Source organism: Hipposideros armiger, unplaced genomic scaffold, assembly GCF_001890085.2.
Source record: "Hipposideros armiger isolate ML-2016 unplaced genomic scaffold, ASM189008v1 scaffold_63, whole genome shotgun sequence".
In the NCBI taxonomy this organism is placed as follows: Eukaryota; Metazoa; Chordata; class Mammalia; order Chiroptera; family Hipposideridae; genus Hipposideros; species Hipposideros armiger.
The window spans coordinates 3,336,801-3,408,889 of record NW_017731413.1 but is presented as its reverse complement, the minus strand read 5'-3'; the positions used below and the strand labels follow the sequence as shown (position 1 = coordinate 3,408,889).

Below are 72,089 nucleotides of genomic sequence, written 5' to 3'. Positions count from 1 at the left end.
GGTTTCTGCCTCTGGTCTGCATTGCTCTTCCTTCGTCTTCCAGACAACAGAATATAAATCTCTCCATCCCAGTTCAAATGACAGATGATAGGGCTCCCCAAGCTCCTAAAGCACTTCCCGGCACCTGCTTGTTTGGCTCTTCACAGTGCCATTTGGCATATAGTTTTTATTGGTATTTCTTCACAGCACGGTCTTATATCTTTAGCTCAATATCTTATATCTTTGTATCTTATACCTTATATCACAGTGTTACATCTTTATGACAATGAGTGTGTGAGCCTGCCCACATTTCTTTAGGTCTCATTTAGCTTGAGGTTGGATACATTATTGTTTGCTAGTGTATCTTGGAAACTACAGGGTGCCCACAACACCTGGAGACTTAGGTGAAGTATACATAATGTCATCATTGACATCTTTAATCCATAAAAATAAAATAGTATATTTAATGTATTTATCGATGTGTGCATAGGATTGGACAAGCTCCTAACTGTGGATTAGAGGAGAAAACAATGGACCAGGAAGTCCTCTGTTTAACCACTCTTTCTCATTTTTTCATATTTGAAGTGCTTATAGTATATCCCCAAAGAAGCCCCTCCACATGCCCAAGGACACTTGTGAAAAAATGTTCACTGATGCATTGATTCAATAGCAAAAAAATGGAAACCTACTAAATATCCCTTAGGTGGAGAATGGATAAATATATAATGGTATAGTCATACAGTAGAATATTATACAGAAGTTATAAATGAATGAATAACAGACTACTAAAGAGCAGTTATAAATGAATTAATCATCATTTATCATGTATCAGAGACAATCTGGATACACATCAAAAGCAGATTGAACAAAAGAAAAAAGTGAAGTATTGCAGAAAAATATGTATAGGAAGATACCATTCATATAAAATTTTAAAAACAGGCAAAATAACATAATATTTGTGGTTGTATAAGTATGTGCTGAAAACATTTTGTTAATGCAGGTTAATGGTCAACACCAAAATTATTGAGTTGTTGGAAAAGTCATGACACAGCTTTGCAACGAAAAACAGAAAAAAATACGTCATGACTTTTCCGACAACCCATTAGGTTGTGGTCACCCCGTGGATAAAGGAGGGGGAATGTGGTCTAGGAAAAATGCTGAATAGGTTTTATTTGTATTTGTAAAATTTTCTCTTTTAAGCTGGAGGTTTGTTATATTGGTCTTTACTTTTTTACATACATGATATATTTCATAAATTAAAAACAAACACACAAAGGTTACCTTCCTTGTCTTGTTGGCTGGCGTGCTTCGTATGGCTATTCGCTCACCTGTCAGGAAATCCCCATTAAATGTGATTTATGACTCTGGTCTCCTTATATAACTGTAACTGAGTAGATCACATCTGGTTCACTATTTGGGGTTTTAATGACAACTAAAAATCATTTTGAAGTTAATGTCAAACTATACATGTGCCCAATTTTAGAAAACTCAATCTATGAAAATATTAATTTTTAATATAATATGGGAGAGCATCAATAAATGTTTAATTAAATTGAGGCAGATTCCCTGTACAATTCCTATCAATTGTACATTCCCTAGTTATAATTTAAATTATTTGATTGTTTGAAATTAGAGGCAGAACTTTTTACATGACTGCTTGTTATGCACAATGAGGTTCACTTCTAAAATCCACCTACTATCCATAATTTAAATGTTTTAAGAAATATATTAAGCTGTTTCTCTTTACCAAAACACATTTTCTATTTTTGCTTTACATTTCAGTGGAGCTTGCAACGTTGACACAAATTTCCATGGCAACATATTTTTTCTTGACATAAAAACAGGTATGATTAAGAAGGCTTTAGTGACAGCAGTTTCTTCATAATTAAATTCGTTAGTTAAAATGCTGGGTTAAGAGGCCTAGGAATTTTATTGCAACAAGGACATTTTCAACTGGAGCTTTGGAGATAACACAAAATTAATTGCTATTAAATTGCCTTTGGTCTTGTTTGATATTTAAGATAACATTTATATATTTTGTATTTAATAGCTTAGAATGGAATAGGCCTATAACCACATTCTGCCCAAGTACAAATCACCCTGAACCTTCCCTTTAAGTTTTCCACAATGTGAAAACTTAGTAGATTTCTAAGTAATTTGAAGATTTCTAAGTAGTTTTACAACTTTCCTAACTTAATTCTCCCATACGAGAGTCACAAGAAGTTTTTCAACTGATTTCTCATCATTATAAAAGCAATTCAGGACTAATGCAGAAAATTTGCAAAATATTGAAAGGCATAAAGTAGAAAATAAAAGTTAGCCAGGAGTCCACCACTGTGAAACAACCAATGTTAACACTTAAATATATTTCCTATAGCATATCTAATTATCTTCCCTGATAGTGAGGAAAAAAGGAACAATCTTCAGACTGATAAGTATTGAGATTTGAAGCAACTATCCCCATTCCCTAAGGTGTAGCACAGATGGGCCTTTTCAGAGCCTATTGGCTGGGAAAATGCCTGAGTTTGGAGTGTTTAGAATTTGTGATTTGGTTCATCCAATGCACTTTTAAAAAATCAGGATGTCGTTAGATTCCAAGGAATTGTCCAGAGTTCTCCTTCCTAGTAATAAAGTGTGTGGTAGTGATCCATAGGAGGGAAAAAAAAAAAATCAAATCTTCACTTTGTCCTTTGAAGGCTGGTCATTTCATGTCTCTTTCATAAATATACTAGTATTTCCCTGTCAAACTTAGCTCATTCATTCATGCATACATTTGCTCATTTGGTAGAGTTCATTCATCACTCTGTGCCTTTGCTATCTGGCAAAAATGTCCTTTGTCACTCTTTTTATTAAAAAAAAAATTTCTCAAGTGCCCACTATAAGCCAGACACCTTGCATACGAGAAATGCCACTTAAGCCTTTCCTTCCTTCAAAAAATAACGTCTAATGATGCCAGCTCTTCATTCCAGACTCAGCCCAGGCATCTCCCCGACCATGAACCTCTCTTTACCACTGCCCCCAGGTGCCTCCATGTAACACACATGCTCCTCTCATACTCACTCTATTTTATACATGCTTATTGGTATGTCTGTCCCCCTCCTTGAGGTCAGGGAATAAGGTAGATGGATTGCTAGGTCATAAATGAATTTTTTTTTCCATTTTTTTTTACCGAAGTTTCTCATTAAACTTTGATTTGCATTTCTTTGATTACAACTGAGATTGAATGTTTTTCACATTTGTTATTCGTCCATTGCATTTTTTCCATTTCATGCCTCTTTGGGAACTTTGCTCAGTTTTTTACTTGTAGGAAAGGGATATTTTTATTGATCTTAAAAACAGTTTTGTTTTTAAAGAAAAATACTTCAATGTGGCTTTTTTTCTTAGAGCAATTGCACTGGTTAAAAATATTTTCCAAACGTATTTGGGGTGGCATGAAAAAATGGCTGTTTTCAAAACTTCAAAGGCTGATGCCTTCAATGGCTTAGTAAGTTGTTTTATCAGAGCTGATGCTTTGGTGGCTTGAAGTAAGTTGGTTTATCAACCTTGACCCTGCATTCGAAATGAACACAGTGTACAACCAGTACTGCAGTGATTCAGGTAACCACAAATACGATATAGTTCTGCTCGAGATGCTGTGAGTCAAATTCTAACGTAACAGGAAATGATTCTGCAGGAGTTGAGTGTACGTAAAAATATCTTTTTATGTTCTACATTTTCTGGATTTCTGATTGAGGGAAAATAATTTTTATAACATAAAAATTCATATTTTTGGCTGATTGGGGATTATAATTTTTATAGGATGATGAATTCATAGGTTTACAAGAATCCTAAAGGTTATTCATTTCAGTTCTCTACTACAGGCTTAAATCCCCTCCAAACTGTCTCCGTCAAGGAACAACCAGCCTTCACTTAAAAAGCATCATGATCTAGTGGTAAAGAGAGTCAGGCATGACATCAGGCTATGTGGGTTGGAATCCTGGCTTTCCTATTTACCACCGATATGAACTTGGGCAAATTTCTTAACCTCCTTGCACTTCAGTTTTCTCATCAATAAATTGGTGATAGATAAAGTACCTGGACAGTGGCTAGCAGTTGCTGGACACTCAATATAGTTATCTCTTTCTATTGTTACATCTTATATTATTCCGTACACCTTTCAGGAAAGTTCAATTTTGCCTGGAAAGACCAAAGTGTTTGTGTTTGTGTGTTTGTTTGTTTGCTTGCTTTTTGTAAGAGGAGTTCACCTCTGGTAACAGAGTAGCTTTTATTGAACTACCTACAATCTGCTAATCACAATTTTAAACTTTGGACTAAAAAACAGTGTGAGCAACTGTAAAATTAGAAGTAAAATAACAGCACCTGGGGAATGCCTGAAAATGTGCAGAAACGAGGGGACATGACCCTTGAAATAAGGGAAACAAACTACAATAGGTGAGATCCACATTTACAGAGCTTTTGCCCTGAAGGCACTCCTCATCTTGGAAAGTAAGAAGGCTAGAGCGCTCAATCAGGAAGAGGCAGACTGACCGGACTGAGGGTTCAGAGGTCAGAGTGTGGTGTTGTCAGCATAGCTGGAAGTTAAGGAGGCATATTCCAGAAAAAAAGAGAAAGAGCCAGGAGCCCCCAAATCTATGCACTAATTCTCTGACCACCAAACTGCACTTGTACTTGATGAGGGGAAGTCAGGGAACGTAACAGCTGGAAGGTTAAATGAACTGAGCAGTGAGTGATTTCAGCAGATGCTCGATGCTAGGTTTTGGAATTCAAGTCCAGCCAAATACAAGGGACTTACTAAATGCTTTGTGCTTTTCATTGAAACCCTAAGAGAGCCACCTTTAAGAATAAAGATGCCAGGACAAAGGACTACAACTGAGGCTTCAGGGCAAAACAGCAGGAAGCCCATTCTGTCAAGCTTCCACAATATCAAGGCAATTTGTCAGCAGTTTAACGGTCTACTAGAACAAAACTCAACGTTCTTTGGATAAAGATAATGTATCATCTACAATGTACAGTATATAATGGAAAATTACTATATATACAAAGAAGCAGGAAAATGTGGCCCCTAATCAAGGGAAAAACAGTCAAATGGATCCACTGAAGTCCCAGTTGTTTTAATCAGCAGATGGAGATGTTAAAATAACCATGGTATACATGTAAATGAGTCTATTGGAAAAAAAAAACTGATATAATGGTTGAAGAGGTGGGCAATATCAAGAAAGTTACGGAAACTAGAAAAAAAAACCAAATGGAAAGTCTAGAACTGAAAACTATAATATCTGAAATAAAAATATTTATTGGATGAACTTAACATTGAATTAGGCACCACAGAAGAAAATAAAGGATGGAGCAATGTATACCATACAAACACTGAACATAAGAAAGCTGGTACGACTATATCAATATCAAGGTATGTTTCAAGACATGGATTACTGCTGGGGGTAAAATGGAACATTTCGCAAAGTGTATGTGAACTTTTTTTTTTTTTAAGTTTCAACATAATTCTTTTTTTTTCTTTTTCAATAGGTTATTTTAAAGAGACAACATAATTCTTTATTGTTCACTATCTTCTTATTTGTTAATGAGAAAGGAAATAGCCAAAATTCATTTTTACAAAGCAGGCAAATATATGAATATTTACCAAAGACATACAGGTAGCATATGAACAAATGAAAAGTCATTAGGAAACTTATGATGAGGGAGAATGGGTGAAATATACACAGCATATGTCATGGGCGTGGTATTCGTAAGGCAAGAGCCGTGAGAACGTGATTACTATGGACTGATTGTGCCCCAAAATTCCTATGTTGAAACTTGAACTCCCAATGTGATGAGACCTTTGGAATGTAATGAGGTTTAAATGAAGTCATGAAGGTGGGGTCCTCATGATGAGAGTAGTGCCCTTATAAGAGACCATAGAGCTAGCTCTTTCTCTCTACCATGAGGGTACAGCAAGAAAGCAACTCTTTTCAAACCGAAAGAAGGTTTGATCTTGGACTTGATCTTGGACTTCCCATTCTCCAGAACTGTGAGAAGTAAACGTTTGCTGTTTAAGCCATCCCGTCTATGGTATTCTGTTACAGCAAGTATTCAGGAATTTATAGAAATCATGAGAATGGCTTTGGGCCAGTATAGGTATAAAATGGGAGATTTGAGTCAAGTTTGGGTATATTAAGGGCAAAAAGGACTGAGTTTACATCTGGATCTTATAACTGTGTTGGTTAAGAACCTTGTTTTTAGATAATAGAAAATCTACTCTGGATCACACAATAAAGGGTTTATTCACTCAAGTAACTGAAAAGTAGAGGTCAAGTGGGCTTCAGGTTTGAGTCACTCAGAGGTTCATGAACACTTCTGGGCTCTGGTTCCATTCCTCAGCAAGTGTCTCAGTAGCCTCCTTCCCTGTGACATCTCATGTTCAGAATGGTTTCTCCTCAGAGCAGTAACAATAGCAGTAGCAGTTCCAGGATTCACATAGCTCACACAACACCATGAGTCAGCAAACTTGATGTATAAAGAATGACATAGTAAATCTTGCAGGCTTTGTATCTCTGTTGCAACTGGTCAGTTCTGCTGTTGAGGTACAAAAGCAGCCATTGACAATCTGTAAACAAATGAGCATGGCTGTGTTCCAATAAAACTTTATTGATTTCAATTTTGTATACCGTAATTTTCATGTGTCATGAAATATTATTCTTCTTTGAATTTTTTTCCTAATTGTTTAAAAATGTAAAACCATACCTACCTCAAGGACTGAACAAAACCAGGTGGAAAGGGCCAGTTTTGACCTGCAGGTCATAAATGCTGACCCCTGACTTAGAAGACTGTCTAACTAGAGTGGTAAGCAAAAATCTTTTCCCTTCCTGGCATGTTCTCCCTTTTCTCTTCACCATACTCTCACTCAAGAGGACCCTATCAGTACCATTTATGTGCTAAAATCTTTCAAATTTTTTCTCTGACCCAGACTGCTCCCCTATCTCCAAACTCCTGTAGCCGCCTGCCTGTTTAACATTTCCATTTAAAGGTTTAATACCATTTTAAACTTACCATAAGCAAAACTCCACTCCCTTGAGAAGAGGTCCAGCTCCAAGCAGCAGGCACTTTGGTTTGCCCATGGAATTGAACTGAATGCCACAGGATGATGCCCCAGCCTTCCTTATATTTCTAACATGCAGATGGTGAAAAGGAAGTATTGTGATTACTTCCCGCCCACACTCTTTTGAGGGATGAATAAAACTGAGAAATAAATAAAAAATGCAACTTCAGACTGAGGAACTTTTTTAGCACTATTAGCTTTTGGATATTTAGTGAGGAGAAAGGGTCATGATTCAATAGCTTGCTTGCTGAGAAAGTTCTGCATCTGACATGGATGTTGCCGCATCTGGTCCTTTGTGAGGTACCCAGATACTGCAGATATTACTTTGACTTTTTACTTTTACTCACCTGGCCTCTTGTAGCCTCAAATTTTGGTTCCCACTGGAACAATTTAACTATTTATTTCCTGTTACTTACAGATCTGTATATCTCTTCAGCTCGTCCTCAGTTTGTCCAACTGATCTATCTTCTTATCAAGTTGCTTTGGCTTTTCCATTCTCCCCTGCATTTGGAAAGTATACATTTTCAAAATAAAAATGAATATGCACGTGTACTTAGTTCTTCATTAATTCAATATACATTTTTTTTAATCATTGCTATACATGAGACACAGTTCCAGACTCTGAAAACACAAAGACCCATAAGCTGTGTGGCCCAGCCCAGAAGATGATCATAGTGTATGAAAGACAATAGAAATGTAAACTTAAAATCAACAGTACAACAGTGTAGGTGTTAGAACAAAACTTGAACAAAATGTTTAGGAAGAGGAGGAATGCAGAAGGGGTTCACAGGGGAGATGATACAGTTACTATATTAGGAAAAGTAAGAACAAAAGAGGAAAGGAAGGGAAAAATGAGAATCGCTAGCCCAAGATGTTGTTAGCTGAACCACAGGAATGATTACTTCCGGAAAGAAGAAAAATTGAGAAGATGTATTGGGTAGATGAAATGCCTAATGAGACCATAAATGAGGAGAATTGCTTCTTATAGCATATGAGAAGATAATTTTTATCAGATAATGAAATTGTTTTCAGTCTTCAGAATGAAAATGAATCCCTTGCTAATGCAAATCATGCTAATAAAGGGAGTGAGAGAGAATGTCGGAATTACACTTGGCTAGCAGTAGGCAGAAACCAACCTAAGTAGTCTAGGAAAAAAAAAAAGAAAGATAATGGAGTAATCAAAATAATTGCTTAATAGGGAATGTGAAAGATATGAAATGTTAAATTATAAATGTATAGTTTCAAGACAAATGAAGTGACCTGAAGGAACAGATTAAAAACCCAAACTCACATTGGGTGGAAGTGATGCTTTTCATTAGCAAAGCTGAGCATTAATTAAATCTGGGGAAGCTCTTTGAAATCCACAAGTGGGAGTTACATTAGAATACAATACAAATGGTATATTGGTATTCTGATGAATAATTAGCAGGGACTTCTTTATTAAATGTGTCCCCCTGTAGTTCAGATGACGGATGTGAAACAAAGAGGACTAAAATGTGTTATTTAAAACCAAAATTGACTTTAGCAGCATGTGCTTTCAAAATTGGGGGGAGTTGCGTGGTTTATCTAGTGGGGAAATACATTGTTCCCTTCTCCCTTGGAAATTGCCTGACACCCATCCCAAGCACGATAGAGGGAACTGTGCCCCCTCACAACTTCTCTAGGGAACTAGGGGAAGGGGCGGAGAGGAGAGGCTGGCTTCTTGATGTTTTGTAGTTACCTCTGACTCAGATCCCTGGTTTGAGCTATGTAATTTCAGAGACTGGTAGCAGAGCTAAGTGCTACTCATGGCAGATGCCTTGGAGAAAATTGTCCGTTATTTACAGTATGTTGAGAATATGTCAGTGGAAGCCCTGAGCCCATAGGAGGTAGTGGTCTAAATTGCTTTACAGGAAAAGGTAAAGGGAAATTAATTCCTTGTGGAGACCAATAAAAAGGGGAAGGGGAAATGGGAAAAGGAAGACCCCTGAGGGTAAAAGGGTGAGAAGCAACAGAGAGATATAAAGCTGCTGCCTCTCTCCACACGCAGAGGCCTTCTGCGAGAGGCAGACATCAGTGGGGAAATCAAGGAAAACCTGGTCCAAGTCCAAGGTATGTGACAGAAAATGATCTATAAATGGAACTAATTCAGAGACATAGGAATGCTGAGTCAAATGTGATATAAAAATGTAAACCACATTCCAACCCCAGGATGCTGGAATTACACAGAGCTGGCAGGAGGCAGAAACCAACCCACAGAATCTGAGGGGAGGGCAGGTGATCCGATGGAATTACTTTAATGATGGGCTAACCTAATTTTGCATACTAAAATATGGGTTTTAATTTAAGTTTGGCTGTTACTTTGAGTTTGACATAAAGATTTTAAATTTTGTTTCGTTTACACTGCACAAGCTTTAGACCATTTAGAGATGCTTCTCTTGGTCACATTTAAAAGATTTCTATGAATTCTGCTGAACAAACCCCTTACACATCAGGAAAGATTGCTAATAAAAACACAATAACAATGTATAATAGCCCTTTGCTAGAGGAATCACAGACTAGGAGAGAGAGAGAAAGAGAAAGAGAACATGCATGCATGTCTATTTATCCAATATGTAGGGAGGGAATGTTGCAGGGTTTTTAAAAAAACTTTTCATTGAAGTATATCATACATATAGAAAATTGCACAAATCCTTAGTATATGGCTCAATGAATGTATTCAAATTGAGCACACCTAGTAACCAGCACCCAGAAAAAGAAATAGAACTACACTAGCACCTAAGAAGCCCTTTTTTGGTCAATACTTCAACAGGAGGAAGGAACTATATCAAATCACTTTTTTTTTTCCTGTTCAACAACCTGCTTAATGAATACCTTCCTGTGTCCTGAGTCGCCCTCAGACCATTACTAGCCTTCAAAAATCATCTCTCTGAGACAACTACCCCCTCCTCACAGGCTGAATTCAGTGATGAAAGTACAGGTTAACCAAAACAAAAATTTCCAGCTGTCAAATTAACAGCCAGAAAGCATGTTTTCCTTACAAAAGATGCATCTAGACTCATGAAAATTAGAAGGGAAAAAATCCATTAGGTCATCAGGTGAAGGATTGGTCCCTCTGATATAATTCCTAGTTTTAAAATGAGAGCTCCTGTTCTTATTCAAAGTCAAACCACACACATAAAGCAAGCCTAATGGACCCTTTATTATAGGAGTAGATGGGAAGCATGCACTGAATCAATTAGGTATTATAACCTCATAATGTTGCATCAAAGTCTGTGGCATGTTATTAGAAACCAAGTAATATAGTGCATCTTTTATTTTGTGTTTAGAGAACACAGGACGGCTGTTCGACCCACAGGTGAACCTACGTGGATACAGACAGACAAAGCACTCTTCATCAAGGTATAGGAGTGCAGGGCTGTGGTGTTCAAGTCTCCTTGAGTGCTAATATCAATCAGTAACTATGGGAGATGCAAAAAAGTCGCTGCTGGGGCCGAATCCTCCTTTAATGTTTCCTAGAAAAGCCTAATCACGGTTCAAACAAAATGGCTAAAAGTAAAAGTGGGCTTGTGGTAGGCAGATAACACAGGTTGGGGTCTCTTGGATGATGTATTTGATGTTGTTTTTTCATAGAATCAGAAAAGGTGAAGAAAGCCTGAATCACAGCATTTGTATTGTCAATTTTCATCAAGTTTTTATTGTTTAGTAACCTTCTCCAAAGAACTTAAAACCTATATGCACAGAAGCAAATCTAGGAGCTCTTTTAAGCAGAAACCATGATTTTTGTTTTGGTTTTTGCAAGTAACAGCACCTACCTACCACAGCATTTTGTACGCAGTGTTTAAAATAAATATTTGGCCACAGATGAATGGCTCTGTGTACTGAGCAAAGGAGTTAGAACTTTATCCCCAAAGCTGTGGGGAGCCATCTCCTGAAGCAAGTTCAGGGGAGGAGTGAAATGATCATATTTGCTTTGTAAGAACATCCTCCTGGCAATAGTTTGGAGCATATATTACAAAGGGACAGACTGGGAGGTAAGATGACTCACTGGGAGTTAACAGTAATATCACAGACTAGGTAGTTTCAGCTAGGTAGGGTATGTTGAGGTAAAAAGTAGGGACTAATCTACGTGATCTAATGATTAATAGAATGTGGAAGGAGAGTGAAGGTAGGGTAGAAGGACTCTACCAGTGATTCCTGGGATTCTGGTTTGGTCTTTTGGGTGGGTGATGGGTTAACTGGTGGAGATGCAGAATATAGTAGCAGGAGGAGCAGGTTTGGTGTCAAAAACAATAGGTTTTCTGTACCCCCTTCGGGCTTGTGGTGTTTCTGGGATGTCTGATATAGAATAAATAGAGTAGAAATGGGTTTTGAAGCCATGGGTTTTGATGTTATTTCACAGGAAGAAAGGCATAGTGTGAAACTCCAGAAGGTAAAATGGCAGCAGGAGACTACAATGGTACAGCCAGAGAGATGGACTAAAGCTAAGAGAACAGAGTAAGAAAGAGATCAGAGCTAACAGAGACATGGACTTCAAAAAGGTTGAATACAGTAAAAACTGTGAAGTCTGACTGGATAAATTGGAACTAATTTGTAAGAGCAGCAATTAGCTCTCTTTTGATTGTCAGTAATGGAAACTCAAATCAAATCAGCATAAGGAATTTTTTGGTTTATATTAATAGGAAGGAGAAAAGAGGACCCAGAGTCCTAAATGATATTTACAATTTTCTTCCCATCTTTCCCCATAATCCCTTGTTCGCATATCTCTGTCCTTCTCTGTTTGTGGTCTTATTCTTTTCTTTATTTTTTAATAATTTTTTTCAATTAGTTGACATACAATATTATATGTTTCAAGCATACAGCATACTGATTAAACATTTATGACTTACGAAGTGATCACCCTGATAAACCTAGTACCCATCTGACACCACACATAGTTATTACAATATTATTGAATACATTCCTTATACTATACTTTACATCCCCATGACTATTTTGTAACTACCAATTTGTACTTCTTAATCCCTTCACCTTTTTCACCAATTCCCCCAAACCCCCTCTATTTGGCAATTATCAATTTGTTCTCTGTATCTATAAGTTTCTGCTTTGTTTGTTTATTTATTTTGTTCTTTAGAGTCCACATATAAGTGAAATCATATGGCATTTGTCTTTGTCTGGCTTGCTCAGTTCAGCACAATATTCTCTAAGTCCATCCATGTTGTTACAGATAGCAAGATTTCATTCTTTTTTATGGTAGAGTAATATTCCATTGTATATATGTACCACCTCTTCTTTATCCATTCCTCTATTGATGGACAACCATTGCTTCCATCTCTCAGCTATTGTAAATAATGCTGAAATGAACATATGTAGTGTTTTGGTTTTCTTCAGATAAATACCCAGAAATGGGATTATTGGGTCCTTCATTGTCTCTTGTTATAGCCTTTGTTTTAAAGCCTGTTTTGACTGGTATAAGTTTTGCTACTCCAGCTTTTCTGTTTGTTTCAATGTTCTTGAAACATATTTTTCCATCCCTTTACTGTCAGTCTGTGTGTGTTTTGATCTGAAGTAAGTCTCTTATTGGCAGCATTGTTTTCTTATCCATTCAGCCACCCTATGTCTTTTGATTAGAGCATTTAACCCATTTACATTTAAAGTAATTGTTGACAGATATTTAGTTATTGCCATTTTATTATTCATATTTTTAATCTTTTTTCCTCCTTCTTCTTCTCCTTCTCCTTCTTCTTCAACATTTCTTGTAATACTGTTTTTGTTTTGATGAACTCCTTTAGCTTTGTCTTGTCTTTGTAGCTCTTTATCTGTCCTTTGAGTCTAAATGATAGCTTTGCTGGGTAGAGTAATCTTGGTTGTAGGTCCTTGATTTGCATCACTTTGAATATTTCCTGCCAATCCCTTCTGGTCTGCAAAGTTTCCGTTGAGGAATCAGCTGACAATCTTATGGGAGTACTTGTGTATGTAAAAAATTGCTTTTCTCTTCTTGCTTTTAAAATTCTCTTTGTCTTTAACATTTGGCACTTTAATTATGATGTTTCTTGGTATGGCCCTGTTTGGGTTCATCTTGTTTGGGACTCTCAGCACTTCCTGGGCGTGTATATCTATTTCATTCACCAGGTTAGGGAAGTTTTCCATCATTATTTCTTCAAATAGATTTTGATTCCTTGCTTTCTTCTTCTTCTGGTACCCCCTTGATACAGAGTCTCATTCTTTTCTACTGCAGACAGGCTTCCTGTCCATGGAGAAAGACAAGGTTATAGGTGACTCCAGGCTCACATCTTCTCAGCCTTGTAAATCCAGAGGAAAGAGGGAACTCTCTTTCTTCACTTTAGAATATATGTACAACTTTCTAGGAAGGACTCTGACTGGTCAGGTCAGCCAGGGACATAAGCCTACTCCTAGGCCAGGGGGTAGGTCCTATGAATGGTAATGCCACCAGAATCACATGGTTTGAAAAAGGAGGACTAAATTGGAAAAAAAGGAAGTGAAAAAGCTGCTGTTTCCAGCTATATGGTCGGAATTGAGGGCAACCCAAAATAACAGATGTCTACAATCTGTTGAATGATTCTGGCGAAAGCCAGTTTGCAGTTAAAACTGACAGATATTGATTAAAAAACAAAGACAAATGCCCATAGACTAGTGTTCATTTTGAAGCGGTTCACCTATTAACTAAACATATGGGTTAAAATTTATATATTCCCCAAAAGTCACGCATATAGTCAAGAATATTATAATAACTATGGATGGTATCAGATGGGTACTAGGCTTATTGGGGTGATCACTTTGTAGGGCATATAAATGTGTTGTACACCTGAAACTAATATAATATTGTATGTCAGCTGTAATTGAAAAATAAATGAAAGGAAAAAAAGGTAGACTTTCTTTTCCCTTATAGTAATTGAAATTTGTTTTTGGCATAAGATAAGATTACAAAGTCACTTATTTTTTTAAATAAAATAAAATAAATGGAACGAAGGTGTTGTTGGGAGGTTCTACATTTATTTTAGCCATGATGTTACTGCACAACACATTTTGAAACTTCTCTTTTGAATTTGCCTCAGAGTTTGGATGGTAAAATTCTATGTCTTTTAAGAACAAATCTGAGTTTTGAAAACAACCCAAGTTGTTATTTGAAGTAAAATTTGGTGGAAAAGCTAATAGGAATACAACATAATCATATAATATGATAATGAGATACGAGTAGATTAATTTTTCTCTCTGGGATGTTAATGATATCTTCTTTCTCCTCTTTCTTCTTTCTTTCTCTCTCAATAATGTCAATATCTTTTTCAAAATCTATCAGTGACTTCTGGCTCCTCACATAAAAATGTCTAAACCGTTTTGTGTGGAAGTCAAGGCTCTTTGCAGTCTCACTGGGGTTTGTTATTTGTTCTCCCTATCAGCCCAATAAGCTGATCTCTTGAATGTTTTCTGTTTATCCTCTATGATATTTTATCTTTTTGTTTTCTTTCCATGAGAGTTCATGGGACTGTTCAATTTCTATTTATTTGGAATTTTGTGAGAAGATGGTGTTAAGATCAATGTAATGTAGTTATTAATATGATGATATATTTAATATAGTACTAGGATTTAAAAGAAGTGGGCAATAGCAAGACCCCTAACAAATTATATTGATCATTACAGTCTAGTCAAAAGAGCAAGCATAGTCTTTAGAGTTAAACTAACTAGATTTGAACCCTACCTAGTTCTGCCGTTTATTAGCTTGGTGTCTTTAAGCAATTTATTTACTATTTCTCTAAGCATACATTTTTCTCATCTATAAAATATAAATAAGGACATCAGTTTCATAACTTTATTGTGAGGATTAGTCATGAAAAGATATTTTCATGACTAATCTTAGAGAAAGACTTCTATAAGCATGATAAAATCCAGAAGCTATAAAAAATTGACATTTTGATTGTATAAAATAGCATGTTTGCATGGCAAAATAATATAATAGCTAAAGCTAAGCGTGGGTAAACTGGAAAAAAATGTTTGCAACGTTTATGACAGATAAAAGGATTATTTTTATTCTCTCATATATCAGTGAGGAAAAAGACCAATCCAGTAAAAAAAAATATGGACAAATGACATAAAAATAGCCCACCATGAAGGAAATAAAGATAGCTTTTAAATATATGAAAATGTTCAGTCTCACTTGTAATAAAATAAATGAAAAATAAAACTCAGCAATATGCCATTTTTCACATAATCGACTGGCAAATGATGTGGGAAAGTAGGCACTCCATACATTGTTAAGGGGACTATAAACATGTACACTTCTTTGAAAGGCAATTTGGCAACAGCCATAAAAATTTCACCACATACACTTTTGAGTAATTCCACTTCTAGGAATATATATACCTATGCCGTCTGATATGGAAGCCAATGACCAAATATGGTTACTGAGCCCTTGAAATGTGACTCATCCGAATTGAGATGTACTTTAACTATAAACAACACATGGGATTTGAAAGACTTACTACAAGTGAAAAAACGTAAAATGTCTCATTATTAATTTTTTATGTTGATTGACATGTTGAAATGATAATATCTGGGACATATGGGTTAAATATAACACATTTAAAAAAATAGTTTCACTTGTTTCTTTTACTTTTTTAATGTGGCTGCTAGAACATTTAAAATTACATGTTTTTCACATTACATTACTCTTGAGCAATGCTAGATAGATGTTCTACTTGTATATATGGGAAATTATGTATATATAAAGAATATGTCGAAACGCCATTCATATTCACTGACAGAGGCTTTGCTAAATAAAACAGGACACATCCACACAGTGGAATATTATGTGACCAGGAAAAGGAATGAGACCAATATGTATGAAGACTGGAAACTGTCTGATATATATTGTTAAGTGAAAAAAAAAGGAAGCAGAGAAGAGTTGTAATGTGTGTGTTCAGCGTATATCTAATAGATTTTGAATGAATTATTTAAAGTACATATGCATAGACTATTCTTAGAAGGATGCATGAGAAATTATTTTTAGTTATTGTCCTAGAGAGAAGAAATTTCAGTTCAGTATCAGAGGTGGGGAAGATTTACATTTCACTCCACCTATTTGTACTGATTGAATGTTTTTACAATACATATTCATGACTTATTCTGAAAAAAAATGTATTTACAGGTTTTCATTGTTTCTGAAGAAAACAGTCTCCAAAAAGAATTTTCCAAAGTCAGTTGTAAGAGCATAATAATTCAAAGTGGAGGTGGGGGAGAGGTGTATGTAAACCACAGTGTCCTACACATAGTAGGCTTCTAGGAGACACCCTTTCCCTCTCCTTCCCTACACTTTGTCTAATAGCACAGGTCATAGCAGAATCTTTCCACATTTCAGGGATGCCTTAAGTGTTACCTTCGTGTTATGGCTCTAGATGTTGTCAAGTGTAAATGGGACTAGGCTCTACTGATCCTATGGCATGCCCTGGAAGCTAGTTATTTGCCCCCAATCAATCCCCAAACTTTCATGCTTACTTTTATACCTCTCTCATCAAAATGGAAGGCAGCTTGTGTGATGTATAACTTCACACTCAGTATAATATTGTAGGCTGTCTGCAAATTTTATTACTATATTAAGGACCAAAGCAATTTTTTTCAGTTATTACACCCTCTGCACTAAAATCTTCAGTCTCCTTGTCAGTCTCTTGATTCGTCGGCAGTTAAAATACCCTATTTTATTTCTGTACCAGAAACTCTATGCATCTTACTAACCTTTTTGTCTGCTTCAGTCACCTCTTTTCACTTTCATGAAGTTTGTTGATTGATTGCTTCTCACAGGGTATGTCTGGCTTTCCAGCCCTATGTCTAAAGCACTAGAGCCACCCTTCAGAAAATTCACAGTATTCAATCAATTGCATTTGCTCATAAAATAACTTTTGGGTTGTTTTTTTTTTAACAAAAGTTTCTTGATTCTTACTCCTTCTTTCCATCCCCATTGCCTCTGCCTGAGTCCAGCCCTCTTGGTCTTGTCTGGAATATGTCAATTAGCTCTTAAATAGTTGTCATGCTTTCAGACACCCTCCTGGCAATCCATTTTCCTCTTTACTGCTAGTTCTAAAAATAGATTCTGAAAAACAGATTCATGCATTCATTCATCAAACATTTTTTAAGTATCTCCTTTGTGTTAGGCATTTGCTAGGAAGTGGGGACACAAAGACATACTTTTCATATGCAGACACTGTACTCCTGAGCTTTGAGTCTAGTGCAGGGGCCCAATGAGTAGACACACATGTACCGTGGACATGGGATGCTCTGGAGCACCCAGCAGGAAGGGACAGTTCTCAGCCCCTGCCAACTGATCACATAGAGAGAGGCAGAGGGACATGTTCTGTGCAGCAACAAGGGCATATGTAAACAGGGCAGTGTATGGCATATCTGGTCAGTAAGGTGGCAGGGGAAGAGCTGGGGACATTAGCATGAGGCGGTGGTGAAGGGCCCAGGGGGTCAGGGGAAGGAGTTTGGACTTTATTTTAGGAGTCTAGGTGTTAAGCAGAGCAGTCATGGGATCAGATTTGCATTTTCTGAAAAGCAGTGAGATAGCAGTTTGGAGGGTAGTTAGAGGGATAAACAACTGGAGCCAGGAAAGCAAATTAGGAGGAAGACTATTTCAACAATGCAGTCAAGGATGATCTCAATAAAGCTAACAGCAGTGAGGATGGGGAGAAGTGGACAGATTTGAAAGGTATTCATCAGTAAAACAGACTAGGTTTAGTGATTACCGATTTGGAATGTTTGTGAGAAGGAGGGCAAGAAGACAGGAAAGTCAGAATTGACTTTCTAATGTCTGGTTTGAGCCCTTGGGATGCTAAGAAGAGCTATGGAAGAGGAAATGGTTTTACAGAGAGCCGGTTTTGTGATCTGAAAAAGATGGCGGCAGTTTAGTATACAGGTCTGCACTCAGGTGAGAGATTTAGACTGGAGACATTCATTCTTTATCCATTTGCTTATTCAACAGATAGGCATTGAGTCCCTACTATATACCAGGCACTGTTTTAAGCCCTGGGAATATAATGGCAAAACAAACAAATACTAACCCAAAACAGGACACATTTCCTATTCTTGTGGCATTTCCATTCCAGTAAAGAGACTAAACAAACAACAAGTAAATAAATGTTTAATATGGTAAAATGTCAGGTAGATGTATGTGTTTTGAAGACAAATAAATTAGGTTGAGAAGACAGAGCATGATAAGATGTGGGGGATATTTTAGATAAGTTAATCCAGAGGAAAGCATCTTTGAAGAGGTGATATTTGAGCACAAACCTGACTGAAGTTTCAGAGGCAGCCACGGGAAAGTTCAAGGAAGAGTGTGCGAGGAAAACCTTGTCGGGCAGCAGGGTCCCAAAGGGTAGTGGTGGCTGTGGGAAGGCATGGAACAGAGAAGGGATGTAGATGTGCACATAATAGGGCCTCTACCTGAAAACCGTAAATTCTTAAGTCTATATCATCTTTCTTCCTTTCAAAACCATCCTTAGCTCCTTAGAATGTATTAATTCCTCCTTCCACCATGACTCTCCAGCACTTGATAAACCTTCTAGCACTTTTTACTTTGCACCGCTAGTATTGGTTACCTTGTGTTTATCTTGGTGATTGAAATAGCCAGCACAGTTTGCTGGGAACTTGGAGGGCCGGCAAGTGTGTGTTGACAGAAAAATAATGACAAACGATGTGACTCTTTGGCATGTCTCTGAAAACTGCTAGAAAACGTATTGTCTGGTTACTCTATCCTTTCTAAATCTTGATGCCTTAAAATACGAATGGTTCAATATTGCATTTAATTTTTTTCTTTTTAAATTTAATTTAGTTACAGAAATCAGACATATTAGACTAAGTTAAAGAGAAATACTCGTATACATAACAACAAGGCTTAAATTAAATGTAGTCTCTATCCATCGCTTACTACACCCCCAGAGGCAACCCTTTCAACTTTTTTTGCTGTTTATGGTATTCATCTCCATCTCTCTGAATAATAAGCTAGTTCATGATTTTTTTTCAATTTTAGGTTTTACCTGTTGACTTTACACTGTAGAAGATGTGGAATCAGTTTTTATGCATTTTCCTCCACCCCAACTACTCACAGATGCATACTTCCCATCTCCTTATCAACCCAACATAGCTGTATCATAATTTTTATTAAATTAACATTCCACAATCACTTTTTTATGACAATGTAAATATTACCCATAGCAGAGTTATGTGGCATATTATGGTTTCTACTTCCATTTTTCCTTCCTTGCACAACTTTTTGTTTCCATAGTGTTAGTTTTCTGTTATTGTTTGTTTGGTTGATTGTTCTTTCTAGTTTTCTATGCATTCAATCATGAGTTAAGCCCCTAACCTCCTCTCTTCCAGTTCTGTAAACCTCTTCTTGATATAATTAAACATGACAGAGAATGTGTGTGTGTGTGTGTGTGTGTGTGTGTGTGTGTATGTGTGTGGGGGGGGGTATTTTTTTTTTTACAGTAGCTCTCCTGGAGCCTTTTGACCTGCTGTCTGAACTGGTTGCTCCTTAGGCTGTGGCACCAGCAAGAAGGAGCGGAGGTTAACATTTGGGTCTTTACGCGGTGTTTTGGCTCTTGACTATATAGTAACATAATGGTTTACAGCACAGTCTTTGTAGTCTTATGGATCTGGGTTTAATTCCAGTCCATAGCATTTCTTAACTGTGTGACCTTAGGCAAGTTCTTAACCTGTTTCTTCATATGTAAAGTGGAGACACAGAAGAGTACATATGTGCTTTTAGAAAGATGAAATTATGCATATACAGCATACATATACACATATATATCATACCTATACACACTTATAGTGCTTAGTAAAGTATGTGTTCTGTGAATAATATCTATTATATTTGTTCTTTTATAATATATAACATGTATATATGTATATCATATGTTGCTTCATATATCCTAGCCTCAAATTTCCTGCTGGCTTCTTAGTTTTAGAGATTTAGTTAACTGTCTTTTCTTTTCCCCATTTGCCCTGTCCCCACTCCCTTACTCTATTTTCTCATTTCCCAACTTTTGGCCCTTATTCCTGTCTAAATGTAATAACCTCAAGAACTGAAAATTATACAATTAAGGTAGCTGCTGCTTGCTACCTTTCTCCTTTTCAGACTCACCCTCAATCTTTACAACTTGGCTAGGACTCCCACTCCACTCTAGAAAAACTGTACTTATTAGAATTTTCCGGTTATTTGCAATATGGGTACAAACAACTGGGGCTTATACACCTGGCTTAGAAAGACACTCCAGATGTACTTGGATGACAGAGTAATAACACTGTATTTATTGTAAGTATTCGCAACAAAAATTGTCAGCGGAGCTTGTGGGAGGCCCTGGCAGAAGGGGCGTTTGAAAACTCAGCTCAGCTCCTTTTCCACTGTGAGTAGCATCTCCTTCAGAAGAATTACTAACCAGATGGCGTTTAACGTTCCTGACTGAGCAGCAGGATGTGAAAACATATATAATGGGTTTAAATTCAGATAACTCAGATGCTTACACTTTGGGTTATTTCTTAGCCTGTCTGAGCATGTTTCCTGGTTTGTCCATTGCCGGTAGGTGAATCTACTCTCCACCGTTTCCTCTTCAGGAAAGCGTATCCTACACCACACCCATGTTCATTTCCCTAATTTGGGGCTTTCGTACATCATATACCTTTCCTTTGAAGTAACTGTCACAATTTCACTTTGAAGTCTGTATTTACTAACGTCCATCTCCCACACGGGACTGTAAGCTCCACAGGGCCAGGGACCACAAGCGATTACTGTACCCCTGTCCTCCTAGGCTAAACCCATCATCTTTCACCCCGAGTCAAGCGTAGTGCCCGGCAAGGAGTAGGCAGCCAGCGAACAAATGAATGACAAAGCCGCAGCTGCTTGTGGCCTGCGGGCTGCAGGCGAGGTGTGGAGGGAACCGCCCAGGCCCGCGATTCCCGCCCTCGCACAGGGATAACCAGCCCCGCGGCGGCCCAGTACTGCCCGAGGGTCGGCCCCTGCGCCGGGCCCTGCCCAGGGATACCCGGCCAGAGCCTGGGGCGGCGCCCTGCCAGGTGACGCCACTCGGAGGCGGGACTTCCGGCCGCCGAAGTTTAACAGTCCGGGCGGGAGCCGGAAGCGCAGCGCCGGAGCGGGCCGTGCTTTGGCCCCCGGCGTTCCGTGGCTGAGAGGTGAGGTTCCGGAGGGCCTGGGGTCAGCTGGCCAGCCTCCGCCGTGTCCCTGCACGTTCCCGACCCCCGCCCGCTCTCCGGCCACCTTAGGGCGCGGGTCGGAGGTCCCGGGACCCCACACGCCTGGGCTGGTCCCTCGCCCCGGACGGTTGCCGGGTAGGGGCGCGGCGGAGGGTTTGGCGCGGAAGTTCCCAGGAGCCGCGGGCCGGGGTCGCGCACCTTTCTGCCCGCGACGGCCTCCTGCCTGGCCTGCGACGGGGCCGGGGTCAGCTGGGGTAGGTTGGTGGCGGCTCTGGGGGGGATGTGCTGCCTCGGAAAAGTTTGCAGCTTCTTCGCAGTCCGCCTCCCCTATTGTAAACCTCTCAAATACGACTCTAATAGGCGCTCGAGTGCATTTTACAAAGTAACGCCAGGTGAGCAAGTAAAATGCATTTTTGGTGAAAGGAAGTTGGAGAATTTTTATGTGTTTTAACTAAGTGTTGTAGTAGAGTTGTTTCATGTGTCTGTTATCCTCAAATCTGGGGCTGGCGGTCTGGTCCCGCCTTGTGTCCTGACAGCTCACTTGTGATGGGACCCACTTTGAAAGGCTGATATAATGCCTCGTCCTTAATCGTGCTCAGTTTTCAGAAGACAGAGGTAGGTGGGCAGATGGTCCCCTTCTCCTCTCCACTCTCAGGGAAGGAAACACATTAAATGAGTTGGTCCAAGTCACTGTCACCTAACTCTGGGGCACTAGTTTGAACCCACTTTATCTGAGCCCTTGCTTAAGCGATCTCCCCACTGCGCCACAGCACTCAACAGGAAGAGTGTAAGATTATAGTGAGAAACATCCTTCACGTGTGTGTACTGGGTTTAGAGATCTTTCCCAGCCCTTTCTTGTTCCTAGAATAGGGAACCAAAAGGCATGTTACGGCATGTTAAGGCACCAGATCCAAACACTGTATCTTCATTGCCGCAGGTGATTGTAGCAACTTTAGTACCACTGTATTTATCTGATGAATGGAATGAAGCACAATGAATCACATAACTGACATCTCGTTAAAAGTTTTAGCCCTTTTATAAACACATTAACAATTTTTTTTTTGTCTGTTGGGAATCAAGGGGCCCTATAATTTATTATCCCTCTAACTTGTCCTATGAAATAAGAAATACTGGACATAAATGCAATGTTTTGTGGATGACTTGGGACCCTGTCTGTGGCGTCACTAACACCGTGCTGTACTCTTGCACTGTCCACACCGGGAAGGCCTGGAAGATATGTTTCTAGGTCCCCTTCCCTTCCTCCAACGTATTTTTGAGCTTTTTGGCTGACCTGTCATGCATTATTACTATTTGCTGCTCTTTAAAGTATCAGCCTAGAGCAGCTTCTGTGCTTTCTGTCTTCTAGATTGCCTTAATTTGTGAAGTCACTTTGCCAGAATTCTGTTTGAACTACCGTATTTCCCCATGTATAAGACACATCCTTTTTCAAAAAATTTGGGGTCTAAAAACTGGGTGCGTTTTATACAGTGGTTGTAGATCGTTGTCCAGTCATTTAAGAAGTGTGGCATTTCAAATGCCATAGATGGAACTGAGGACAAGGCAATATATGAAGACAGTGATTTGTCATCAGACACAGATGAGGACAAGCTAATGTTTGGGAGTTTTGACAGTGATGAGGAGTTGTATGAATTTTATGATGAATAAAACTTGAGTTCAATAACTTTATGTAATACATTTTTTTTCAAATTTCAGGCCCCAAAATTAAGGTGCGTCTTATACATGGGAGCGTCTTATATATGGGGAAATACGGTATATATTGTGGATAAATAATGAGTGAGGAATTGGTATAGTGACAGTGACATCTCCTTTGGCTGTTTTTGCTAGTTTTGGAGTTACTGGGGAAAAATGGTGTGACCGCAGGAGTGCTACAGTTTATGATACATTTTAAAAATGTTTAGGAGGTTACCTATCCAGCACTTATTTGTGAGTACCTACTGTGTGCCAGGAATGTTTCAAGACTGGTAGTAAACAAGACAAAATCTCTGTCCTCAGGATCTTTGTGGTGAACACACTCTGGGACAAAAGTGGATAAGTGCCACTTGTTTGAGATTAGATGCTTCATTTTCACTTTTTTCTTCCTTTTTAAATTTTTTTTTTTAACCTATGCTTAATTGTTTTTAAATATATTGTCTTAAACTATTTGTAGGTGCAGTCATGCAGGAAAACCTCAGATTTGCTTCATCAGGAGATGATGTTAAAATATGGGATGCTTCATCTATGACATTGGTGGATAAATTCAACCCACACACATCATCACATGGAATCAGCTCAATTTGTTGGAGCAGCAATAGTATCCTTTTTTTTAAAATAACCACTTTTTGTTAGGTTAAACACCCAGTATCAATGAAACTTTTGCATGTGACCCATAATGAGAAATATATTTTGCGTACCTGTGAAAGATAGATAAAAAGAAACAAGTTTAATAAACAGTATATCATGTGAATGCACATGATATTTATTAAATGAATATACTGTGTATTAAATGTTTATTAAATATACTGTATTAAATATACTGTTTATTAATTATAGTTTATTAAATATACTATTTATTAAATACTATGAATATACTATTTATTAAATGAAACGTTGATTTCAGTTTTTAAAAATTTTAGTCGCAGACCACTACATTGAAAAACACTGCTATATATCTGTATATATATAAATTACTGGATCCAGACCATAGAATTAGTTTTATTATCAAAAGTTTGTTATTGAATCAGATGGAATAAGGTAGGTAATGGTAGGAAAAATTGTGAAAGGTTTTGGAATGAATTTTTACATCTACATTCGGATATTTGTGGATCTGGTTTAGAAATTAAAGACAGAACTCAAAGGCATAAGCAAAGCTTGGGGGCAGAGATAAAAATTAAAATTGTCCAACCAGCCACATCTTATGTACTTTGGTATTTCTCCCTTTCTATGATGAAAATAGTCTCATTTTCCATACAGAGAAATTATTTATATTGAATTTTTAAAAGCTTTTTGTGTTTCTGATTCACACCCTCCCCATCTTAGTTAGTAAGCTCCCATATGTGGGTAAAATAAATGAGGCATTGAAGCTTGTAAATCAGGATTTCTCAGACTCCCACTATTGTCATTTTGACCCAGATAATTCTTTGTTATGGGGACTGTCCTGTGCATTATAGGATGTTTAGGAGGCTTTCTGGCCTCTACCTACATACTAGAGGTCAGTAGCTCCCAGTTGAGAACCACTGCTATAAACAAAATACTCATCACTTTTTATATGAGTATGTTCTGTATACTTGGTATGCTAGAAATTATCATTCTAGCATACCCATGGCCTGTTCACAAAATATATGAATGTTTTGCAAATCATCCAAAAGGAATGCAGTTAGAACTGCTTATTAAAATACCTTGATTTAAACTTCTGATACTGGCCTTTTGAGCTCCCTTTACTCAACCCACTCCAAACTCTTTGGAGTGTACCGTACTTTCTTTTCAATAATGGCCTGTGAGCCATTCTCTACTGCTCGGGCCCGCTTCTGCTTCTTTGAAATGTATTTTTTCTTCTAATAAAGAGTCCTTTTCTGCAACTTTAAAAAATAAAAAGTAAAAAAAAATAAACTTCTGATATTTTAATTTGTGAGGACTTTCAAAGTCAGACTGTTCTTGGTTGCATTATTGTATATAATCATTTTATTTTTAAAAAAACCTAAATTAAATTGTTTTGTGTTTACTGATTGTTCCATTTATAATTTGTAAAGTAAGGTAAATATAATTTTAAATTAATTTAAATTTTAAAATAATTAAATATTTTAAAATTAAGTTTAGTTTAAAATAAAACTTCCATAACATAAATAGTTGCCATGCTGTTTAATCACACATTCATTTATATTTGCTATGTTTACTGTAATATTTATTTTTTATACATTTAAGATCAAAATATTCTATCACAGAAATTCTAGTTCTGAGAAAATATCGTTTTATTTTTTTAGTGGACAAATAGGAGACTAATGTGGATATTTGCTTCCTAGCTTAAGTGGGTACCAAGCACGGCATTAATATCTTGAACATCATTTATAGATGAAAAGGCTGATTGATATTTGCTGATGTTGCTTTTATCATGTTCTCATTCTTAAAGGATAAAATTAGACCTCCTGGCCTACTCTTTGAAAATGGAGTACTATTTCACATGGGTTAAATAGCTTTCAAGTGATAGCAAAGCCAGAAAGGATAGTTCTTCCCTGCGGTGGTAGTCAAAAGAATTAGTCTTAGTAATTAGTAACCGGAGCCATTCGTGAAAGCTAATGTAGAAGCTATGTTCATATGCTTTTCTTCGTAGGTTAGTGTGCTTGCTTTGATCATCACAATTCTTATATTAATAATCTAGTGCTAGAGATGCTCATGGATTGTTTTATGCTCCATAACTCTTCATTTAGATAACTTTCTAGTGACAGCGTCTTCCAGTGGTGAAAAAATTGTTGTTTCAAGTTGCAAATGTAAACCTGTACCACTTTTAGAGCTCGGTGAAGGGGTAAGTGATTTTTTTTTTTAAGCTAAAAAAAATCTTCGTTTTCCTTGGATGGTAACTGCTTATTTTTTTATGGTGATTGCAAATAAACTTAAAGGTGTTTGAAAGCATTTTTAACCTTAGCTCAAAATAATACAGTAACAGTTACAGGTGAGACAGGTACAAAACATCTTTAGGTAAAATAATATTGGATCCCAGGGGAGCAGTCAGGGACTTAGATTTTGTCAATTAGGCGCTTGCTTTTTCCATTTTCCGCCTGTTGGAAGGTTCTCTGGTTTTGCTGCCTTTTTTAGGACCAAGTCCCACTGAGGTCACTAGGTTAACTTGACTGAAGAGCCCTAATGATGTAGCCCTGCCCTTACTGATGTTGGACTCAGGACCATCAGCTAAAGACCACTATCTGATGGTAGCTTTTTGCTTTTGCCTTTGTCTACCTGGTACTGAGGGGCCTGCCTGAGCCTCTCCAAGCTCTCCTGGAACCGAATGGCTTTGTCAAAATTAGCTTTGGTCCCAGAGCATTTAAATGAAGCTCTCAACTGCATGTTTTTTTATTCTTTTGTATTACGAATTAATCCCTCTTATTGAGGACAATGCTGGCTTCCTCATTTCCAATCACACAGACTCCTTGAAAGCTATTGCTTTTTAAAAATAGGATGAGGTTTAATTAAAAAGGTACAAGTAGTTGGTACCTTGTTCTTTTCTTAAGTTTTGAAGTTTTCATAGCAGACCCTAAATCATTATAAACTGTCTTAATTTTACACACTGGAATAGTAAAGTAGACCAATTAGAAAGAACACAGCAGGAAATGGAATATTAATTCATCTGTTTAAAAAGGTGTCTGGTGGGATTGACTCAAGCATCCAGCTCACCTATGTTTGAGGCTGGGGCAGAGAGACTGTCTGCTAAAGGTAGAAATGGATTTTGAGGCATTCTGCCTTTTCAAACTCAAGTAAAATTGCAGCAGAGAGCGTCCCTGGTCAATAAAAGTCAAAAGTGCACTCTTCAAGGTCAGGCTAAAAATCTTAGTCATCTTTTGATTGTTAAATCCTGTCAAAGGTATCAACAAATATTTGTTTAATTAAATATCAGAATCAAAACAGTTTTGATTTCCACTTCCATCATAATATATTTTGTGCCACTTTTATGCGTTATGCCTTAGAACCAGTTTGGAATCTTTTTTTGTTATTAAAGTATGAAAATAACATGATATTCACAAATGTGACACAATTTATTCAAAGGATTTTGTGACTGTTGCACATCAGTTGCTATAGTTCTCTTTCCCACAGTTAAGAAATCACAACAGAATGCAGGTGGATGGAAGTGAGGCCATTATGGTTATAATTTGAATCTGCTTTAATTTACTTATAAAAATATTTTGCAAACATTGGTTCTGTAGCCTTGATTGGTAATTTCTTATAACATATTGGTGTGTTGATAACTTTTGCTTTGTAGGATCTAAGTCCAATTATGTATGTGCCATTTGAGATATTAGACCTTTCCTACATGGGAAAGTAAGATTCTGTATTACTGTAACATTATTTTTAGAGTAGGACTTCAAGTTCATATTTGTTTTCTTTGATTATGTATTTATTTAAAGAAGGAAGATTGGTATTAACAGTATTATAATGGATATGATAGGCTACTATATAACCTAGAAATTTGACCAGCTGTTATTTTTAGATTTTAAAACCTGCACCCATTGCTTGTGTCTTGGGGTACAGTATTCCTGTAAAAACCATATAATTTTTATTAATTATTTAAGTTCATTAGCTACATTAATGATATATTAACATAAAAAAGGTCTTCTATCATCGGGATAAGCCAGCTATAAATATTAGCTTTTGTTCTGAGCCCTTAAGAATAATTTGAGTTGTTTTTGACAATTAGAATCCTAGTGTATCGATCTTTGATTGACACTAGCCTTGTCTATTTTCTTTAAAGGTTATTTTTATAGCTCTTAGCAAACTGTCCTGATTTGCAGTGATAACCAGATCCTAATTCTTATCAGTCTGTTTTGACCAAAGTCAATTCCTAGTATGATGCCTATAAGAGAACTATACCAACTATACTGAAACATTGATGCAACGTGCTCCCGAAATTTTTTTTTTTTTTAGATTTTATTGGGGAATTGGGGGAGGGGAACAGACAAGTTGTTGTCCGTTTTGTTTTTCAGTCGAGTTGTGGAGGACGTTGCTTCACTGGCGCATGTTGGTATTGTGATCATTGTGCTTTTCCTGGTTGAGGCAGATAGGTCGCGGGCCATTGGCTGGCCACTCATGGCAGCTCACGGAAGTTCATGCTGGCTGCCGGCCGCTCACGCCAGCTGCTAGCCACTCACAGTAGCTTATGGCAGCCCCACTGCAGCCTACTCCATCACTGGCGACTCACGGCAGCCCAGCTGCAGGTCGAGCTGTTGTTCACCATCTTAGCTGTTGTTCACCATCTTAACTGTAGAGGGCGTAGCATCACTGGCCCATGTGGGGTCCGAACCGACTGCCCTGCTGTTCAGAGCTCGAGCCCCCAAGCCTACTCTTAACCAACAAGCCACTTGGCTGGCCCCCAATATTTTTATATGTGTTAGTAATTTTGAATCTTGGTCAAAATTTGGGAGCTGAAAGAAACCTTGCGGTGGGGGGCCATCTCCAGCCTTTTAAGAATCTGGTGCTCTCTTGAGCAGAGGATGTTTATGAGATGCATGGACTACGGTTAGGGACCGTAGATCTAGTTCTCATCTCTCATTTCTCAGATGAAGAAATGTAGGCTCAGAAAGGTGAGATGACTTACTTAAACCTACAAAGCTTGCCTTTTAACTTTTAACTAAGTCACAAAAATGTTTCCTTTGGAATTCATTTCTCTCTTTTTTCCCCATGACATTCATCTGGAAATGAGAACAATTACTGTAACTACGTAGTGAACCTGAAGGTTAAATAGGAAAAAACATGTAACTTTGTGTTCTGCTGTGTGGCATAGTTATGGATTGGCACCACCATAGAGGTGACACTCACAAATAATAATCACTGTGAGAAAAACTTGATAACCTCTACATTGTTAGCTATCCATTTATTTTATCAGTATTTATTGAACATGGATATGGTCTTTGCTCTAATGAAATTGATAGCCTGCTGGAAGACAGACAATAAACTAGTAAGCTGCATACCCAGATAGTCATAAGGTGTTATGCAGAGAACTAAAATAAAATATTGAGATAGCAAGTTACATTAGGTGGCCAAGGAACGTCTCCTGAGGAAGTGGCATGTAAGTTGCTATCTGTTGCCCAGAAAAAGCCATTCAGCCAGGGTTCAGGGAATTTAACTTTCCAGACAAAAATATCGGGTTGTCGGAAAAGTCATGACGCATTTTTGCAACGAAAAACAGAAAAAATGTGTCATGACTTTTCTGACAACCCAATAGCTGCCTTGAAACCCTGAGGCAAATACAGAGCTGTCACGTGAAGAAGGTTCTTGTGGCTGGAGAAATTAGTGGGGAAGGAGGAAAATGGGGAGAGGTGAGGTAGGACGGGGCCAGATGAATAGGGCTTTGAAAGCCAGGTTAGTGAGTTCTGAATTTCTTCTGGGGCTGACTAGAAGCCATTGAAGATTTTTAAATGGGAGAGACGTGATCTGATTTACATTTTTGAAAGGTCACCCTACTTAGAGCACAGAATGTAGGCAAGCAGGAGTGGGAGCAGGACAGCCAGATGGGAGGCTGCAACTGTGGTTTGGCAGGCAAGGCTTGGATTAGGGTGCTAGGCGTAGCGATAAAGGGGGCCCATGTGCGATTTATTTTAGTGTTGGAGTTAAGAGAATTTATGATAGATTGAGGGAAGAAGAATGAGGGATCAAGGGTAACTTTGTACTTTTATCTTGAGAAGTTGAATGGATGGTGTCTTTATGGACATGGGGAAGAGTGTAGAGTCTGTCACCTCTGCTCTGTGGAAGAGATCACGAATCTCGTTGATTTCCTTGAAACTTTTTTGAACTCATTACAAGATGTTGGATCTATGTGGAAGATGATAAGTACATCTTTAGTATAAGTAGCATGTGCATAGCATTTAATTCAACAAACACTAAGTGTTGCTTACTAACTGTTGGATGAGACTTGAAAGTCATGTCTGAGCTCTATTAAACTAAGGTAACTTTTTTTCTTTAATAGCAAAAGCAGACGTGTGTCAGTTTAAATTCCACATCTATGTATTTGGTAAGCGGAGGCCTAAATAACACTGTTAATATTTGGGATTTAAAATCAAAAAGAGTTCATCGATCTCTTAAGGTAAGCAACTTTTTTTCTTTTAATCTTCACAGAAATCAGTATCTTACAATGTGTCTGGTTACCAAACTTTTCTTTTAATTTTGAGCTTTTATGATAAAAATAAGATGCTTCAGTACCGAAGTATTTAATTAGTTGCAATAGTGGGAAATCTAATCTTTCATCTTTGGATCCCTTCTCTGCACTGTTTCTTTCTGATAACAACACAATTTCTGGCACTTGGTAAGTTCTTAGTAAATAAATGTTTACTGAATGACTTATTTTCCACAGTTGAAATAAGATTAAGAAGGACACTTGCCTCTTTATGAGTACAAAGTCATAGAAATTGTGTTAGATCTCATGTTCTTATTTTCCCAAATGAGAACAATGCTCTCAATGTCTACTCTTTGTTTTTTCTTCTCATCAGGCACTTTTCCCCTCAGGATAGCAATTGTTTCTTTGATTTAAAAAAGGAATAAAATGTAAAGACACCTCCAAACATGCTTGAAACAACTTTTTCAACCATTTGAAAAAGTTGTCATATATAGACTATTATAGTTACTATTCTTTGTATTACATTAATGTAATTATTAGATACAAAGGTTGGTTTGTTTACATTAAGATATGACGTCAAACTGTTAAAAACTATACCCTTAATGCTGATCACTTTTCTGTGTTCCTGCGAGATATCTCTAATTTGATGTTGGAAAACATAGTCCTTGTGAACCCATTTTATTTAGAACCAAACAGTTTTATTTCCTCAAAGTGGATTCCCCTTTGGATGTGGGAGCCTGATAGAGGGAGGCTTTGGAGTTTGACCTGCAGTTGAATCCTGGTTTCAATTCAGGTTCAGGTTTCTTAACCTTTCTGTGCTTCCTTTAGTTAACTCATCTATAAAATGGGGGGAAAAATGACCTTGCCTCCAGGACTGTTCTAAAGATTAATAATAATAATAATAGTAATAATAACAACAACAACAACATCTAAAGCTCCCAGCATTAGTAGGTATTCAGCAAGTAGAAGCAGCTGCTGTCATCTCTCAAGCATACCTTGCTCATTCTGGTTTTGGGGATTTTGGTTTTTGCTCCCTTCCATTTTGTAGCATTTGGTTCCTTTCCCCTTCACCCGACTTATCTCTTCTTTCGTTGAGGTTGAACTCAGCTTTATGTCTTCGTAAAACTTCCTCTGTCAGCTCAGTTTGCAGGGATGCCTCTTGCTCTTTCCTCTTGACTCTTTGCTTCTACTACTCACTTAGCATTTGTTCTGCCATTTTCATGTTAACTTAAAGGTCCTGTCTTCTCAATTGAGCAGTAATACTCTCAAGGGCAGGGACTCTCATAATAGTCAACTTGCAATAAATGTTACTTGTTAGCGGAAGTGAACTCTTTAAGGTAGACATAATGCCATTTAGAAAATTACCATTCCTATCTGTCTTTTGTTTCAGTCTGATTTTTATGGTTATGAAAAATAAATCTCTGTTCCCTGAGAAGGCTTCGTGTTAATCACATAGTTTCCTGCTTACTTGAGTAATTTTTTTAAAGTTATTTGAGGAAAATGTTAAAGCAAATATTAGATTGACAAATAATATTTATAAAACATGAAATTTACAAAAATGTGAAACTTGTTTGAAGGTCATATGGCACTGTATTACTTTCATTTTTTTCTTTCAGGATCATAAAGATGAAGTAACTTGTGTAACATATAATTGGAATGATTGCTACATTGCTTCTGGATCTCTCAGTGGGGAAATTATTTTGCACAGTGTAACCACTAATTTATCTAGTACTCCTTTTGGTCATGGTAGTAACCAGGTACAGTATGGGTTTATTCAAAATAAAGTTGATAAGATAGATTTTGAATTGTCTTATGTAAGACAGTGACTTTTAAATTTTTTAAATTCATATTTTAAATTTGCAATTAGCTTGCTTGAAGAACTTACAGCTAGCTACTTTTGAATGATAGTGTTTAAAAATATTCAAATAACAAGTTAATTCATACTTGGTTAAGGTGCTTACTTGAGTTCAGTTAGGCCATTGAAGAGTCACATGCTCTTAGAATATAACTATATATAACAAAATACAAATAGTGTTAATAGGTAAGCCCAAAACATGGATATTAATCTTTCTATGACATTAGAGTTTTGAAGTGTTGCATAGCTCCAAATGTGTGAGCTACAAGAAAGATACTTAGGTTCATACATACTCTGGGGACATGGGATAATTGAGTGTGTTTAGGCACACGGTAAGTTGTGTTTTGTTTTTGGTTTGTTGAAGTGCATGATAGTTAATGTACCGAAGCTTATTCGTATATTTCAGGGTAATATAGGGGTACTTAGGGAAATTTTTTACAAAGTAAAATTAGTCAGATTTTTTTCTTTTAAAAAAAATTAGCTTATGAAATTCTTAAGAATAAATTTAGTTTCTCAAGAAATCTAATTTTTGGTTAACTTGCCATGAAATTCCTCCACAGAAATTTTCAATGAGGTGCAACGTCATTTAACCCTTCCTTTTTACTGTAATCATTTTGGCCATAATTACTATTAGATAAAAGACAGGAGCTCCTCACTTTTGAAAAGCAGTTTTTAGAATCATTATTTGAATAGTATATATTTAGTGTTTAAGGAAAATTTAATGGATATTAAAAATTCATAGAAAAAAGCCTTCTCAAGTTTCATATGTATTGGGAATAACAGAGAAACACAAACAAATAATAATATAGGTGATTGATGTAAAACAATCTTATGATTGGGAATAAAATAGGAAGATTGAAGGGCAGAGGATTTCAGCTGGGTCCAAGGCTTAATTGGTTTTTGTTTTGTTTTTACTACACTATAAACTGTCCCTTGGCAGTTACTTGATTTTAACTTGTATTAGGGTTAACTCTTTACATGCCTGCACTGTAGTTGGAACCATATCTTGTTTTCTTTGTCCTCAACCATCCAACGTTGTGCCTTCCATGGAAAAAGATTCTCAATAAATATGTGAGTGGATGAATACATTTAGATATAACAAAGATTTTAACAGGCTAATATGGAAGTTGGTGACAGGGATATATTTATATGGAGGAAATCACATGAACAAAAACAAGGAAAAGGAAGGCACGTGGGCTTTATACAAGCTGGTATGAGAAAAGATGGGAAAGATACACGGGAACATAGTGTTGACTTGAAATGCCAGACCGAAGATGTGCCCTTTTTTTTGGAAGGTGTTGAGGGAACTAATGAAAGTTTGTGATTGTTTGAATGTCAGAATCATAGAGTACTTGAACTGGACGAAAGCCTTTGGGAGTAATCTCACTGTCTGCATTATGGACTAGGCTCACTGATTTGCCACCAAGAACGTCTTAATATTGTCATACATGCAGGAAGTAATATTGAGTCGTCAGGAAAGTCATGGCATATTTTTCTATGTTTTTCAATGCAAAAATGCGTCATGACTTTCCTGACGACCCAATATTTTGTTTTTGTGATTTTTTTTTCTTTTTTTTGGTTATTTGTGTTTTCATAATAAAGACATAAAGCCTAAGCCTGTAGACGTTGGAACTATTGTGAAAAAAATCTTACCTAGTGTTCCAATTTCTTGCTTTGTAAGGAAATAGACTAATTTTCTTTCCTTTTTTTTTTTTTTGGTATATTAGAAGCATGAGAAATTTAGATTTGTAAATTTCCAGCTGACTTTTCAGTAACACAAAAATTAGGTCAGATACTACCATGTATATTCTTACATTTCAGTTTTTATTGTATCTTGCTAGAGAGTTTTCTTATTAAAACCAGGCATGAAGGAATAATCCTGAAAACATAGATTTGCTTATTGCTCTTGGCCTTATTATGTGTAAAATATTTAAATTTTTAAAATTGATATATAACTTATAAAGTGCATATATCTTAAGTGTACAGCTGGATGAATTTTTATATATACATACACCTGTGTAACTACTACCAAAATAAAGCTGGAGAACATATCCTGCACATCAGAGGACTCCCTCTTAACCCTTTCTAGTCACTACCTAATAGTTCTTAAAAGAATTTATGTATCTCGTTTCTTTTAGTCTTCATTTCTGTTTGCTTTGTTGCATAGAATGTAGTGGTTCTTACAGTTTTATTACTGCATAGTATTCCGTTCTATGGATGTGACACTATCCATTCTATTGTTGATGGACATGTGAGTTGTTTCTAGTTTTTAGTTATCACGATAAAGCTACTGTGAATATATTTGTATAAGTCTTGTGAACATATGGTTTTATGTCTCTTGAGTACATACATAAGAAATGAATTGATGGGTCTAGGTAGGCATCGAGTTTTACCTTATTAAAAATTGCCCCAAATTTTTCTAAAGTGCTTGTGCCATTTTACATTCCTACAGCAATGTGTGTGAGATCCACATTTTTTCTAATATCAAGTATTGTCTATCTTATTAATTTTAGCCACTTTGATGGTTATATAGTGGTATCTCATTGTGGTTTTAATTTGCATTTCTCTATTTTGAATGAGCTGAGTGCATTTTCATACACCTTCTTTTGTGAATTGACTGTTCAAGTCTGTTCCTCCTTTTTGTATTGGGTTATTTGGTGTTTTTCTGGTTCATTTATATAAAGTTTATTATATATTCCAGATGGAGTCATATTTTGGATATACATTTTGCATATAATTTTAGCCTACAGCTTGCCTTTTGACTCTCTTAATGCCTTCTTTTTAATAAACAGAGGTTCTTAAGTTTGATGAAATGTAGTCTATTGTATCACTTTTTTAAATGTATGCTGCTATTTGTGTCCTCTTAAAGAATCTTGCTTGCCCCAAGGTCTTAAAAATAGTGTCCTTTGTTTTCTTTAGATAAAGCTTTATTGTTTTACCTGTCTCATTTATGTCTGTTATGATCCATTTCAAATTAATTTCTGCATATGGTGTGAGATAGATTCAACTCCGTACAGGTATATATTTAGGCCAGCATTAATTATTGCAACAACCATTCTTCTGTCAGTGGGGTGACTGTAGGTGGTGAGGGTTTGGAGAGCATTCCAGGTAAAGGCTATCAGCTTCATAGAATCCTTACTACCAACATCCTTATTTATTGTGTTTCAAGCACTGTGATCATTACTTCATATTACATTTTCTTATTTAATCTTTGCTGCTTGCTTGTGAGGTGCATGTTATTTTCATTTTACAAGTGAGAAAACAGATTCCAGGACTTTCCGATCATAAGACTGTTAATTGACTGTTTTGAAGATGAACTCTTCAAGAGTGGCAGCACTGTTTCCTTTTGGATCTTTTTCTAGCCCAGGAGTAGTTGAATGTAGAAGGATTTGAGGATTCAAAGCTTCTGGAAATTTTGCAGTATTCTTTTGTCACTTTGTGAGCGAGTCCAAAATTAATGTCTTCTTCATATTAAAGAAATTTCTTTTAAAATTATACATGGCAGATAGGTTGATGTATTGATTTTCAAAGGAATTTCATTGATTAATGAAAAATTAATAACATAGTAAAACTGAATTTAAATTATGTTCTACTTTAGGAAAACAGTAATGCTAAAAGCTGGTATCTCTGTGCAAGGTCAGATAAACCAGAACCGTGAGATTTTCATTTGCCTGCTCCCTCCTGCCAGGGCAGTCGGCATCTCTATAGTTGTCAAGTGAGAATGAGAATATACTTTCAACAGGGTTGGTTGTTTTGTTTTGTTTTGTTTTGTTTTTTTAGGGTTCACCTAAATGCTGAGTACATTGTTTAGCATAGTTCCTAATATTTGGTAAGAGATTAGTGAACTTTAGTGTGAGCTTTGAATGAATAAATATATTAATTCATTAAAAATGCTTTTGTGACTTAACTGCCCCAAACTGGTTTGCACAGCTTTAGGTTTAATGCATTTCCTCCTAACCCCTGATAATCTACCAGTTGTAACTTGACCTCAATAATCATATGTTGTGTTTTAGACCTACTTAGAATAAGGAGAGCATTAAAGAAGGCAAAGGAATTGAACTGGGGTGTGTTAATTTTTTCCCTTTCCCTGGAACAAATGTTTATATGTTTTTTGTATACTATGTTATTTCATTTTCCTCTGTACCATTAAAAGAGTGTATGGGGCTGGGAAGACCCTGGTTGGCCCCTGTGTATGTAAGAATGCAGTCTCAGTTTCTTAGTGAAGAAAGCCACAGTTTTCATGATTCTGCACGCTGCTCTTTCCCTTTTTCAGGCAGCATTATGGAAATCTTTGGAGTGTTTTGTTTTTTTTTAATTGTTTTTCCTACAAGTGATTTCACTATGGTTTATTTTATCTAATGTTGACCAAAAGCATAGAAATGCTATGGAGCGTTCATTAACAATTTTAAAAATATTCCTCAAAATTCATTTAACATTTCAAATATATTAAATATGAATTTCTTAATCAATGTTCATAAAAATGTCAAGTCTGTCAAAAAATTGACATAATTTAATTTAAATACACTGTTAGCCAGCCCAATTTGTATGTTGATCAGTTTTACTATAGATAGGGTGTGGGTTATTGAGAAAAATAGTAGGTAGGGCACATCTAATGATTAAATTAATTTTTTTCTGTTTTTGTTTCTATGAACAGTCAAGAATTTGAAATATTTAAAAATTATTAAATTGATTTCTTAGCAAAAGTGATAAAACCAAGGAGTCTTACTGAGTCTACATTATACTGAATTTGATATTGGAAATGAGATTGCCTGAATATATTTAGAATCTTACTTTGAAGTATATGAGCTGAATTGAAGCTATTAGTTTTATGTAGATCACAGTGTCTTTCCGCAGGGGAAAAGGAGCCTTACTCCTGCTGCAGAGCTGCCAGGGCTGACAGACTTCTTAGGTTATAATTGCATTTCGCTATTTGGCAAGTTCAGCAGCTTAGGGTCACAAATAGGTTAACTGGTGTTGCCTTTCTCAAAAGCATTTAAAAAATGGATCTGTTTTATCGATTCGTTAGATTTAAAAATGATCTTTAAATATAGTAGGCTTTCTGTGAAATTTTAAATACAACGTATTTCAGTATATGTTAAATAAACTTATTGTCTTCAGTGAAATTTTTAACATTTTGGTACAGATTTTGTAAGTATTAATAAGCCTGTTTGAGTACAGAAATCTGGTAAATGTTAATAATTATTAATTATATTTAAAAAAGAATTATTTTGTCAAGAATGAGTTTAATTCTAATTCAGTTAACTTGGTGACTGGTTATGTTTATACCTGAATTTCAGCACTTAAAACGTTTGACTGACTACAGAGCTTTACTTCTAGAATAGAGGTCTCCTTTATGTTATATAGGAGCATTGGTATACAATGTGTGCATGATAATATGGCTTTGATTCTCTTGATATATTGCCTTAGTATTTGTGTAGACTTGTGTAGTCTATATATTATGTTCTTAAGCAGTTTTATGGTTCACATGTTGGCATAAAATAAACTTCTATATATAGTACTTCTTAAATGCTAATTTTTTTCCCTCTGTTTTTCTCTTCCGAATTTTCTTTAATGGGAAGTTATTTGAAGAATGTTTTCTTGCAGTGTTTCTATGTATAGCTCTGTCTTCCATACAGCAGTAATCATGCTGTTGGTTCAATCTTGTTTTCTGCCTTTTTCTCATTAGTGCTCTGTCCCACGTGTTCTCATGTTACTAGTCTTCATAACCATAACTTTTAACGGCTGAGTAATATTCCATTGTTGAAATGCCACAGTTTATCAAAATATTTCTGTATTTAGATTATTTTCTAAGTTTTTATAATCACAGTGAGCACCATATAATAATATTGTTTCCATAAGCATATATATTTTGCTTTTGACTTTTTCTTTGAGATTACAAATTCTCTTTCAGTGTAACTCAGTAACAGCCTCGCATTTTTTTTCCATGAGGAGAGTAGGTGTGTTACTCTATCAGTATTGGTCTCAAATGTCTGATGATAATTTAAGTATTTTTGTTCTTATAAGTCACGTGTTCTTTATCTTTAGATGACCAAAGGATTTTTTTTTCTTTGGAGTCCAATAATTTTACTGGACTATGTCTTGGTGTTGCTCATTCTGTATTGCTATTCAGATGATGTGCTCATTGAATATGTAGTTCAAATCTTCTTTCAGAAAAGTTTCTTGAATTATAGTTTTTAGTACTTCTTCTTTTCCTTATCTTTGTTTTTTCTCTGTTTTATTTTATTACCTTTAGTAATTTAGTTATTTCTTACTTTCAAATAATTTTTAACTTTTTTCTTATTTTTGATTTTTAAAAATTCTTTCCTTTTTACCTGTGTTTAAGATAATTATCTGTTGTGTTTATTCATTCTTGTGTTTCTTTTAAATTAGCCTTCATTTTTGAAGAGATTTTTAAAATTTCTAATTCTTTCCCAAGTTCTAACATCTCATTTCTGAGTTTTCTTATTCTGATTTATGATGTTTTTTAATGTCTTACATCATTTTATTGTCTTCTTGGTCATCTGTTGAGAATGTCTTCTTGTTCTCATGATAACTTTATATGGGATTTATCTGTGAATTTAGTTTTTCTGAACATCTAGACAGAGATGGGATTCAGGGTATCTTTTCTAACTTACAGAGCTCCCTCTTATTTTCAGATTTTCAGGTAATTCTTTTTTTTTTTTTTTTAATGGCAATTTGTTTTCTGAGGTTGCCTGGCGCTGGTCCACTCTTCTACTTGTATGTGAACTTTTGCTTTCCTTCAGCTCTTTTGACTCGGTCCTATTCAGGTTTGCTTCCACTCCTCGTGGTGTCTCCTTAGTGTGGTGCCCTGACTTGGGAGGGAGGCACCTTGGCTGGTCAATTTTGGGAGTTCATTGGGGCTAAACTACGCTAGCCCTTCAGACTTTTCTGCAAACCTTTTGTACAGACCCACTAATGTGGTAGATATTCACACATGCTCATACACACTTACACTTACTGTGCTGGGGATCCCCAAGACCAGGTTTGATGATTCACTAGGAGGACTTATAAGACTCAATGTGTTTTATTACAGTAAAAGGATACAAAGCAAAATCAGCAAAGGGGAAAAGATGCTTAGGGTGAAGCCCTGAGGAAACCAAGCACAAAAGAGCCTTCTCTCAATGGAGAAGATGTACTTAATTTCCCCAGCATCAAACTGTGACAACATGTATGAAAAGTTATCCATCAGGGAAGCTCATTAGAGACTTATTGCCCAGGGTTTTTATTGGAAGCTGGTTACCTAGGCACCCTCAGCTAGCATGTACTCAAATTCCAAATTTCTAGAAGGAAAGCAGGTGTTGAGCTGTGGTTCAGCCATAAACCATGTATTTGCACAAATAGTTTAGGCACAGCGAACCGATCTTATCAATTAGAGTAGTGGGAACCCTCCCAAAATCCAAGTTCCCAGATGTCAGACAAGGGCAAACCTTGAAAAGCTGGACTTTCGAAGGTTAGGCAGCCCCAGGCCAGCTTATGTCTTTTCTGCACACATAAATACACACACATACTCAAAAAAGGGAATTCAGGGAGATTAAAAAACCCTGTGATCACCATGACCACTGTCTTCTCAGAGTCTTCCAATTAAAAGGATTTTAAGCAATATAGAAATATATTCAGATTTCCAGTTTTGAAGAGATTAGTGCTGCAACAGTGTGAAGGATGGATAGTAAGCCCTCTGAGAGTAGAAGTAGGCAGTAGCTCGTGTGACAGTCAATTAGTGCTTGAAATAAGACACTGAGAATCAAGAAGAAAAAGGGGGTGGAGTTGAAGGGATGCTGTATGTATTTGAGTGTGTGTGTACGTATATGCACATACACATATACACATACTATACATATATAGTATGTAGTATATATATATATATATATATATTTTATATATATATATATATGAGACTATGAAGCTATAAGAAAATATGAATTCTTATCTCTACAAAGGGAAGGCTTTTCTAAGTATAAGAACAAAGTCATAAGTCATTGATAGTTTGATAAGTTTAAGGACATAAAAACTTAAAATCTGACAAAAAAGCAAGGCTTGAAACTAATTTAAAAATTGAAAGGAAATGGGGAAAATAATTATACCTATGAGAACATTAATGTCCTTATTAAGATCAATTGCAAATTAGTACTTAAAAAGTCTTAATAAACTAGTAGGAAATAAGCAAAATAGATTAATGGGCAATTCAAAACAGAATAAAGACAAATGGTTACTTAGCAGTTTTTCAACCAAGAACCTTTAAAGCATGAACAACAATGAAATACAAATTCTTCCATAAATTAGCAGTTTTTGAAAATGATAGTAGTCAGGGTACTTGGAAATTGGAAATAACCTAACTGTACAACATTAGATTATTTAGATAAATTGATGTACATTCAGATATTATTCAGCTATTAAAGTCATGTAAAAGAAAAAATATGACATGGCTAACTTTATACTAATAAAGTATGATCTCAATTTTCTGTTGATACTATACTGAAAACACACATACAAAAATAATTAAAAGAGTATCCCCAAAGTGTTAGCCAGTTTTTCTCTAGGTGGTGGGATTATGGATAGTTTTTTATTGTATTTTTTTTTTCAGTCTTCCAAATGTTGCAAGGATGAGCTAAATGTGACCCATGGGCTGGCTGTTATTTTTGTAAATAAAGTTTTATTGAAACACAGCCAAGCTCATTTATTTATGTGTTGTTTATAACTGCTTTTGCAGTGCAGCAGTGTAAAATATTTACTATCTGTTCTTTCAAGAAAAAGTTTGCCAACCTCTGATCTATAGTGGGTGATGTATTTTTTATGTTTAGAAATAACCCCCCTCCTTCACAAGCACACACGTTTTTACATAATAATGTAAGAAAAAATAGCATTGTTGCTTATAAGGCTGGGATTTTTCATAAGCTTCTTGGCAATATATATGTATATATTTTTCTTAGAAATAGCTTGAATCTGGAACAAGACGGGCTTAATAAGTGCTGCTGATACTAAAATAAATTAATACTTATTTTAAATAGAATTTTGTAGATCAATACTTTGTTTATCCAGGATCATTGGATATTCTGTTAGTGATACTCTAAAGAAGTGATGATTTCATAGATGTAGAAAGTTCAGAAATGAATGTCTGTTTTTAAGGAGATAAAGGAGAGGCATTTAAAAGAATCACTGTGGCTACTTAGGGATCTTTTTAGAAATATGTGTAAAAGATGATTGAATGGGCATATAAACAACAATGAATATGGGGGTCATGAGCCTGTGAGGATAGTAGCGATAGGTACTATGTACCTGGATCTGTGCAGAAATTTCGTTTAATCCTCAAAATAACCTGGACAGACAAACGAGTATTTTCTGTTTTGTAGATGAAAAAAACACTGAGGCTTGGAGTTCAAGTAATTTACCCAAGTCACGTGGAGTTTAGTGGAACCTCCACTTGAACCCAGGTTTATCAGAGAGGAACATTTATGGTTGTCTTTCACCTTTTTTTTTTTTCTTTAATGGATTGCCAGTAGGTTCACAGATTTTGAAACAATATAACAAATTTAGGTTTTGACTTAATCAAGAAATGGATTTTTTTTTTAAATGGGGGTTTTGGGGGAGGGAACTGCATTGGGGAACTGGGGAAGGGGAACAGAGAAGTTGCTGTCCTGTCTAGTTGTGGAGGACATTGCTTCACTGGCCCATGTTGGTATTGTGATCATAACTATGGGTTATGAAGGGACATAACTATGTGAACTCTTAAAATGCTGCAGAAATCTTTTAAAAATTAGTAATTTGCCTTGTTGATATGACTCTGTAAACATTATAATTCACTAAGGAGCTCTATGTCTTTTTTTATATAGTTATGGTCCATGTAGTTTATTTTTTTTTTGAGTGTTGACCAGAGGAAATATTTATTTATTCCAATGGATATACTTTTCCTCATCAAAGATGGAAAATATATACCAATACCAACACTTTCTCTTTGTACTTTAGCCATATAAAAATAAGAAGCCAAATTTAATGGATGGCCATAGTAATTATCTTAATCTATGTGTTTGGTAACAAGTACTCCTTTTGTTTCCTTAGAATTTGTTTTGTGTTATTCCTAAATGTTTATGGTTTTTGTTTTTTAATTTTATTAAATTGATCAGAGTGACATTGGTTAATAAAAATTATTTAAGTTTCAAACGTACTATTCATCATCTGTGTATTGCATTGTATGTTCACCACCCAAAGTCAAATCTCCCTGTCACCATATATTTGACCCCCTTTACCTTTGTCTACCTTCCCTCCAGCCCCCCTTTCCCTCTAATAACCACTGTCTGTGTCTGAGTTTTTGTTAGTTTGTTGTCTTGTTCATTTGTTGCTTTCACCTTTATAGTCCGCATAAGGAGTGAAATCAAGGCATTGTTTGCAAAAATCTTCTCCCATTTGATTGGTTGCCTCTATTTTGTTGATGGTTTCTTTTGCTGTGCAGAAACTTTCTAGTTTGATGTAGTCACATTCATTTATTTTTGCTTTTACTTCTCTAGCCTTTGAGGTCAAATTTATAAAATCCTCTCTTTAGACCAAGGACCACAAATTTAGCACTTATGTTTTCTTCTATGTATTTATTGTTTCAGATCTATATTTAGGTCTTTGATCCATTTTGAGTTAATTTTTGTGTATGTGACAAATAGCAGTCTAGCTTCATTCTTTTGCATGTGGATCTCCAATTTTCCCAGCACCTTTTATTGAAGAAGCATTCTTTTTCTCTGTTGTATGTTTTTGGCTCCTTTGTTGAAAATTATTTGTCTATATGCATGTGGGTTTATTTCTGGGCTCTCAATTTTTTTCCATTGGTCTTTGTGTCTGTTTTTCTGCCAGTACCATACTGTTTTGATTATTATTGCTTTGTAGTATAATTTGAAGTAAGGGAGTTTGAGGTTGGTTCTTTTTTTCTCAGGATTGCTTTGGCTATTTAGTGTCTTTTGTGGTTCCATACAAATTTGATGACTTTTTTTTTAAAGATTTTATTGGAGAATTGGAGGAGGGAACAGCATTGGGGAATCGGGGAAGGGGAACAGACAAGCTGCTGTCCTTTTGTTCTTCAGTCTAGTTGTGGAGGATGTTGCTTCACTGGCCCATGTTGGTATTGTGATCATTGCGCTCTTCCCGGGTGAGGCAGACCGGTTGCCGGCCATGGAACGGCCGCTCATGGTGGCTCACAGCTGTTCACGCCGGCTGCCGGCCGCTCTCAGTAGCTTATGGAGCACTGCAGCACCACTGCAGCCTACACCGTTGCTGGCAACTCATGGCAGCCCAGCTCCAGGTCTAGCTATTGTTCACCATCTTAGCAATAGAGGGCACAGTGTCACTGGCCCATGTGGTATCTGAACTGGCGGCCCTGCTGCTCAGAGCTCGCGCTCCCAAGCCAACTCTTAACCAACGAGCCACTCGGCCGGCCCCCAAATCTGATGATTTTTTTGTTCTATTTCTATTAAAAATGCCATTGGGATTTTGATGGGTATTGCATTAAATCTGTGTATTGTATTAGGTAATATGGACATTTTAACTATAATACGTTTATTCTTCCTATCCATGAACATGGAATATCTTTCTATTTCTTTGTGTCTTCTTCAGTTTCTTTTAATAATCTCTTGTAGTTTTCAGTGTATAGGTCCTACACATCCTTTTTAAAGTTTATTCCTAGGTATTTTATTCTTTTTGTTGCAGGTGCAAAAGGAATTGTTTGTTTGTTTTCATTTTCTGAAATTTCATTTTTAGTATATAGGAACACAATGGTTTTTTGTACATTGATTTTATATTCTCCAACTTTACTGTATTTATTGTTTCTAACAGTTTTTTGATGGAGTCTTTAGCGTTTTCTGTGTAAAGAATCGTTGGCAAAAAGTGACAATTTGACTTCTTTTCCCCCAATTTGGATGCATTTTATTTCTTTGTCGTTCCTGTTTGCTCTGGCTAGTACTTCCAGTACTATGTTTATAACAGTGGTGAGAGGGGGCATCCTTGTCTAGTTCCTGATTTAGAGGAAACGCTTTCAGTTTTTCTCCATTGAGTTGATTAGCTGAGGGGTTGTCATATATGGCCTTTATTATGTTGAGGTACTTTCCTTCTATACCCATTTTAGTGAGTGTTTTAGTCATAAATGGAAGTTATGGCTTTGCAAATGCTTTTTCTGCATCTATTGATAAGATCATTTGATTTTTATCCTTTATTTTGTTTATGTGGTCATCACATTGATCGATTTCTGTATGTTGAACCATCCTTATGCCTCTGGAATAAACACCGCTTGATCCTTATATATTATATTTTTAATGTATTGTTGTAATCGATTTGCTAGTATTTTGTGTAGAATTTTTGCATCTCCTCATCAGAGATACTGGCCTGTGGTTTCCTTTTTTGTGTTATCCTTGCCAGGTTTTGGTAACAGGGCAATGTTGGCATCATAAAATGAATTAGGAGGTATTGCCTCTTTAGTTTTTTGGAAGAATTTGAGAAGGATAGGTATTAAATCTTTGAATATTTGGTAGAATTTACTAGTGAAGCCATCTCTAAATATTTTTTGTTGTTGAGGGCTAATACATATTATTTTGAAACATCTTAGAAGTAATTAGAATATGTGTTTTTAATATCTAAAAGCCAGTGTTTTTAAATCCTTTTGGAATATGAAAGATTAAGTTGGATAGAACAAACAAACAAAAAACCCTCAGATTTGACTTTTGTTCTGTGCCAGTTTTATCTGAGACCAAATATAAAGTTGATACCCGCCTACTAGAACCTGATTCGTTGTTTGACTCAAGACTATAACTTAACTGTTTGAAGGTATTTTACAGTCAGTTTCCCTCTCTTGTAGATTCTGCTTAATTTCTATATTTATATTACTGTTCCTTCATAGGGAAAGATGAGCTTAAATGTAAAATACTTAATTCTTAGCACAGTAAATGGCATTATGACTACAAGTTTGAAAGCAGTATTTTAGTAAAAGTAGATAAAATTCAACCAGTTTTAACCCATGACCTGTTTACTCAAACTAGATTTTTGTTTATTCTGGTTCAGCTAGACCAGAAACTAGAAAGAGAGAATGTCTCCAGTGCCCCCAGAGCCAAGTGTTTAGAGAAAAGCTAGCATTGCCCTCAGGCTGATGCTTTTGAAAGAATGGATATATTTATCCCCAGTCTAGAGTATTGACAATTTCTCCTTTGTGATTTAGTTAATTTTTTATTATGTTTCAGGTGTTGAATTGCCAGTGCATCAGATGCTGAGATTCAAACAAATATATCCAAATATCTAAAATATATTTAGAATACAAATATTGCTTATTCTCTGCCAGTGCTCCCTTATACTTATTTGTGATTTGGCTGTGACTGAGCCTTTTAATTGTGGTAGATGTTTTAACCCTGAAGAATTAATTATTTAATCTCAATATACAATATTTTCCTCTGAAAAAAATAGGAGATTAAGGTAGCTATACTTCAAGATAAAAAAATCATGATAAATATGCAATTGCTAGAATGTTGGTATGTCTAGAGTCATCTTATATAACCCATTAAATGATTTTATGGTAGTTAAAATTGAAACCTGCTACTTACAAACCAAAGAAGTCCTAAATCCGGTTGGTGTGAGTATTATGCTTGGTGGTTGGGCACTATTTATATAGTTTATATAAAATGTTATTATGAATACTTGCAATTACATAAAATTTATTCTTATTTTTATAGCCTGTTCGGCACTTGAAGTACTCCTTATTTAAGAAATCGCTACTGGGCAGTGTTTCGGATAACGGAGTAGTCACTCTCTGGGATGTGAATGGTCAGAGTCCATACCATAACTTTGACTGCACACATAAAGCTCCAGCTTCAGGCATCTGTTTTTCGCCTGTCAATGAACTGTTATTTGTAACCATAGGCTTGGATAAAAGAATCATTCTTTATGACACTTCAAGTAAGAAGTAAGTGTGACATGCTCTTTCTCAACTTAGTAATGATTATCTCATTAGGATATGTATTTGTGATTTGTACAGACCTCTGATTAATGTTCAGGAGCTCTAACATTTGTGTACTTGATATCTGGTAAGATAGATTTTTTTTCTTTTTCTTCCCATGCAGAAAAACATCAGTGAACCATGAGTATTCTTTAGAGTACTTCTGGGTCTTGAATGTTGAGGGATAGCATGTTGATTTCACATCTTTATTTTAGCATGCATGCATATTCTTTTTCAGAATACAATTAATTATGTATATTTTTAAAACTATGATTAATTTGCTTTGAAATTAATTCCTTGTCTAAAACAGGGTTTCTAAACTATGAACATTTGGGGATGGATAATCCTTTATTGTGGGGGGCTGTCCTGGGCATCGTAGGATATTCAGCTGCATCCCTGGCCTCTACCCTCTAGATGCAGTAGCACTTCCCCAGTTGTGACATCCTAATTGCCCCCAGTTGAGAACCACTGATCTAGAGCTAAAGGATAATCTTAAGTGTCTGGGTCCATTGTGCCTTCTTGTCCTTCTTAGAGTTATAGGGGTGCTTGGTCAGCTTTAAAAAGAAAGCTGCCAGAATGCTACAGATGTATTCAAGATACCTAACAATTCTAAAGATCAATGTAGAAGAAAATGGTAATGTGACTATTAGGGAAGGACCTACTGTCAGCCCTTCTTAAAAGTTTATTGTTACTTCACGTTCTTCTTTTTTCTTTTTACTTTTTTTAAAACTAATTTACTGAGAGACCTGAGTTAGTAAGCCATTCCTCTCTTATATCAGATACTCCGGCCAGGAGCTCAGCTTCAGCAGATCAGTATCCATATTTCTACTTTAGCTTCCTGAGAATCAAGCCACATGGATTCTGTTAGCTTTTTGGTCAAGAGATGCACAGCTAAGAACAAAATAGCAGCTGCTCCCTGTGAAAGGTCATCATCCTCTTGAGGCTTTCTCAGGTCAATTAATGGAAAGTGGATACTGAGAGCTTCCTTAACCCTGAGGCTAGAGCCCTTGCTTGTGGAGTAACACCCAGGAATTGTGTCACATTCACTGCCAAAGTAATAATTACTCAAAGAAATAGGTACTGCTTCTGGAAGGTGTAGAATGTACCTATCAGAAGAGAATAGAAAAGTAGGGTGGAGTGTTCAGCAATTCCTTTATATGCCATTGTACTAGAAATGTCTCTAATTCTAAATTTCTGCTGTAAACAAATATTTGGGATGTGTATGTTATTTGCGCAATTCTAAGTAAGCTTGGTTTTGGTATATAGTGGGTTGTCGGAAAAGTCATGATGTATTTTTTCTATGTTTTTCATTGCAAAAATGCATCATGACTTTTCCGACAACCCAATAGTTATTTATATGTCATATAAGCTTATATACCTGGATACACTCTTATAGCTACATATACTTTGTCCTCCTTTCCAAAGGCTAGTGAAAACTTTAGTGGCGGACGCTCCTCTAACTGCAGTAGATTTCATGCCTGATGGAGCCACTTTGGCTATTGGATCTTCCCGTGGGAAAATATATCAGTATGACTTAAGGATGTTGAAATCACCAGTTAAAACCATCAGTGCTCACAAAACATCTGTGCAGTGTATAGCATTTCAGTACTCCACTGGTCTTTCTAAGGTAAGATATTTTCTTTCCTGTCTGCATTTTTTATTTGACTAAATAAATCTACCTCATGGAAATGTTATGTTGTCAATTAAACACAGTATAGTTTTGATTCATAATTATTTTTAGATGAAAGCATTTAAAATAATTTCAGTACAAAGCCATTTGATACTTGGTTTTAAAACTTTATTTTTTTTAATTTTACACCTAATGCTCATATTTTCCTCTTTCCAAAAATGTTTCAAAAGTCTGTTGTGGCTCAAAGGGAAACTCTCAGATCCACCAGCAAGCTTAGGATTTGTAAGGAAAAATATATATGTAATTTTTAATCTAACAGAGGATTTATAAAATATTAATAACTGAATGGAGCATTAGAAACCTGAGCTTTTAAATATTCCATTACATTTCAGTCAAGTTTAAATAAAGGCTGTTCAAATAAGCCCTCAGCTGTGAACAAACGAACCGCCAATGTGAGCACTACTAGTGGAGGAGCTCAGAATTCTGGGATTGTTAGAGAAGCAACCACCACTTCCGTTGCCACGGTTCTACCACAGCCCATGACAGCAGTTGTGGGGAAAGGAACAGTTGCTGCTCAAGACAAAGCAGGTAAATGTTGCTTATATATAGTGTTTGGAGTGACCCACCCCACCCAAATATATATAATTAGCTCTTTCTTCAGGAACCTAGAACTCAAATTCACTTGAGCATTTAGGTAAACTTATTAGTAGAAGAAGTGAAAATTTTAGCTTGAGCTATACATTAAAAAAATATATTAATGAAAGGCACTTTGCTTATTTTATTTAATTGAACTTCAGTTATAAAATATTATCTTAAAAACAGAATAATATCAATTTAGAAATTTATTCATTCTAATACCACTAGACTGGATGACTTTCCATTGTGTCTTCAGATTAATCAGTAAAGAATGAAACTTGGATGGTGTCATGATTTGATCTCTGAGTTTTTTTTTGTTTTTTTTTAAAGAGAAGCTATTAATGGCTCCTTTTATTTCATATTTCAGAATAGAAAGTAAGTCAAGTGATGAAACGAATATATTTAGGTGTTGAATAGTGCCTGGCACATATTAAGCAGGTATTAGTAATTTATTAAGTACAAATAAATGAAAATGTTGCAGTTTAAAGTTTTTATTTCTACTCTGATAATCATATTGATGAAGCATTTCTTAATGAATTTATTTAGACTTTGTGATGGTGTAATGTGATGATAAGCTTGCTCATACTTACTGTACAATTTTCTTTGCTCGCAATAAAGATTGTATTCCCTAAATCCCTGAAAACCTTCTGGTTTTATTTTAAGAAGTTATGCTAAACTGTCAACTTGGAACAGATATTTTTATTTACATGGTATATATACTAGTATGTTTCCAGAATATTAACATTAGAAATGGATGTATCCATGTCTTCTTTAATTTTTAGGACTAAGTACTTGACTTGGACAAAAATATTTGTTGGTGCCTTCTCAATCTGAGTTTACTATTTCCAAGTATAAGCAAAACTTGAATTTGTTAGCCTTGATAGTGTGGAATAGTTTTTTTTTAAGTAATAAGTATATTCACTAAATTTTCTGTGAATGTCTACATTATCCTTACATAAAAATCATTACATATTATATAGAAAAAAAATTAGATCTTTATTTTAAACTCCTGGAAATAAATACTATTGCTGTCTACTGAAAGGAATAAATTCTTTTTGAAATATAACTTCAAGTAATGTGTGCCAAGGTGTTGAATTAACTATGAAATTTGCCATTATTTTCAAAAATTGTTTTATTATTAATTTTACACATAATTCAAAAAATTAATTGAAATACAGATTCTATCATTTACCATACATTTTCTAAGCTCTTACTGTTATTCACTTAGTTTTTAATAAGGAGGCTCATGTTTAATGTTGACAGCATTAATTAGGAAATGAAAGACTTGGGTCTGCAGGGTTACTGATTGACAACTCTTGGCTGATTAGTAGCATTTCTGGCAAAGTGAATGTTTGCTCTGCACCTATAGTTAGAAATTTTTGTTTATTAATTTTATTTTTAAATAATTGCAAACATAGAAAAGTTTCAGTAGTAATTCAAGGAACACTTGAGCTCTAGTATCTAGCTGATGCACCATTTTATAAATTTTGTCATATTTGCTTCTTTATTTTCTCTCTCCCTCTCTCTCTCTCTCTCCCTCCCTCCCCCGCTCTCCTTCTCTCTCCCTCTCCCTCTCCCTCTCCTTTTCCCTCTCCCTCTCTCCCTCCCTCTCTCTCATACACACACACACACATATACACACACACACACATACATTTTTTTTCCCTCTGAAACATTGAGAGTATCTAATTAGGCTTAAGTCTCAGGCCTGTCACTTCCTACCAGGATGACTTTGGGGAATTTTCTTAACCATGCTGTGTGTCATTTTTCTCTTGTATAGATAATATTTAACTTCTGGGTTATTGTGAAAATCAGAGAAAATATATCAAAAGTGCCTGGCATATGGTGGGCGCTCAGTAAATTATGGTGTGACTAATATTGCCATCACAGTCATTATTGTTACTATTATTTTAGTCTTCTTGTAAAATAATTCCAACGTTTGAAAAAAGTGCATGTTGCTTCTATTGAAGGTGTCCTGATTTAGTTATTGAAAAAAAACTCTGCTGACTTGTTGCAGTGCCATTTAAGAAGTTAATAAATTGCTGCATGCCTTTTTATTGTTGTCTATTCTTTATGAGCTTGGTATTCTGGGTTCCCTCCTCTTAGTAAACTATTGTGAGGTCAGTGAAGTCATTGGATGTCGATAATGCTGAGAGCAGTGTCAAGCTCCTACTGTTAGTGAAGGGAAAGACAGAAGAGGGAAAAAAAATCTATTCACTGCAAGATGGAGAGAGAACTAACATAACTTTAATCCTGCTATCTGTTAGGCATTGTGCTATATATATGCCTTACAGACTTTTTTAATCATTTATGGATAATCTGAGTCAGTAACAAAAGTAACTTGTGTTCAGTATACTTTGTTTAAGAGGGAAGCAAAGTATATAAATTATTTTAGAAAAATCCCAATCAAAATGGCTAAAATAAGGTGGTGCTATATGAAAAAAATAAGGTAGTACTGTATGAAAAATAAGTTACTTGATTTGGGGGGGAGGAGCTTTGTTCCATGAAAATGATGATTAACTGAGCTATTGTTAAATTCTCCTTTTTCCCCCTGATGCTCACAGTTGTAATATTACCAATAGTATGGGTAATGCAATAATTTTTAGAACCTATCTTCTGATAATAAATTTATTTAGATGTAATAACACTTATTTTTATATCTAATTTCTATAAGGTTTGACTCGAAGCATCAACACAGATATTTTACCCAAGGAAACAGACAGTGGAAAAAATCAGGATTTCTCCAGCTTTGACGACACTGGAAAAAGTAGTTTAGGTGACATGTTCTCACCGATCAGAGATGGTAAGTCTGTTCAGGTCAGAGGGTCATGTTCCCTTGCTGGTAGTCATTACTTTTTCATTCTGGCTGAACGATGTGGGTCATAGCTTCAGTTTAACTCTTTTCCTTTCCCCTAATATTTCAAATGTTATCATCCAGAATATATGCTGGGAATTTTCACATAGGGACTATTCAAAAAGCTCTCAAGTTAGCACTTTAATTTCCACAGAAGTTTCTTAAACTTTTAAATAAATCGTCATAAAATCTTGGATATTTTGATAGGCAAAATATATCTTAGTAACTTAAAAAAAATTTGTTTATGTGTTTATTTGTATTTAATTGGTATTAAGTGTTTTCATGGAGAAATAAGACCAGGTGGTAGATTGCCTCATCTATTAGCGCACACTCCCCATTGCTAGTAGATGTTGCCATTAAAAAGAAAAGAAAACAAAAAGTAAGAAACTTTGCCAGCTTGATAAATGGAAACATTATTTATCGTTGTTCACTCGATATCAACTAGGCACGTTGTTTGGCTGGGTTTTCTTGGTACTGATGTTCATCCTGTTCCCCTTAATAGGATACTTTCACTGCTAATAGCAGCATTATCAATAATATGGGTAAATTTCTAGAGGATAATTTGGCAGGCTTAAATATTCATACTTTTTGGCCTGTTAATTCCATTTCTGTAAGTTTGCCTAAGGAAATATTCAGAGAAATCCACAAAGATTTGTATGTTTACTGTTTATATATAATAGTGAAAAACTGGAGCAAATCTAAATATCAACAGTAGCAAGATGTTTAAATTGTTACATCTGCTCATAATCTTATAAAATTTCATTTTTTTTACTTTGAAATTGTATATTTTCCAAATTTCTACAATGAATTTAATAATCAGAAAGAATAAATACATGTGTGATAGTACAGAGTTATTGAGTGTCTCCTGTGTTACCTCAGCTTGAAAATGACTACTTCAATATCCAGGTCAAATTCCTTTATCTTCCACCTAATAAAAGAGGGAAGCGTCCCTTTCTTTCAGGAAAAGGAGAGGTCAGACTACATAAAGAGTAAAGAGAGGAAGGATGTGGGCAAAGGAGGGAAAAGTGACTCGGGCTGGCGTTAAGAAAGGTTTCTGAAGTTAGTGCCCAGATGGAGAGTTTGGCTTATAAGAACCTGTGGAGTTAACTTTTGAATCGAAGAATGTAGGAAGGGGCTTTATGGAGGATTTCAAGTAATAAATGAAATCCTCTTTAATGGTTTTTAAGTGAAATGAAGAAAGGATAGAAATTCCACTTTAATTACTTCAGCTATTTTTAATAATATGATTAGAATAGGAGCCATATGCCCTTCATTTATTAGTGTTTTACATTATTAATAAGAAAAAACATGGATACTAAATATAGTACTGATTTCATTATCAAGAGATTTGTGTTTTAATCTCAAGGATGCAACTCTACTGGTAAAAGGCTTAATCTGTTTGTGCCTCAATTTCTTCATCTTTTAAATAAGAATACTTCTTTTGCTAGAGCAAAACTAATAACTTCTAAAAGTGTATGTGTGTTGTGTAATTACTAGGCATATACAGAGGGTGCCAAAAAAATGTATACACATTTTAAGAAAGGAAAAAACTATTAAAATTGTAGTACTCAATATATACCAATAACAAAAGATGAATACAAGTCATGTTTGACTTCTGCAATTATAAGAGGTGCTCAAAGTGGTTACCATCAGCATCCAGACAATTCTGATTACAATGAACTACTGCTTGAGCAACCTTGACCAAAGTGTCCACTTGTATACATTTCATTTTTTTGGTACGTCTGGTATACACACATGCAGATAGACAGATGATTGGATGGATGGATTATAATCTTACTAATAATGATCATCTTGTATGATACTTTATTGGCCATTTAATGTACTGGTGAATTTTTTTATGACCTTGGACCATTTTTCTATTAATCTGTTAAAATGAAGTTAAGCAATTTTTGGTTAATTAGGAAATGAAGAATACTACAGTATTGAAATATTCTACCATTGAAGTAAATATTAATAAAATCTTGTTTTTTATAACGTATTGCTTGCAAAATATTTTTATATTATTTCAATTGATTCTCAGAACAATCCTGTGAGATGGTCAGGGCATTATCCCCCTATATAGATGCAGAAACTGAATCTTAGTTGTATTAAAGGTTTGTCCAACATCACAGAGGTATTAAGTGATAGAGGCAGAACTGGATTAGAGATCTTTGGAGCTTACTACAGTGGTTTTTCTAATATACTTTGCTGTCTCATTAAATGACTATATCGTAGAATTATTTTTTCATATTTGCTGCTATGCAGGAAGCTAAAAGAACAAAAAGGGAAGTTTATTCAGTACTAGCTTTAACTTTACTCAGATTTTTCGTACAATTATTAGTCTCTGAACTCTTTGGAGGAATGAATAAGAAGCCTAAGTTGCTATGGTGTCTTTTTCACTATCTTTTAAGTTTGATTTTCTAATTTTCTTATAGAGGCTGTAGTTACCAAGGGAGGTGATGAGTCCGTAGGCAAAGGAGATGGTAAGAGCTAATGAGAAGTATTTTTATGAAAATTGTAAGTAATATTGTGCTAATTATTGCTGTGTAGCAAATTACCCCAAGATTTTGAATCTTGAACAACATTTGTCATCTCATAATTGTGGGATAAGAGTCTGAGCATGGCTTCACCGAGTGCCTTTGACTTTAGGTCCCTCTTGGTGCTTTAATCATGGTCTCCACAGAGCTGCAGGCATCTAGAGGCTTGCCTGGGTCATGACCTGCTTCCAATCTCATTCATGTGGCTGTTGGCCAAAGACAACAGTCAGTTCTTTCCCCTGTGGGCCTCTCCACAGGGCAGCTGACAGCATGGCACCTGGCTTTTCTCAGAGCTGGTGAGCAAAAGAGAGTGAGAGAGGGCCCCGGGGATGGAAGCCACAGTGTGCTTGTAACCTAATCTTAGAAGTGACATCTCACCATTTGTTGGTAGCAAGTTGCTAGGTCCAACCGACATTTAAAGGGAGGAGATTACACAAGGGCATGAATCCACACCAGGAGGCAGGGATTATTAGGAGCTGTCGTAGAGGCCGCCTGCCAAGATGTATATACCACAGGTGGCTGCCAAATTAACAACCTTCAGTTATCAGAAGCTATTATAATACTGACTAAAATGCTCATTGTGTTTTTCAGTTTTCAGTGTATTTTCACATATAACACCTGTTTAGCCTCACCACTCGGAAATAAATATGCACATTTACAGACCAGGAAGCAGTCACAGAATGTTTTATGATTTTTACTCAAGAACAAACATCAGACAAGGGCTAGAGCTGACAAAGGAGCCTGTCTTCTGAATCCAAATCCCATGTCTTTCTCCTGTATTAACCTATCATGTTAAGTGTTTTTGTTAAATATCCAAAATTGGGGAACATCTTATGCAAATGCATGGGTTTTTTTCCCTCCTCCTTTTCAGGTCTCGACTTTTTAACACACTTGAACTCAGTGTTTCCTCCAAGAAAACATCCAGGAGCTTCAGGCAGTTCGATATTGCATTCCAGTCCTCTCAATGTCTTTATGGGATCTCCAGGGAAAGAAGACAATGAAAATCATGATCTAACAGCTGACTCTAAGAAGACTTACCTGGGAAAACAGGAACCTAAAGACTCCTTCAAACAGGTATCCACCTGAAAATGATGCTGAACTCACTGTGTGTGTTTATCACTGGCGAGCATTATGACTCATAACGAGAAAGCAGGCAGCTGCCATTGGATGTGTCCTAATTATTGACAGTGCTGTGCACTTCCTCGGTAGAAAAATACTCTTAAATCATGGTGTCATATGTTAAAATCTAAAAGACGCTTTTGAAATCTGTCTCTGGATATGTTGACGGCAGTATAAACTTATACTTTTTTTTTTCTAAGACAAGAAACTTGATTTAACTGTCCATGTAATAATATTTTATACCTGAGATTTTTAAGAATGTATCTCCATTGCAGCAGAAAGCACTAAGTTGGTGGTCAAGTCACTTACCCCAAGTCTTAGAGCAATTTGCTAATTGATGGTGCTAAGAATGTAATTCATTATCATTACGTTCTGCTATAATACAGTATTCAGTATAGAAGTTAATTTATTAAGTAAGGGCTTAAAGTGATCAAATACTACTAGGAACACAGAATCTGTTGTGCAGTATGTCTCTTTATTTTCATATTTATTTTTTAGAATGATAATGGAAAGATACCATTCAAGAAGTAAAGAAATTTTTTTTACTTATTTTTCCAATATTTCTGACTAGATTATCACATGAGAGACTGAGGAATTTTTTTTTAATTTTTTATTTTTTTGCCTATTATTTTAATTTTAAATGATATTCAACAGCCAGTAAATGAGGTTTTCCTCATCGTGTTATCATTGAGATTGTTTTTGATTAGCACACTTGATTTATTTTACCACTAGTTCTAGCAATTTTTTTCTCTCTTGATATCCCTTTCTATTCTTCCTTTACCTGACCTTACTTACTGGATTAAAAAGAGAAAAGTAGGTGCAAATTATGTGGATGACATGGGTAAAACCAGAATTTATATATTAATTGTTGATTTTAAATGTGAAGTTTGCAAAGTTGATCTCCGGTGCTGAAACTGCAAGTCTAAATACCTCTCCATCATCTAATCAAACAAGAAGCCCTGAGAAATTTGAAAAGCCAGAGAAAGAAAATGAAGCCCAGTTACTATATGAACCTACAATCAATGGGTCTTCAGCTCCAAGTAAGTACATAAAACTTCCCTAATGTTTGAAAGTGTTAAGTTGAAAACTCCCACCATTTAACTTGAAACGATAAATAAATGGAGTAATCATAGACTAAAAATTAAAATTGATCAAGTTTAAAGTTTATGATGTTTCTCTAGTGTGACTCTTACTAGAAGACAATAAAATGTATATGAGTGGTTCACTATAACCACATTTATTTGACACTGTTGGTGTGAATTTCATTTTTCAATCTAATATGTAAGTGTCTTGATCTAATATGGTACAGATAGGAATATACTGTCAGACCCTTTGAAAATACGTGGGTCATTAACTACCTAAAATTGTCTTCCCCTCCTTCCCCCATATTAAAGCCTTATTTGTAGAGTTCATACCACAGACCCTAAAAACTGAACCACATTTAAAGGGATATTAGGTTCAGTTATAAGAGTTATCTATATAAAACAACTCTGTATGGAAGCAACTCTGTTATATCTATATTTTACCTTAAGTTTTCTGTGGATAAATTGCATTAGTGTAAACTCTAGGGCTTTGCTTGTAGCACTACTTTACTCCTATATTCCTTCTGTTTGTTTTTAATAGTCTTGGTTTATCTAGTTTGTGGTGCAGCTTGTCACATTCATCTTTTGTAAGAGGAAATGGTTCACTGATTCTTTAAGATTAATCCCTCTGTCATATATTATTACATTAGACAGTTGGTAGTATATATGTGTGTGTGTATATATAAATATATACACACACACATATATATATGTCATATATATATGATTGTTATAAATAATGTCATAGAAAGTTTCTAAGATTTGTATTCTAAACAGTGAATTTTTCTAAATGTCACAGGAACACTGTTCTTTACCAGTTTTTCAAGTGTTCTCATGCCAAATCTCATTTAGAAATGTTTGGTGTCTCTTAGTCCAAGTTGATTATTAATTTTTCTCCTTTTTTTTACATTTTTAATTTTAGATCCAAAGTTAGCCTCCTCGGTCACTGCTGGAGTTGCCAGTTCACTATCAGAAAAAATAGCTGATACCATTGGAAATAATCGGCCAAATGCACCATTGACATCCGTACAAATTCGTTTTATTCAAAACATGATACAGGAAACATTGGATGACTTTAGGTAGTGACTAAGAAATTACTCTCTTTATCTGGACCTTAACTGACTTCTTTAAATTGTAAAACTAGAACTATAAGTAATGTTGATGGTTACTACTTTTGCCTATGTTCTGGTATCCATAAAACCATAGAAAACATAGAGTTTTGTTGATCTTGATATACTGAATTTATAGAATATCAGCCAGGAAAAAATACATTTTCCTAGGGTAATTATTAGATAACTTGGCAGGGCAGTCTAATAAGAAGGCTGCCATTGTGGATTGTTTTTTTTGTTTTTATCAGAATGTGGTGGATTCTGGTAAGCTCAAATAGGATTCTTACCTACATATAGTATTTATAGATCACCTGCTAAGTATGCTAGGTGCAATAATGTAGTAGAGAAAAATATTCTTTAAAGGAATTCTGAATATTTTCAAATAGAATAATGAGAATGTAATACTTTATTTAAAAAAAAATTCTTGCATGGATCTATCCTTGTCTCCTCATCCTTTGAATTTTGAACATGGTAAGAATGTGTTCTAGAATGCTGCCTCCATTTATCTATCATCTCAATAGATTTTGGAAGCTATTATCAATTATTAGAATCTTTTATGGTTTTTTTTTTCCTGACCTATAGTTACTTAGTATTCTAATTCAAATTTGGTTCTTTTACCTATCACCTCAATAGCTTTTGGAAGCTATTATCAACTATTAGAATCTTTGTTGTTGTTTTTTTTTCTTTCTGACATATAGTTACTTAGTATTCTAGCTCAAATTTGGTTATCGGGAGCAAGAATGTTGGAGAAGTGCAGTTTTTGTTGGCGCATGTTTCTTTTTAATGTTAAAAATGGTTTTAACTGTTAACATATACATTTGAAAAGAAAAATCATTTTGCATTTACAGTGTGTCTAGCATATGTACCAGGTACTAAGGATATAAAAATGGTCTGCCCACAAAGGCCTTCTAGTTTAATGGGGATAGGGACAGTGTGTCCTACTATGATGTGTGCTTCTTTAATGTGAATTAATTCATCTGTGACTGGTAAATAGGACAGCGATGACAATATGATGAGCAAATTCTGTTGGTTCACGTAGCAGCCACCAAAACAAAGTACATGACCCTGCGGAAGGCAGCAAACCACCTGTCAGTCAATGTCCATCTTCTCCTATGCCTGTCCCCCTAACCTGATTTGGCTACGCACTCTGTGTTAGGAAGTGCTCATTTTATGATTATTCCCCCATTTGGGACATTTTATTCTTGCCTCCATGCTTCACAGCTCACTTCTTCCTTCTGCCTTCTTTCTCCATTTTATTAAGTAGCAATCACTTTTTTAAGGACAAGTCTTTTACTATTCAACATTTAAACTATTCTAGTATTTTTATTAGGATTTAATTGTTTTTATTAGTGTTCTGGGTATAAAGTTGTATGTTTTGAGTGGTCTGTTCTAATCCTTTTTCCCTAAGTCCTATTCTTTTCTTCTTTCTGTCTTTTTCTTTTTTAGTTTTATTGTGTTAAGAACACTTAACATGAGCTCCACCCTCTTAGTAGATTTCTAAGTGTGCAGTACAGTGTTGTTTACTTGTGCATGTTGTAGAGCAGGTCTCTTAAACTTATTCGTTTTGCATGACTGAAGTTTTATGCTCACCCGTTAGCAACTCCTGTTTCCCCTTCTCCCCAGCCCCTGACAACCACAATTCTATTGTTTATTTCCATGAGTGTAACTATTTTAGCTATCTCATATAAGTGGAGTCATGCAGTATTTGTCCTTCTGTGACTGGCTTGTTTCACTCAGCATTATGTCATTCAGGTTCATCCATGTTGTCGGATATTGCAAGATTTCCTTCTTTTTTAAGGCTGATTATTCTATTATAGTATGTATCACATTTAAAAAATTTGGCTCTGTTATTTTCAGTATGCAGTTTTAAAGAGCGTGAGGTTTTCCAGGAATGCATATATATGGCAAAAGAGCAGAATTGTCTGGCTACAGCTGACTGTAGTATGTGAATGCGGCGATGTTGGAAACATGGAAAGGGAGCTGTCCTTCTGCTGGGGCACACCTAGACATCCCACTGCCCCGCCTTCCGCTTTCAGCACGCCTTGCAGGCCTGTCCTGGGGAGTGGGAGTGGCAGGGGCCTCTCTCAGCTCTCCTGCCCCTCCAGCAGCCATAGGCAGCCTCTGCTTGGGACTCAGTGGACCCAGAGAATTCTCAGAGGGTTTCTGAGAATTTACCTGCTCTGCACAGTAGGTCTTGCACAGCTCCACCTCACAGTTGGGGGGCAGAGGAGGTCGTGTGGGGGTCCCTTTCAGCAGCTCTCCCTGTGGAGTGTGGCTGCCTTCTCCACAAAGGCCTGTAGTGCTTCAGAGAGGTTATTCTCAATTCTCCTCCCCATCCTAAGTCTTCCCCAGGCTTTATGTATCTGCTCCTTAGGCGGTGTGTGTGGGGGGTGTCTCTCATAGCCCCCAGCTCTGCTAATTTTTTATTTAAGCACTCAGCAAAGGCCTGTGGCAAAAAAGTTGGTGAGTGACTGCAAACTTTCTTTGTGGCTGGGACTCTTTGGACTCCTTGGGATTCTAATCTGTTGTGTCAGTCTTCACTTGTCCTTTACAAATCTACGAAAAATGCAGCTAGTTCTTAATGCTGTCAGCGGCAGCCTTCTCCCCCCTACTGCTCTGTTGAGGATGAAAACAATCATGGGTCTCTTCTTCTCGGCGGGAATTATCATATTCTGGATTTTAGCTTTTTTTGGTTTCTTTACACACTCAGCTCTGGTTAAATTTTAAAATGTGTGGTTTTCTAGGTTATCTAGCTTATCCTCATTTATTAGGGTTGGAGAGATTATATCCAAAGTGGAAGTCGGTGTGTCTGTTTCTGTTGTCTTTCAAGAATATTTAAGTTGCTTCTAGCAGCAGATGACTGATCCTGTCCTTGCTGGGTTTCAGGTTTTCTTGGGGCTCGTTTATTTCTGGATTGCCTTTATTCCTACTGTTGAGTCTGTACCTTTGAGAATGTCAGCTGAATGTCTGGAGTATTCACAGGCCTTTTAACCTTCTTGCCCGGCATCACCAGGCTTCCAGAATTCTTTTTCTGCTCTTTGGAGCCGCTACTTTTTGTTCGCTTTCCCATGATCTAACCCAGCATAAGCATTGCTTGGGAATCAACAGGTGTCTCAGTTGCAAATAGCACAGTTTCAGGTTTGCTTTTCTGCAGGCGTCCTTTCCAGGCCTTGGACCGTGCAGCCTTGGCTGCTGTGGCAATCCCAAACTCTACCTCCCACACCCCTCAATGAGACTGTCTCAAGCTCCAGGCCACTGCTTTCAGCTCAGCCTCTTCCCCACAAGGTAGAGTCAGCACATTTCTCAGAGGGAAATGTGGGGCTTACCTTGTAGATTCCTTTGCAGAAGAAGAAATCCTGGCTACCTGCATGGTTTTCTGATTCTTTCAGTTTGTTTTTAATATAGCTTTTGTCAAAACTGAAAGCAGAAGAGAAAATTTTTTTATATACCCTATAGTTGCAACAGAAAAAATAAGGTAGTCAGGAATAAATCTAACCAACAGTGGTAAAGATCTTTATAGAAAAACATTAAAAAAAATTTATTAGAAAGTATTAACACTTTACTAAATGGAAAGATGTTATGAAGATGTCAGTTTTTCTGGATGGGTCCATAGATTGAATGCAATTCCAATCAAATGCAAACTGGGCGTTTTGGAAGGAGATGATGGAATAATTCCAAAATGTACATGGAAGAAGAAAAGGTCCAGAAATAACCAAGACACTATAGAGAAGAATAAGGTTAAAGGGGACTTGTTTGTCAGATGAATAAGCTTAATTGCTAAGCTGTAATTAAAATAATATAGCATTAGCACAGGGTGACAGATTGGCCAAAGGAATCAAATAGACCAGAAAGAAACTTATGCATAGATGGAAGTGTGATATATGACAGAGGAATCATGGCAGCTCTGTATGCAAAATGTGGAATAATTAATACAGTGTGTTGTGACATGGTATTCATATAAAAATAAGTATGGACCCCTATTCCATGATATTAAATCAATTCCTTACAGAGTAAAAGTTTAAAGGGCAAATTTTAGGCATTATAAGAGGATTTACTTATGACTTCAGGGAAGTGAAGTTATTAAGAAATAAGAGGAAGTACTATCTATAAAAAGATGATAAATTTGCAGTGTTAGGTTAGTAAACTTTGAGTATATTAACAAGAATTCAACACAAGACACCATTAACAAAGTGAAAGGACAGAAAATATCTGCAGTACTCATTTAACCAACAAGGGATCAGATTATGTAAAGAACTCTTATTAATAAGAAAAAAAAAGACATCCAATAGAAAAATGGTTAAAAGATATGGATCACCGTTTTACAGAAGAGAAATCATATATGAACCTAAGAAAGATGCTCAATTCTGTAATTAATCAGAGAAGTAAAAATGGAATGTGATAACCCATTAGATGGGAAAATATTGTGAAGTCTACACCAAGTCTTGGTATATATGTAGGCAATAGGAACTCTGCTGAGCATGTCCATGGATACCACTACTTCAGAAAACAGTTTGCATTACATTGTAAAACTGGAAAAGCACATCTGGACCATAACCTATCACTCAGTGTACGTACTCTTGGATATGTCATCTACAGAAATTGGCCTGTGTAGGTTGAGAGATATATACATGATTGTTTGTAACCCCATTGTAGTTAATAATAAAGACAATCCAAATGTCAACTGACAAGAGAATGTATACACCAGTACAAATCAGTGAATTATAGGTATATTGAACCTGAATCTTGAAAAGCGATATTGGATTATTTTCTAAATGTACAATATTCAAGATTGCATAGGATATGGTACTCTTTTTGTAATGCTCAAAATGAGGCAAAACAAAAATATATTGAGTACATATCCTATATTATATAAATGTTATTTTTTTAAGCATTTATTTGCTTAAACAAAATTCAGCAGAGTAATGTTTTCTTGGGCCTCTCGCAAGAGTTAAGTGATGGAATAGAGAGGAGCACACAGGAAGCTTCTCTGACTTTGGTAATGTTCTAGCTTTTAAGTTGTATGAGGGGTGACTAAGTGTTTCTTTTATTATTATACTTTATAATTTTCATGTATTCTTTTGTAAGGATGAGTTAATTGCATTTTATTGAGTAAGCTATATTATGACCACCCAGATAACCCCTTTCCATTCCACTGAAAGTATTTAATAGCTAAAACATTGATAATAGTAAAAACATTATAACCTAGTGAATTATCTGTATTTCATTATAGTATAAATCTGTGTCTTTCCTTATTGATAATTTCTATATTAAGGAATGTAGTGTAGTGGAATGGAGGTAGGCAGTCTGAGCTTACATCCTAGCTCCACCATTTACTGGTTGTGTGACTTTGGATAAGTTATAACTGCTCTGTGGCTCAATTGCTTCATTGGTAAAATGGAGGTAATGATTAAACCTAGTTGCGAAGATTGAGTTCCTTAAAGTACAAGAAACAGTGCCTAGCACATGGTGAATAAATGCTAGGTGCATTGGTATAATATTTTTATTGTAATAATAGTTGTTAACATCCAGTAATTTGAAAAATGAAGAGCTTAGTTTCTTGAATGACCTAGAATTGGTAAAACTTACAATTCTAACAAGTATTTTACTTTCTTTCCTAGAGAAGCTTGTCATAGGGACATTGTGAATTTGCAAGTGGAGATGATTAAACAGTTTCATATGCAGTTGGTATGTGTAACAAATTTTATTTTAAATAAATGTAGAATTGTGGATCTATAAAATCCATTAAAGGGCGATATATTTTTTACTTAGCTATATCTAGTTGCTATGATAAATAAATGGGGAGTTTTAGAAATTTTATAAATAAAATAGTCTTTAACTAGTCACCCTTCTTTTTAACCTATGATAGTTAAGGCTACTGTTTTACAGCTTTTTTTTATCTTTGCAGTAAGGAAGCAAAAAGCTTCCCAAATGTGCAAATAAGCCTTCCACATATGCAAATTTTACTAGTCATCTTTCCTTTATATTAACAAGTAGTAAGGGTGGTTAAGTACAAGAAATATAATTTAGCTACTTAATTGAACATGAGAGAAATGATAGATGAAAGTATGTAAAACAACTTGCCAAATAAATGTGAAATGCCAATAATTTAAAAAGCATTTTTGTTCTGTTCTAGAATGAAATGCACTCTTTGCTGGAAAGATACTCAGTGAATGAAGGTTTAGTGGCTGAAATTGAAAGACTAAGAGAAGAAAACAAAAGACTCCGGGCCCACTTTTGAAATTTCAGTGAATACCTTAATGTTTTTTAATTTGGGAAATTTCGGGCAACACAGAATTACATGGAATCATTATTTTTTTTCATGGCCTCTGGGAAAAAAATTTTTTTCAAGTAAAAGGGTAATGGGATTTTATACCAACCAGTATTTCATCTTCTCTGACTATCAAAAATATTTATATTTTTATATTAAAAGCTGTACAATGTATCATCTGCCTAATAGGAAAGTCAATAGGATCTTTATTTTCTGAAAGCTTTAGCAAAACACTAAGTGCCCTTTTTCATGAGAAAAGAAAATTGTGCAAAAAAATAGGTTATGGATATTTTAAAACCACCTTTTTTTACTGATCTATTTTTGATTGACAGTTGCTTTTCAAATACGTTTGGATGTTTCTGGATTAAACCATTTGATATGCGTTCTATTTTTGTGGAGAAAGTAATTTTAAAATGGCAATTAGTGTTTCTAAGCAATTGGCTAATAAAACACAAGGTTGATTAGTAATTATTTTAACTTGATAGAAATAAGTATGACTGTTATTTATTTCTTGTATATTTGATGAGACAATTTTTGGAATTTTCAGTTGCACAGATTACATTATATCTCTTGTATTTATGTTACTGTATTGTACTTCTGACAAATCTGTACTCCTGGTTGGTATTTTTTTAGCTAACTTCACTTTACCTATGAAAATTTTTAAGGATTTGTGAGATTCAACTGGAGCTGCATACCTATCTGCTAATTATCTCACAAATTAATAACAAGCAAAATTATACTATAAAGTTTCAACCAAAATGATCCAACTTGTAATCAGTGAAAATTTAATAATAGAAACTAAATATTACTATTTTATTGCCATTTTTTTCTCCTACATGAGAAGTGTGGATTTGTGTGTGTGTGTGTGTGCGCGTGTGGTTTATATCATTAACTTTCTCTAATTCTTTGTTTGCTCTCTGGAATTTTTTTTCATATTATTGACCTTACCATAAAATTTAGGAAGGTTAATTGTCAAAAGAATTTATACCTCTTTGACAGTAGGTGGACATTTACCTGCTGTGATCTACAGTTTTTGTCGTATAAGATTAGGTGGGTTACTGGCTGGTTTACTTTCTTGTAGTCTCTTGTCCCAAAGATTTAAATTATGTACCTTATATATAGTACTCCTGCCCAATTTTGACTTCCGAGATGAAAATATTTACTGAAATTAAAAAGAAATTGAGGTAGCTTACTAACTTGATGGTTTTCCAAAGCAATGGAAATTTTTGAGGATATTTTTAATAAGTGTAAACATGCTAATAACTTCTTCAAGGAATAAAACCAGAAACACTACTTTTTCCCAGTGTGGTTCTGAGAATATGTTTGTATTGAAGCATAAGGGGTATTCTGTAATCTTTTTCCTGGCAGATTATGAAAGTATTATGACTTGTAACAAGTTTTCTTATATATCATTATTAAGCAGGTTTAATTTTAGAAGACATGAAAGTGTGTTTGCCTACATTTTGTATTAAATGCAATAATATTTTCCTATTGCCTTTTTCTATACATGTGCTTAATGTATATTAAAAGAGGTGGGATAAATAAAGCAATTTTAGTAACTTTATATATGTAGTTGAAACATTTTTTCATAGCATTTAAAAGCTAATAAATACAAAAAATAAAATTTCTATGTGGTAAAAATGGGAAACCTGAAATTGAACTTTTGCCTCTGGCCAAAATGGAATAATAGAGATTGGATTTACCCATCTGAAAATGTTTAAAAGAGATAAAAGATGTGAAATAGTTTTCAAATATTGGACATCATGCAGCACAGGCCATGAGCCCTGAGAAAGGAAGACACGTGAGACCCAAGAAACTCAATGAACCTCAATCACAAGAAATAAAACAATTACACCAAAGCACATTATAATCAAATTTCTTAAGACTACAGACAAAGGAAAAGTCTTAAAATAGCTAAAGTAAAAAAAACACTGAGGAACAGAGATAAGAATGTCAGAGGCAGCGGAGCATCTTTCAAGTACCAAAAGAAAATAACAGAATTCTATACTGAGCAAAGATATCTTTCAGAAATGCAAATAAAATGAAAACTTTTTGAAACCTATGAAGAGTGGAAGAATTCATCACAAGCCGACTTGTCTATGAGAAATGTTAAAGAATGCCTTTAGTCAGAAGGAAAATGGTAGATAGAAATTATAAAAATTTCTTTCTATACAAAGTAATGAAGAACACAAAAAAGTGGGACATACGTGAACAAATATAAGACTTTGTTTCTTATTTTAAATTATCTTTAAAGGATAATTGACTATTTAAAGCCAAAATGATAAGGTATGGTGTGGTTAACATATGAAAAGTTGAATACCTGACAACAATATCAAGGATGGAAGGAGGGATATGAAGTTATATTTCTCTAAGGGTCCTATACTGTGAAGTAGTATAATATTACCTGAAAATAGCCTGTGATAAGAATGCATAATGTAAACCCTAAAGCAACCACAAAAATAAAAACAGGTAAACCTGATAAAGCAACAAAGATGATATTGTATGTAACCATAAAAAATAACCCAAAAGCAGGAAGGAAAAGAAGAAAGGGGAACAAAATAGATAAGAAAAATAGAAAATAAAGAATAAGATGGTAGACTTAAACAGCAATATCAATAATTAGATTAAGTGCAATTGTCAGTTTTCCTTGTTACCAGATTGAGTCTTTTTTTACAACTATATACTGAATCAAAGAAATCTACTTTAAATATAAAGACAAATAGTCTTAATATAAAAAGAATTAAGAAATTTGAAAGTATATTGAACTGAATGCAAATGAAAACTATTAAATTTTGTGGGAATAAGCTAAAGCAACTACTTAAGGGAAATTTGTATCATTAAATGTCTATATTAGAAAAGGAAAACATTCAAATCTATGACTTCAGCTTCCACTTCAAGCTACAAAAATAATAGCAAGTGAAACAAAAGCAACTGAAAGCAAAAAGATGAAATCAATGCAATAGAAAACAAAACCAATTGAGAAAATCAGTGAAATTAAAAGCTAGTTCTTTTAGATAATGGAATTGATAAACTGAGACGGACTGATGAGAAAAAAAGACAAATTGCCAATATCAGGAAAGAGAAGTGACATCATTACAGATATTTCTGACAAAAAGACCAAAACTAAATGGCCACACTGGTGAATTCTTTCAAATGTTTAAAGGACAAAGTATTTCAATTCTCAATGAATGTTTCCAGAAAATAAAGGGATAATATCTAACTCATTCTTTGAGGCTAGCATTATCCTGATACCAAAATCACAAAACTACACACCAGTATTCATCATGAACACATGCAAAAATTCTAAACAAAATTTTAGCAATTTGAATCCAGCTATGTGTAAAAAAGGATAATATATTTGACCTAGTGAGGTTTATCTCAAGAATGCAAGTTTGGGCTTACATTAACAAATTAAAGTAGTTCACTTTATTAACAGACTATCATAGGAAAACTATATGATCATCTCAATAAATGCAAAAAGAACATTTGACAAAATCCAGCATTTATTTCTGATAAAAACTCAGCAAAGTAAGAATAAAAAAGAACTTCCTCCACATGGTAAAGGGCATCTTAAGAAAAGCCTGCAGCTAACATCATACTTGAATGGTAAAAGGCTGAATTCTTATCCTCTAAGTTCAGAAACTGAGGATGTCCACTCTCCCCTTCTATTATACATTGTACTGGAGTTTCTAGCCAAGACAATTAGGCAAGAAAAAAGCAAAATACTTTTTTCAGATTACAAACAAACAAAGTCTCTTCACAGATAATGTACGCGACTCTGTAGAAAACCCTATGAAATATATAAAACTAAAACTAATAAGTGAGTTTAACAGGTTATAGTATAAAAAAGGTCAGTATATAACAATCAATTACATTTCTATATACTAGCAAAAAATTGCAATTAAAAATCAATGCCTTTTATAGTAGCATCAAAAATATGAGATACTTTGGTGGAAATTTAATAAAAGTTACACAAGACCTGTACATTGAATTCTACAAAAAATTATTGAGAGGAAGTAAACCTAAATAAATGGAGAGACATGTCCTTAGATTGTAAGATTCAATATTGTTGAATGTCAATTCTCATACGTATTGATTTATATTCAGTATAATCCCAATAAAAATTTTAGCAGAAACGATTTTTCTCTTCAGCTATGTCTATTTTACTATTTACCTAACCTGGTAACTTTAATATCACCTGTTTAATTTTCCAGCTTAGAATTTCCATTTGGTTCTTTTTTATAGTTTCTAATTCTCTGTTGAAATCTTACACTTTAATTCTTTAAATTTATTAATCTTAGTTATTTTGCTCTGTGTCTGATAGCTAGTATCTGGATAGCATCTGCATTTGTTTCTATTTTACATTATTTCTCTGAGTTTTTGGTCACACGTGCCATCTAATCTTGAATATTTATTGAGTGATGTTATGAAAAATAGAAATACTTCTGAGTCTCTGAATGCTGTTATCTTCTACGGAAGATTTATTTTCAGAATGGCAGGCAACTAGACTAGGGGACCGAACACTCCCATGTCATCTTAATCCAATCAGGTTGAAGTGATTCCACATTGAGTTTAAATCCCTGGTTTATTTTTATTTTTAAGGTATAACCCTTTAGAGTTCCAACCAAACCCTTGGGGCTTCATCACGGACTGGTGAGTCATGAAGTCTAATTTTTGTCTCTCCAACTCTGTAGGGACTTTTCAAAGTTCTGCTTCTAAACTTTGTTGATGTTTAGATGTACTATTTTGTAGTTGAAGTTAACAGAATGCCAGACAAATTGGTACTGTAGATAATCACTGCATCTTATCTAAAACATTCCTAGTAAGGAATTATTTTATGTATTAAATTATCAAGTTCCACATACTACAAAGATACAAAGATACGAGTATATATGTTTAGATATATGTTATTTGTGAGAAAATCAAGGATATGTCTATAGAAACTATAATTCAGACCTTTGAAATGAAAAATATATCTTTTAATAGATTAATGATTCTCAATATGTGGTTTGGTGAGCTCTGGGAATTCCCAAGATTCTTCTGGGTGCTCATGAGGTCAAAATTATTTTCATAATAATACTAAGGCATTGTCTTTTTCACTCATTTTTCATGAGCATAGAATGGAGGTTTACAGAGGTTATATGACATACAATTACATCATTGCCCCAATATCTAATAGACTGGGTGCTTGTATATACTTGTACATTCTAGAATTTTCTAAGGTAAGCTTTTTGGACTCCAATAATTTTTAATAGCATAAAAGAGAACTGAGACTAAGAAAATTAAGAAGCTGCAGTATATACATTTTTAGCTGGTAAAAAGGATACTTAAGAAGGTTAAGGGCACAGTCTCACATGAGTCTGATACGTGCTTAGTAGCAGAAATTCAGTCAAGAGTGAGAGAAGCATGTGTAGCAAAGAACTGGGGTGTGACTTGGCTTTTGGCACACACAGTACACTGGAATCAAATGCATAGAAATCACAGTGTTTTAGACTGTCAAATTAGCAAAAGTGCTGTCATCTAGGACTAAAAGAGATGGAAGCTTTACAAAAATATTAAGAAAATCTCTGGGCCTTCAACTTTTTAATGTTGGAAGCAGGCTAAAAAAGTTATTCAGTTGCCAAAATGGCGTATCTTAACAAAGTCCTTTTCAGAAGTGGTCGAAGAGAATAAAAAAGGATGGACATTTCAAAGAGCAGAGTGAAAACAGTGGGGAACAAGGGAATGGGGAGGCACTAACGGAGCAGAACCAAGGCCTAGCCAAGCAACGTTCCCCATCCACAGAGCAACATTTGCTCAGTGGGATTTCAGAATTGCTATTGGCCAGTGACTGCTATGAGCCTTCCATTCTTCTTAAATTTGAACATTCATTTTAGTTATTCTGTGCCAGCTTCATTATTGTTGGTAGGCTGTGTGTGTGTGTGTGACAGAGAGACAGAGAGAGAGATGGGGTGGGACAGAAAGCTTATTTTGTTCATTGTCTCTGAACAAAGAGCAATGGTTGTTATCAGATGAGACACATCTGAATCTAGTGTTGATTACAAGATCACAAGCTTTGAGCCTGATGCTGTGATTGGATGCGAGTTTTAGAGTCCTTGGATGGAGCTATCATATACTGCAATTGAGAGGAACATGAATTATTGTGGCCCAGAGAGCAGAGTGGTGGTATTGTCGCCAGTCCTTCACTCCTACTTGTATTCCTGTCCTTTGCAACTCTATTAAAAGAGGTGACTTTGGGTTTAGCCATTTGGCTTGCTTTGGACAATAACACAGAAATGATGGTGTGCCAATTCCAGGACTAGGCTTTAAGAGGTCTTGCATGTTTCCACCTGCTCTCCTGTACCTCTCACAAGGCTGTTAAAAACACAAAATAAGACACAAGAAGCTACCTGGGCTAGCTGCTGGTCTTAGCAGGAATGTGAGATATGTGAAGTAGAGCTGTCTCAGCCAAGCTGCTCAGCCAAACCCAGCCTGGTCCAGCCCAGCTGACCATGAGATCTCTGGGAACAAATGCTTGTCATTGCATGCCACTGAGAGTTTTTGGTAATCACGTAGCAGTAGGTAACTGATAACATGTTGACACACCTCTATTCCAGCAGCTGTGATTTAAAGCTACGTCATGCCTTGCTGAGATTGTTGTAAGAGCCTCCTAACTAGGTTTCTGTTTTCCTCTATTCCTTCTTGTCTGTTGTATGCACCTCTACTAGAGTTGTCTTCACCCAAAAGGCAAATCTAATTTTCCACAGGAAGAGGCCATGATCTTTGGTGTGGCACCCTGGTCCTTCTGGAAGACTTGTCTCCTGCTACTCCACACTCTGCCCCTGACATCTCAGTCCCAGTTTCCAGCCAATACTGTGCCATTTCATGGCTCTGGGCCATCACTTTTATTCCTCTCTCTGCCTGGCAAACTCCTATCAACTCTTCAGTACTTCTCACATTTCTTCTCTTTTGTGATATTTTTCCATGACCTAAAGGCAATCATGCTGTCTTCTGTGCATCCAAAAATTCATATTCTGCTACCATTATAATTTTTATAAAATTGAGATGATTTGTCTCCAGGTCTCTCTCCCCACTGGGCCAAGGCCGTTTCTGAATGTTTTCTGTAGATGGAATATCTAGCATGATGCTTTGACCTCTACAGAGGTTTGATATCTTGTCATATCTAATTTTATCAATTGTTGAATAGTGTGGAATATATGTAGGGATTGTTATAGGTTATTAATTCTTGCAATTCCTGTATGGTTTTTATACTATTTGCAATAAAACTGGAAATTTGATTAACCATAAAAACCCTTCTTTCTTCAGACTTGTCAAATAATAGCATTTATTGTAGTAGGATGAATATATGAACATAGAAGAATGACAATAATGGTTGAAGATAGTTGACATGCCCTTGATCGTTATTGTAAGCCCTTTTCAAGTGAAATCTGACAATCAGCTCACTTAAAATTAAAATGTCAAAAATCAATTATGCTTCACTTTGCATGCAGACAAATTGAACTTTTCAAAATATATTTGAAGCACATCTTATGTCAAAAGACACCTACTCTATTATTTGAATACTAGTGAAATGAGAAAACATTCTATTTTTCACTTTTGAAATCATACGCACTAGATCTTTATCTGCTAAAATGAGACTGAAGAATATCTGGATGTCTAAATATTGCTGTCGTTATTGAACTCTCTTTAAATAACGATGACTTTGGCAAAGAACAAAGTTGTCTAAATGTAATAGGAGGGAGCTGCTGGAACATGGGCCACACGAAGGAGCCTGTGCAGAGAAGACTGGAGAGGAAGATGGGGCAGATCAGAAGGGCTTTGTAAGACATGGTTGAGTCTAGACTTCATCCAATATACAGGTGGATGTTTGCTGGAGATTACAAAATGGAGGGAGTGAATTCCTCTGTCCACACCCTTCTTGTTAGAAAGTATGCAGACTCTTAAACATGGTCACCCTCTTCAGCTTTGTTAGGTAAGTGTAGCTGACATCCATATTCCACAGCAGGCTCGGCTTTTTTAAGTTTGAAAGGGGAACAGCACATCCTCTGAGTGGGTGTGAAGTGATTTTGGTAGGTCTGTCACCTATCCCAGATCTGGGAGCTTGGCTTTGCTGGGGTTTCTCTCAGGACTGACAGTAGATAATAGTCTCGGGCATTATCCTGTTGTCTGGGCAACTTGCACAGATGATTCCATCTCAGCTTGTGCACGAGTAGAGGTGTTCGAACTCACAGGGCTCACTTTGGCTCCTGCGTCTCCCTTTTTCTTTCATTCATTCATTCATTCATTCACTCATTCATTCAGTGAGCAGTAGTCACCTCCCATGTGCTAAGCATTGGGGATCACACTGGGGAGCACACTCATCTACAGAAGGACACATAAATTGAGCAACCATGCTGAGAGTGGGGGATGGATACACGCAAGGCACATTGTGAAGGCAGCAGAAAGAGGCGTTCATTGGCTGCAACCAGAAGAGGTACAGTAGTATCTGAGAAGGCTTTCTGGAGTTGATAGGAGGTAAAATAGGGGCAAAGGCCCGAGCTGAAGATTAAAGATGAATAGAAATACACCTGGTGGGGGAGGGAGGGGAAGTGCCCCTCAGACAGGAGGCTGGAAATAGCGTGCACAGGATTGGAGGGCCAGTCCGGGAGAACAGGTTGTGGGTTGCAGAGATGAGCCATGTCAGATCACCAAGAGCCTTGGGCACATGCCAGGGTGCTAGCATTTTCTTTTGAAGACAAAAAGGAACAAATGAGGGTTTAAATTAGGAATGTGTTGTGTTCAAATTTAGAAAGCTGATTCTGACCACAGAGAAGAAAATGGTTTTGAGAAGAGTTAAATCAAGGATAGTGATGTTTAGTCCATTCATGATGTTATTCTTAAAAAATACCATGGTTGGATGTCTAATAGACAACAGAAATGTATTTCTCACGGTTGTGAAGGC

General features: G+C 35.7%; 1 protein-coding gene across 4 annotated transcripts; it reads left to right on the top strand.

Moving 5' to 3' along the window:
- Window positions 1-21,175: 21,175 nt before the first annotated feature.
- On the top strand, window positions 21,176-64,712 carry NEDD1 (NEDD1 gamma-tubulin ring complex targeting factor). 4 transcript variants are annotated; one of them, XM_019641741.1, is made up of 15 exons: window positions 21,176-21,253; window positions 23,442-23,585; window positions 25,696-25,790; window positions 29,940-30,056; window positions 31,703-31,843; window positions 45,651-45,880; window positions 47,339-47,540; window positions 47,936-48,131; window positions 50,854-50,982; window positions 53,469-53,516; window positions 54,442-54,644; window positions 55,576-55,729; window positions 56,694-56,850; window positions 62,499-62,565; window positions 63,014-64,712. In XM_019641741.1, the coding sequence occupies exons 2-15, from the start codon at window positions 23,450-23,452 to the stop codon at window positions 63,116-63,118; spliced, it is 1,980 nt and encodes a 659-aa protein (XP_019497286.1). In that variant the 5' UTR covers window positions 21,176-21,253; window positions 23,442-23,449; the 3' UTR covers window positions 63,119-64,712. The 4 variants fall into 4 exon arrangements, with proteins under 4 accessions (XP_019497286.1, XP_019497287.1, XP_019497285.1 ...); XM_019641742.1 differs by lacking the exon at window positions 21,176-21,253 and adding an exon at window positions 21,260-21,528; XM_019641740.1 differs by lacking the exon at window positions 21,176-21,253 and adding an exon at window positions 21,546-21,666.
- The last annotated feature ends 7,377 nt before the right edge of the window (window positions 64,713-72,089 follow it).

Excerpts from the sequence above, each read along its gene's own strand:
- NEDD1 (XM_019641740.1), top strand. The coding sequence starts at position 21,555 with ATGTGCTGCCTCGGAAAAGTTTGCAGCTTCTTCGCAGTCCGCCTCCCC. Across the intron at positions 30,057-31,702 it reads GAGTTCATCGATCTCTTAAG|GATCATAAAGATGAAGTAAC; the intron begins GTAAGCAACTTT and ends TTTTTCTTTCAG. Across the intron at positions 48,132-50,853 it reads TGCTGCTCAAGACAAAGCAG|GTTTGACTCGAAGCATCAAC; the intron begins GTAAATGTTGCT and ends AATTTCTATAAG.